The sequence below is a fragment of the Oenanthe melanoleuca genome, chromosome 2 (genome assembly GCF_029582105.1).
Source record: "Oenanthe melanoleuca isolate GR-GAL-2019-014 chromosome 2, OMel1.0, whole genome shotgun sequence".
Lineage (NCBI taxonomy): Eukaryota > Metazoa > Chordata > Aves > Passeriformes > Muscicapidae > Oenanthe > Oenanthe melanoleuca.
The window spans coordinates 134,562,923-134,635,011 of NC_079335.1; the positions used below are offsets into that span (position 1 = coordinate 134,562,923).

Consider the following 72,089-nt stretch of genomic DNA (forward strand, 5'->3'; position numbering starts at 1 on the left):
ATTTACAATCTACTCTGCCAGGAATAGATAGAATACTGTAAAAAGGTGGCTCCTGTGCTGAGGAGTTAATACTGCATAAAAGAGAGAGGAAGATGCTGTGGGAACTGGACAGCCTTGGTGCTGCAACTGTAGTGTGTGATAAAGAAACCCATGGCATAGTTCTTGGAGCTGCAGGGGAGCACTAGGGTTCCCAATTTCCCTCTTCTCCCCAGGGAATCTACATCCCTGGGCAGCACAAATGTACTGCAGCAGAATGGCAGAATTGGTCTCACTGCTTGTTTTGGGGGCTGCTTCACTGGAGTGTTTTAATGACTTTAACAAGAATTAATTTACTGAGAGCACACCAAGCCTGTCCTGCTGGTGGCTCATTTGGAGGTATAATTTAGGGATTTTTTTGAGTTATTGATTTTAGAACTGCTTTAGGATGGGAGATAAGGGAATGTGATCCATGTAGCTGGTTCTCACAATTTTCCTTGTGCTCATTGGATTTGGGGGCTGGCTTGGCTGAGGAAGGGCTCTGTGACACCAAGGCTGTGCTCAGGTGTTTCTCCCTCTCTCCCTGCCCTCCAGCCCACAGGTGCCTTCACTGACCCCATTTGCTGAGTAAAACAGGGGTTCTGTCCTCCCATGGAAAGCCCAGGGCCAGGGAGGTGGCAGGTGCACTCCAAGCCTCTTCCCAAACCTTAGGGGAGATCCCAGGAGCCTGTCCAGAAGCCAGAGGAGAAGCAGGGGGTCCTCAGGTCACTGGCCCAAGGTGCTGCCACCCAGGAGGTGCTGAAAGCAAGACCACTGAGGGGGTGCTGGGGACACCAGGGGAGCCTCAGCTGGGACCAGTTTCTGTGCGGGGAGGGCAGAGCTGTGGTCACCTCCTGTCAGGTTTTTTACTTCTGCCCTGGAGACCACACAAGTTTCCCTTCACTCCTCAGCACACAGCCAGGCTGCTGCAGAACATGGGTTTAAGACAGTGAAGAATTTTTGTTAATAGGTTTCCATTTCAAAACCTGGAAGGTTTTATATAGCAGGGCACAGATTTTTCTGTCAAATCTAATCCCAGCCAATGCCATGCCATAATCTCCTAATTACACTATGCAGTAGGATCAGTCTCTCTAATCCCTAATTATATCTTTGCTTGGAAAATGTTTAGTCTCACTTCTATCTCTTCTACATGGTCTCCAGCTGCCCAAAGGATCCTCAGAGCTGCTAATTGTAATAATCTGCTAAGGAAGACCTCAGCAGTTTCTTAGAAGGAAACTACAAATTCTCCCTTAAAAGTAATTCAGTTGTCCCAAAACTGTTCATCAATTTGACCCAAATTTGTGGGGAAAAAATAACAAAGGAGCAAAAAAAATGTAATTAATTGTTAGTGACAATTCTGCCCACTACAGAGAGGACACTGCAGGATGCTCCTGGCCCCACGCCCTTGGAGACTGGAGACTCACGAGTGAATCCCCACCCATCAGGGAGCTTTCAGCCCAGGAGCAGCAATTGCCTGGCTGTTCAGGAGATCATCCCTGAACAAGACATTATTTATTGGTCAATTGGACACAGCAGCAGCGTTTTGGGTCAGTGTGAGATCCCTGTCACTCACCCAGTGCAGTGGGGACACAGCTGCTTTCCGGGGGAGGATTTCCCAGCGTGGTGCTGGCTGGCATCTTGAATGTGTAGGAACAGATCTATGTATGGAGCCTCTCCTTCTTTTCTTTCTTTTTTTAACAAAAAGGAAATAAAATAAGGAAGGAAATAAAATGTTTTAATGTGGGTCAGATGAAATGGTTTTTGTGGACAAGGCTTTTTTTAGCTAAAAGAAACACCTGCAGATTTTACATACTGCTCACTCTGGTAATTGCTTCTTTGTTTCTTTTATTAACATTTTGGTTCAGCTGCTGAACTGAAAAAAATCAGTAATTTTCTCAAACCTGTTCATAATGCTGGAATGGGGCTGCCTCCCTGTTCAGAATAATAATGGTGGTCTGCTTATTGTAGGTGTCAGTTTAGTGACCTGTGGAAAGTCTGCAGTAAAAATAATATGTGGTCCTTCTTCAGTCCTGTACAGCCTCCACAAAACAAAAGAAATCAGTCATCTGTGTGTCCAGCCTTACCTCTGCAGCAGCTGGTAGAAGCCACTTGATAATATTTCATCAGGATTCAGAGATTTAATAACAATTACTATGTAAAAAAATGCAGAGTTAGATTAATCTCATATTATTAGAAGCGTGAACCATTAATATTGTAAGAGGGTCATTAAGGGGTGGAAGGCTAAAAAAAATGATCCAGCAGTACCAGGAGGGCTTGGGGACGTGTTTGAAAGCAGCATTTAGTTCAAAATGCTTTAGGAAAAACTGTAACAGGCCATGAAGAATGTGGGGTATAGAGGTGGAAGGTGTTTGATGCAAAGCAAAATTTGTTTCTTAAAAATCTGTAAGAAAGAGTGGGAGAGGTGGGGAGATCACCACTCCTCTCCTCCCTCTGGCAGGCACGGGACACTGTGCTGTCTGCACCAGCCTCCCTCTTTTAAAAACAGCCTTAGCACATTACAGGCAGCATGATTTTAAATTTCAGCTTCAGTGGGGACCCTTTGTCCCTCCTGCTGGCAGGTAGTCCTTCCTTTCCCTGGATTCAGATGTGACCATGAAAATGCCCCAATACTCATCTTGACTGAGAAAACCCAAATACTGGGAAATACTTGGTTGGGTCCCCAAACCAAACACATCTGACAGTGCCTCTGTGATGCTGGAAGCATCTGACAGGACCAGAGGACAAACAGGGTGACATCAGCCCAGGATGTCTTTTGAAACAGGAAATGTTATTGACAGGCAACACGTGAGCTGAGTCACTGCAAAGGTGTCTCAGCTCTTGGACAGGCATTTTGGGTGTGTAACCCTGGAGGTAGGATACCCATGGACAAGATGCATCACCCACTGGTTTCAGAGCCCAGCACTGCTGTGCCATGGGCACCGAGGCAGGCACAGATCATTTGTTCACACCTCAGACTGAAGCCCTGGGCTGTGCCATGACCATTCCCCACACTCCATGGAGTGGGAGAACCTCATCTGAGAGGGAGGGAGCTCCTGGCAAAAGTGTAGGAGGAGACTTCAAGGAAAGAAAAGTGAGTAGGAGGACCTTCAATATTCCCCTTTTGCAGGGGGAGTGCTGCCTCTCTCCTGGGCTTAGGATTAGTCTGTCACTCAGAAATGTGCTCCAGGACAGAGGAACTGCCACTTCATTGGTGATGGAGCTGCAACAGAGTTCCTGAGAGGTGTGAGAGTCCCTCAGCCTGATGCTGCACAAGGGCTTGATACTGCCCAGACAATTTGTACAAGTGGTGCAGGATTTTTGACACAGCAATGGCCCTAAAACTGAGGAATTTCTAATTGCCATCACAACCCTCTCATCGCATGACTGATACTCAGTATGTGACACAGCATTAATTATGCATTTTGATTCACATGTTGCAACTAATTACTGCTGTCATGGTGAGTGCTTCTACACTTCATCTTGTTCACATACACAGGGCTGGTAGGAACACACCAGGGATTTGTTCTACCCTGTTCATCAGGGTCCTCCCTGCCAAGCCCCTCCTGCCCCTCTGGACCTTCTGAGCCATCCAGCCACTGAGGTCATGGCTCCAGCACAGGAGACACCCTGGACACTGTTACAAAGAGCCACAGGTACTCAAAATGTGCCTGCAAAGCACAGGCAGTGCCCCTGCCTGAGGTGAGCCTGGGGTGTGCCTGTTTGTGACAGGGAGGGCCATGTGTGCCACTGCTGTGCTGCCTGAACTCCCCATTCCCTCTGAACATGTCCATGGCTGCCCGTGGCATCCATCACCATCCTGGTTGTGCCCATGGCATCCATCATTCATCACCATCCTGCTTCTGCTCATGGCATCCATCACCATCCTGGTTCTGCCCATGGCATCCATCATCCATCACCATCCTGGTTCTGTCCCTGCATCCATCACCATCCTGGTTGTGCCCATGGCATCCATCATTCATCACCATCCTGCTTCTGCTCATGGCATCCATCACCATCCTGGTTCTGCCCATGGCATCCATCATTCATCACCATCCTGCTTCTGCTCATGGCATCCATCACCATCCTGGTTCTGCCCATGGCATCCATCATTCATCAGCATCCTGGTTCTGCCCATGGCATCCATCATCCATCACCATCCTGGTTCTGTCCCTGCATCCATCACCATCCTGGTTCTGGTGCCCTGGCTGCAGCTCATAGCATCAAGGATGGGAGTCACCAGGCAGGGGTGAGCAGGCTGCTTCAAAGCACATTGCCCTGTCCTGGGGTTTGAGGATTGATTTTGGTTTTTTTTTTTGGGTGGGGAGGTTGGGGGGAGGTTATGGTTTTCTTTGTTTGTTTGTTTTCATTTAATATGCCTTTCCCTGTGGGCAAAAGCCTGCCCTTCTTTGCAAGGGAAGGTCAGGGCAGAGCTCAGTCAGGGCAGCTGAAGTGCACAGGCAGAGGCAAGAGATGTTGTGTGCACCTTCTTTGGAGCAGTTGGAGAGGCAGACCAGGAACAAGGAGCTTTAGTCTGAACATAGCCCTACCACCTCATTCCTTCCACTGCACTTCAGTTATTAACATTAATTATTTAATGGTTAATAATGACATTCTACCTCTGCTACTGACATACTGTGAGACTCAAAAAATCATTCTGTACCCCCATGTGCAATCTTTACACAGAAAAGCAGTCTGACCTCTGCAAAGTGTTTCATAAACCAAGAACAATAAAAATTGTTTTCACCCAGGAGCTGTTTTCCTTCTTTCAAGCAAGACTTTCCCAATACTTTTTTGTCTGCTTATAAAAAAAGGTTTAAAATGTTCAGCAGTAAGAAGTGCCATTGCAGAAACAAATTGCACAGTCTTCAACACGTGACAGTTTGGGGTAATCTCACTGACAGTATTGCACACACATTAGAACACACACCAAATGAAAATAATATTTCAGAGGGGAACATATTCCACGTCACTCCCCCACAAGAATATTTCAGAGGGTAGGAGAGACCAGCAGCTGTTTGGAAAGTATTAGTCTTATTGCAGAATGAGTCAATATTTAGTGACATATCTTTTTCCAAGTAAATCAGAGTGGAGGTCAAGATCTCCCATTTTCCTGATGCTCTGGGGGTTCTTGTGCAGGACAGAGGTGGCACAAACCAGCTGCCTCCCCCCGTGCCCTGGTGCAGAAATCAGCAGCCACTGCTGGTCCCTGGCAGCAAGGTGCCCCCTAGTCTGCCCTGGCAGAAGCAGCTGGTGGGTTGTGCTGCCAGAACTGCTGGTGTGACCACAGTTTGAGGAGACACACTGAAATTTCAGGGCAGTTTTGCTCCTTGGTGAATGCTCACTGAGCCCCATGGAGTGGGCAGCAAAGAGCTCTCAAAGCAGGACTGCAGCCAGCTCAGGCTCTGCCTTGGAAACAGACACACTAAATAAAATGGGAGCTCTTCTAACACTTGGTACCAGGCCCAGTCTGCACCAAGTTGGTTTGTGCAGCTAATGCCCTGCTGGGGCAGAGTGGCTGCTTCTTCCCCACCTTCCAGAGGCTCATCCACAGCTGCTCTGCTCCCTGGAGTGGGAGGAACTCCAACCACGGTCACCAGGGCACTGGTGGGGCTGCTCTGACTTCAGGCTGCGTGGGCTGGGGCTGCACTGACAGTGAGAACAGCCCTGCCTCTCCCCACACTCGTGGTGTAAACTGAGTGAGGTCATTTCAACTGGAGAGCATCCACAGGGTGACTCTGTATTGAAGGATCAGCAGAACATAACAGTCTCCAAACATACATCCATGCATGCATCTACACACATCTTTGTGTATGTATATGTGCTGCATATATATATATATATATATATATATCTGAATAAATAGTGCAATCATTTTGTAGTGCTAGGAGGAGCCTGAGGTATTTGGTGTATTAAGCAGCAGTCAGCTTCTAACTGACTATAATGAGTGTTTGTTAATGCCTGTGGACTAAATGACTGCTGACTGAGTCAAATACAAATGATCATATCAGTAACATGTACAGAAGATAAACACAACTCCTCAGCTACATTCGTTTGCAAGCTGGTATTTACAAGCTCCAAGCCTAGAAACAATCCTGCTAACAATAATCACACACAACTAGCTACAAGCACAGACCAGAGTCACAGGGATGATTTAGGCTGCAATAGCACCCTGTGGTATTTAACTTTTGACTATAACTCATAATATCACAACTACACATGAGATGCAGAAGAGGTAGGTGCATACCCACAATATGAAAAGAAGCCAGTGCAGGGAGTGCAGTATGCTCCAGGCAGGAGCTGAAATAGCTGCTGAGGAGGGTAGAGCCCAGCCCTGCCCCTCATGAGAACTCAAACAATAGTCTTCTGCAAATATTCTTTTGAAGCTCACTAAAAAAAAAAAAAAAGTAATAAAAGAAAAGTGGAGAGTTTTTCAGGTCTTTGAAGGTATATGGGAAGCAGAAGTAGGAAATTCTGTGCAGGCTCATACAGTATACATGAGTCATGACTTTCTGTTTCAGTTCATTTAGCTTCTGGGTTTGGTTTTCATTGCTTCATTGGTTTTCATCCTCTGGTTTAGGAGTTTTTGTGGTTTGAATAGCCATGACATGGGAACTCCTGGTCTGGCCCTTCCTCTGCCCAAGGGCAGAGGCAAACTCTTGTCATCCTCTCAGCTCCACTGGTGGAAGTTCTCCACTTTTGTGGGGAGTCCATAAATACTTCTTGGGTCAACTCAGTGTGAGTCTCTGGCCTAGAGGTCACCACTCACAAGCAGATGTTGAAAAGCCCTGTCCCATCCTCACTCCTGAAAATGCTGAATCCCAAATAATGTAACCTGTGATGTTGCCTGCAGCACATTCCTGGACACTGAGCCCTGGTCTGTGTGTGAGGGGTCAGCACCTCCCCTCTGCCTGGCTGTGGTGTCCTGGGAGGTGACAGACATGCAGGGACTTTGATGTCTGCAGGTGTGGAAAAGGAGGAGATAATAGAACTAGATCCCTACTGGGTCAGGGCAGGTTGCTGTGATCCACCTAAATTTTGGGTTTTGATTGTGTCTAGGGCTTCCCTTAGATGTGGGTGGTGTGCAATCTGAACAGCTATAAAGACACAATAGGAATTAAAACAAAAGGTGGACTCATTAATATTTTCTAAAGTATCTGAGGTCTGTATGAGTTCAAAACTTCCCAGTGGGTGCTCAATTCTCTGTGGATGATCCTGTCAGTGATGCTGCCCTCTGCTAGTAGCAGCACCAGGGAAACTCTTCCAGCACTGATGTGTCAGAAGCCTACAGCTATGTTAATGCAGCAAAACCTTTGCTTAAGGTGAAAGACTATTCCTGGGATAGCATTTAGGAAATGTAAAGGCAGGGGAAGAAATTAAATTGAGCAAAGAAACCTCTGTACACCTTTATTCCTTTCAAGTACAGCACCACAATCATTTTCTGAAGAAGTCCCCTTGACTTTCCCCAACCACACGGGCCATTTTGTCTTTGAAATTCTATTCAGGCACATTGGTTTTGTCTGCTCTTATGGGCCTGCTTTATTCTCACCATATAAAAGTGCAGACTCTTCACAGTGATGCACTTGGCTGACTGAAGGGAAGCAAATCCCACGGGGCCCATCCATCACCATGTGGCAGATTGGTGCATCCCTCTGGCCTCACCTCCCCGAATTTCTGAGTGTTAAAGCAGAGAGGGAGGAGCACTCAACCAGCAGAAACCCATAACAGCACGAGTATTTTGCTGTGTCGATCCCTGGCAGCACCACAGCTGCATATTTTCCCGATGGTTATCTCCTCTCCCAGGGTGCAGCTCAGGGGAAACATGTTTCACCAAGTCAGCGCCAACCTGCGCCAAGTCACCCTTTTATCCAGCAGCAGGAGGTCTCAGCATCCATTCCAGCACCCTTGCAGCAGCCTTGGCATTCCCCATGGGACAACAGGAACACAGCTCACCCTGTGCCGTGCCCGCTGTGATATATGATATAATGTAATTCGTGTAAACTTGTACAATATTGTAGAATAAACAATGTTGGTATGAATAAAATAATAAAAAAAACTCAGAAACCAAAAAGAGGACCACGGACAAAAAGGACACAGATTGCTTCATCACAGCATTGTAACATCCAACAAAAGCAGGGCAGCCCAGATTAACAATTAAATAGACGTGGCTGCAGCGGGATGGCTCCTTCAGGAATGTCCAGGGAACACCCAAACGGTGAGAGCCCGACAAGCACCCAAGACTGAGATAACCAGAGCCATGGGGAAAAACACATCTGAATGCCAGTTTCCCATAACCAAGACCTGCAAGTTACATCTGAATACCATCTTCCCGAAAAACCAGAACCTGCCTTCATCAGAATTCATCATCTCCCAGAATATGGTTTTGTCCAGCCCAACGCAGTGAGAGAAAACCACATGAATAGGCGGAATTACGAAGGAAGACAAAGACCTCCGTTCTGGGCTAAAAAACTGTATAAAAACTGGGCTGACCAGGGTGTTTTTGTGCACACTGGGGGATCCGGAGGGGTGGAGTTGGGATCAGTGTGTGCCCACCCGGCGCCGGTCCCGGGCTCGGCGCTGTCCTTTGCGGTTGTGGCTGTCATGGACCCTATCCCGGTCACGAAATAAATTATCGTTTATTTTGATTATACTTAATTCGGCTTAATCTCTTTATTATCTATAACACCGCCATGGGGCAGGGCAGCGCTCCCCGGCCCTGGCCATGCCTTGCGTTCCTGCTTTTCCCAGCTCCAGGAACAATCCTCGCGTTCTGCTTTTCCCTATCCAGGGAACAATCCTTGCATTCCCGCTTTTCCCAGTCCAGGAACAATCCTCGCATTCCCGCTTTTCCCAGCTCCAGGAACAATCCTCGCATTCCCGCTTTTCCCAGTCCAGGAACAATCCTCGCATTCCCACTTTTCCCTGCTCCAGGAACAATCCTCGCGTTCCTGCTTTTCCCAGTCCAGAAACAATCCTCCCATTCTTGCTTTTCCCAGCTCCAGGAACAATCCTCGCGTTCCCGCTTTTCCCAGTCCAGGAACAATTCTCGCATTCCCACTTTTCCCAGTCCAGAAACAATCCTCGCATTCCCGCTTTTCCCAGTCCAGGAACAATTCTCGCATTCCCACTTTTCCCAGTCCAGAAACAATCCTCGCATTCCCACTTCTCCCTGCTCCAGGAACAATCCTCGCGTTCCTGCTTTTCCCGGTCCAGGAACAATTCTCGCATTCCCGCTTTTCCCAGTCCAGGAACAATCCTCCCTTGTTCCCGCTCGGTGGCCCGGCTGGGATTAGCACGCATGAGCGGCTGCATGGGGACAGTGCCGGGTCAGGGGCACCGCCTCGGCCATCCTCACCCACGGCTGGGGTGCAGGGGGGTTCACATAGCCCTGAAGGGATGATGTGAAAAAAACAAACCAAAAACAAACCCAACGCAACCACCCGGGTTTTGAGAGGGTGATGCATGCGGTTCCTTGGGTGGAAAGGACATCTGCAGGGACAGCCTCGTGCTGCTGGAGCTGAGGACAGGACTGCACAGAAGGGGAAGGGGTTAAATAGGTGACAGTGAGAGCAGCAGAGCTCCTGGATGACTTGCCTGCCAGCTGTGAGTTTGACTTCTGTCACCATCATCATCATCATCATCATCATCATCATCATCATCATCATCATCATCATCATCACCATCTCCATCATCCCCTAGGCCCTTTGCAGGATACTGCCAAGAACATCAGCCCTGCCTGAGGCTGTGTGGCTGGGGAAATTTCCTGCTGGGAGTGGGATTTGGGGATTGCAATCACCAACTGGGGGAAGAATTAAGGGCACTAAAGTGTTTTGCCCTGCTCACCAGCCATGGAGCTGGTGGGAATGTTTTCCAGCCCCTACCCAGCAGCATTTGCAGCCCCCAGGGAAGGAGTTTGCCCTTCATCCTCTGTGATTTTCTCAGGGCTGTGCTCTCCAGCACTTCCAAAGGCCTATTTTTTTCAGTTGCTGAGAAGATGATGTGAAGATTTGAATGCCTAGAATTTTTTTGGAAATACTGCTTATACCCATATACAGCTTCTTGCAGACCTGAAGAAATCTGGCAGCCACAGCTGGATCTGACTTTCTGATCTGGCTGGAGGCTGAGGGTGTTTCTCTGCTTGCCTTGCTTGAAAGCCCTAAGGGAAAGCAAGGGAGGCAACAGCATCCACCCACGGCTTTATTTGGCTGTCCCAGCATCACCATTTTCAAGTGCTAGCAGGATGCTGCTGTAAGGCAGGATGAAGAAACACTGCTAGGAATGCTCTCAGAGCCAAGCACTGGAGCTGGAAGCAGAGGACAGAGCCATCCCACAGTGTTACCTCTAGGTCCCACTTGTGCCTGAGTAGATACACCTGAGAAAATCTCTGATAAGAAAAACTTGGAGGTGCCCCTCACAGGGGTCTGTGAGCACCAGAGCACCATTACAGAAGGTTATCATTTCAGTCTGTATCACTTCATCTTAACTCCCAGGCACATTTTGGGAGAGCCTCCTGCCCCCAAGAGCAGGAGTGAGCCCTGCTGCTGTGGGCAGTGTTTGGGACCCCTGCCTGACTGGGTAGCAGAGGGAGGGCTGCAAATACATGTTCTGGACTGTTGCTCCTCCCTGGTCTGTTCCTGCAATCTGCTCATGATCTCTGCAGCCCAGCAGAGCATGGGACAACCAGCAAAAATAGTCTCTTGAGACACCACATCCATCCACATTATTCTGCTTTCACAAGCTTCCACAGCAGAGGTATCATTGAGAGATTCTGTTCCTACCCATTATTTACTGTATCAAATCAGAAATCTCAGAACCCGTTACAGAAGAAGGAGTTATTACAGAAGAAGGGGTTATTAGCTGTCTAGTAATTTAAATTATCTGTTCCCCCTTACTCCACTTTTTGTGGAGCTATGTTGACGTTTGGAAAAAAAAAAAAAAGTTCTGTTGCTATAGCTACCAAGATGAGCTTCCAGCCATGAGATTATGATCAATAAAATATGCCAGATGTGTCTCCAAGAGCTTTCATTAATAAAAAAACAAGTGTGATGAAAATCTTCAGACTAATTCTAGGGGACACAAATGAAATGCTTTTAAATATCTCATCTGATGAAAAGTAAAAAGCAACTAGCACCGTAAGATTTTATGCCAGGCACTAACTTGGCATAAAGCATTGCTCTCACTGAGAACACATGCACCAAAATAGCCTTTCAGAAACACACAGCCCAAAAAGCTGAGCACAAGTGAAAGGGGAACCCTGTGTTTTCCACTGGTCCTTTCCCTACTGCAGAACTGCTGATGTGCAGAACAAAACCACGGGGCGTGTTGTAAAAGTAAAGGCTGAATTTCCTGTCCTTGCAAAATCTCTTCTTCTTTGCAAGTTATCTCAAAAAGCTCAGTATCCACTTCCCTCTGGAGTGTTTTCCCATATGTGCTGTAACTCCAAAAGAAAGATGCATTCACGGTCAGCCCAGCTAAAGCCCACCAGCCAAGCATCAGCAGGAAGGAACAAAGGCAGCAGAGGGGGGGCAGAGAGGAGCCTCAGAGTCAGCAGCTCTCTGCTCATGACACCCACAGCAGGGTGCTGGGGAGCTCTGCTCACCCTCCACTGCCCCTTGGACTCTTCTCTACTGCAGCTCTTTGGTGCAACCGTTTCCAGATACCTCTGGGTCTCCATCTCCACAGCCTTGCTTTGTCCTAGGTTTCCAAACTCTGACCAAGAGCACGACAAAGCCAAACTCCATCCTTTACTAGGCTGGCAGCATAATTTCTACCAACTTCATCAGCCAAACATGTTAACCAAGGATCCTTTCCTTCATGTCCACGTGCTTACACTCCTGCAGTCAGTTGTGGGTACAGTTCTTCTCTCCTGACAGCTCCTGCACAGTTTCCAGTTCGAATAAGATGGAGAGTAGAAAGAGAATTTTTATTAGATTTGACTCATGCTTTTAGACTTATTTTTATGCTGTTTTATCTTTCATTTTTTAAAATTCATATTCTCTCATTTTGTACTTCTCAGCTCATTTTCACCAGCTAATGAAGGTAATAAACTCACTCCAAGTTATGTGGATGCTTTTGAACACTAAATCTCTGATTAGCCCATAACAGGCGAGGTTCATGTCTGCTGCCATTTTGTCATTGAATTATCCTGCGCTGGAACTGGATGCCACTGTTTGTCACTGTGGGAATGAAACGTTAATTTAATGCTATCTGCATTTATTAGAGAGCAAGCCCATTGTACAGGCTGCCAAGGGAAACTGACAGTCCTCTACAATAATGAGCGTGAGGGAAAAAAATCCATTTCTCATCAGGAATGACTCTTCCCACCTCTTTTGTGCTGCTCAAGTGTCTGTGGATCAATGGAGACAAGTCAGCTGGAAATGAGAGAAAAACACAAAAATGTCTCAAGCTGCACCTATGAGTGGATTTGATAATGATTCACCCACTGCACATTTCTGACTTTCTGCCATTAATTCATGACATTCGTTTTGCAGTTCAAATAAAGAAACCAGATTTTGCGACATTTCCAAGCATCTTCCCGTTAAAAAAAAAAAAAAAAAAAAAAAAAAAAAAAAAAAAAAAAAAGGTGTTTTAAACAAAGACTGGGAAATGCATAGCAGAATATTCTGGTACTTATTTAGAAACATAACACACGTCTCGTCCCAGTGTTTTATCGCCAGGAGGGAGGAGCAGCTCGGCCATGGGTGCCGGCAGGACGGGTCCGGGCGGCGCTGGGAGCCCCGGGCAGTGAGCGGGCCGGTCCGGGCGGTACCGAGCCCGGGATCCGAAGGAGATTCCGCGGGAACGTTCCGGGAACAGTCCGGGAACGCGTAGGGAATGCTCCGGGAACGTTCCGGGAATGCTCCAGGAACGCTCAGGGAACGCTCCGGGAATGTTCCAGGAACGCTTCGGGAATGCTCCGGGAATGCTCCGGGAACGCATAGGGAATGCTCCGGGAACGCATAGGGAACGCATAGGGAATGATCCGGGAACGCTCCGGGAATGCTCCGAGAACGCTCCGGGAATGCTCCGGGAATGCTCCCGAACGCTCCGGGAACGCTCCGGGAATGCTCCCGAACGCTCCGGGAACGCACAGGGAATGCTCAGGGAACGCACAGGGAATGCTCAGGGAACGCACAGGGAACGCACAGGGAACGCACAGGGAATGCTCAGGGAACGCACAGGGAATGCTCAGGGAACGCACAGGGAACGCACAGGGAATGCTCAGGGAACGCACAGGGAACGCACAGGGAATGCTCAGGGAACGCACAGGGAACGCACAGGGAATGCTCAGGGAGCGCACAGGGAATGCTCAGGGAACGCTCGGGCGCTGAGCGCGCCCCCTGGCGCTGAGAGGGCGCCGCGCCGGGGCCGCTTCCCGGGCGAATCGAGGTCCTTGTCCCCAGTGGATCGGGGCCCGTGTCCCGGGAGGATCGGAGCCCGTGTCCCGGGCGGATCGGTGCCCGTGTCCCGGGAGGATCGGTGCCCGTGTCCCGGGCGGATCGGAGCCTGTGTCCCGAGAGGATCGGTGCCCGCGTCCCGGGCGGACCGGAGCCCGTGTCCCGGGCGGATCGGGGCCCGTGTCCCGAGAGGATCGGGGCTCGTGTCCCGGGCGGATCGGAGCCCGTGTCCCGGGCGGATCGGGGCCCGTGTCCCGGGCGGATCGGGGCCCGGCTGACACCCGGGATCGCGGACGGGAGGCAGGGCAGAGCCCCGGGCCGAGGGGCGAGCAGGGATCCTTGGATCCTGACCCGCGGTGCCCCCGCGCTCTCTCACGGCCGGGAGGTCTCGGGCCAGGTTAGTGCTGCCCGTCCCTCCCTAGCTCAGCACCGCTGGAACTTCAGCCCCGGGTGGACAATTCTGGTTTTAGTGCTCCGAGCAGGGAGATTACAAAAGTGGTTTACACTTCATCACCACCTTGTAGGCTCATCAACAAAACAGTCCTTGGCTGGGCAGGGAGGATGACCTCAGCCCTGGCAGTGGAGGAACTCGTCATTCGACCTGAAGTCAACTGAACCTCAGACCTAGAAAATGTCACAAACCAAACTCGAAACCTTTATTACCCCACCACAGCCTGGCCTGTGTTCCTTCCTCTCCATGGGCTGCGGCTCAGCTCCTCTCCCGTTGTGTAACCCTGAGCACGCGGGAGGAAAGCAGACCTGTAGAAATCAGTATGTTCCAGGAGAAGCAGGCAGCTCGTCCCTTCCCCCAGCACAGGGACAAGGCACTCGCACCCCAGGTGGGCAGAGGGGAGAGAGCTCTGCAGTCTGAGGGGCTGAGCCTGCTGGTGACAGCCCCGGATCGCTCTGTGAGCAGCAGGAGCTCTGCTGCCTCTGCAGGACAGCGCACCAAGCAAGTGTGAGAGGATGTGCTCCCCTGCAGGAGCTTGGCTCTTCCCCCGGCACAGGAAAACGCGTCCCCCTGCTGCCCCCCTGCAAACCTGCCCCGGGCACTGCGGTCACCAGGCTGTGCAGGCACACAAAGGCCTCGCAGCGAGCTGTGCCTGAAACCTTCCTAGGCAGCAGACTAAGCTCTGTCCTGGCTTGTGCCGAAGGGTATTTCCTGCAGTAAAAGCATTTTATAGAATCACTGACACCCTGTCAGGGAGAAGCATCACAAAATACCCTCCAAATACTCGCTTGTTTATGGGATGCTGAGTGATCACTTAAAACATCTGTCGGGCAGCACAACCGCTGGCCCTGGAACTGGGCCTGTTGATGAACGTGGTAAGCAGGCAGGATAACACCGACACACTTTGCTAATTTATCTTTACTTTTTAATGCTGCTCCTGACAAATGCAAAATGAAGAAACCACTGAAACAGCAAGTGGCTTCACAGGTATCTTCAATAAGCTGTTATAAGCTGTGAAGTGTATTTGTGTCTAGCTGTAGGAGACTCGCTGACATACAGGACACGGGTTTCCAGGCATTTGTTCCTCACAACAGGAGCTGTGGAAATAGCTCTCTTTAACACACACCCGGGGGCACCTCCGAGTCATTTCCACGCCCAGTTGTGTGGATTCAGGAACGCGGAGAATGTGGGTTATGCTGCTCTCCTTGCTGCAGGTACACATCAACACCTCCCTCGGTTCTGGAGGTGGAGACAGTCCATGGGCTGAGCTCCGTTCCACCAGACTGCTGTGCCCGCTCCGTGCAGAGCGCAGCCCGCAAGGCACCCCACGGTGCAGATAGGCCACACCATGCTGTGCAACGCCTCAGCTTTCCCTTCATCATCATTAGCCTCTTGCTTTCCTTTTCAAATGCAAATAGGCTCAATAGCCTCTTTTCCTTCGCACTGTATTTCCCTTCTTCATGTAACTCTCCTGCCCATTACACTGGACAGCGCCTCTGACTGACTGGTACCCTCTGTCCCGTCAGCTTTCGCAGTGAAACACTCGAAGGCTCAAACTGCTCTCCCAGCACTGCCCCCAGCAAGGGCTGGTTAAAGATAAAACAACGAACAACCCTGTGCCGAGTTCAGGAAGACTCATGAGCTAAAAACTCCCCAGGGAAAAATTCTGACGTACCCATCAGTCCTCAGTAATCATCTTCCAGAGGTGTTTTCTTTGTCATTTAGCGAGGTTTTACTGTGTCCTTAATACATACGTAAGTGGCAGTTTTGCACATAGCACATGTTAGTGATTCATGTTGACACTTCCTAAATGAGCGTTACAACTCCTTGGTGCATTCAAGGGGGAAGGCACCTAGGCCAGCCAGTGAGTTCCTTATCAGTTTGACAGTGCAGGTAAATATGGCTTTCCCCTGGCAGAGATGCAGTAATGATTTTTGCTCACTTTCGAAAGTAATTTTGGACCATTCCATTGCTCATAAGAAACTTCAGAGTGAAAGCTTTCCTTTCTGAGCATCTGTTAGTGATTGTCTGCAATTAAAGAGGTCTGAGTTGAACATCCCCTAGCAGAGACAAATATCTATTAAAAAGGGAGCTCTGTGACTGAGCCATCTTCTGCTAACAAGTAGCACTACTAAATATTTTACAGTATAGGTCAGCTCACTGCTGAACAGTTTTACAGATGCAATTTCTCCTTCCTGAGATCTTTACTTTTACATAACTGTACTGGCAGACTTAAATCATGACCTCCTTTATGCTTTTTATATATATATATATATATGTATATATTTATATATCAAAGTTCTATACATCTAGCTAAATCTTTTTCTGTGGAAATTATCCAGAAATTGATTGCAGCCTTGCATAACTACACTGTTCCATAAAAAAAAAAAAAATCAGTTCAATGGCACTAAGAAAAGTAGAACCAGCTATTATAGATACTGGTAAAGGAAAATGAGTCCCTGAAAGGAAAAGAAGCCTACAAAAGTCTGGATAGCACAGAAACATTGGAAATTGATTGATCTGTCTCATCCAGAATGAGGGGTCACCAAATCAGCAGACACCAAGTTCAAAAAAAGGAGAGGTACACAAAGCAAGTGATAACTCCTTTCCAACCAAGTGTACATGGATTCTGGAAACAACTGTTCAAGCACGTGGATAAAAAGAGAACTTTGAGCATCACCACACAGACAACTGACACCACACTCAGGAGAGCCCCAAGCACAACACAACACACCTAGTGAAGATTGTTGCATCATCACATTTGACCACACAGAGAGGTAAGAAATGGAATAAATGCACAAAGAAGTTCAAAGATTTTTCTCCTCTTTATTTAAACACAAATACATTTACAGCATGCAGGTAAGTTAAAACTATATGGCGTCTTCCCCAAACCAATTGTTTTAATGCATCTTAAGTGTACTGAAGTTAAATCAGATTCCACAGGTAGACTTGTCCTCATGTCAAATTTAGAGTTACACACAGTAGTGAGTCAGCATTTAAGTTACGTAAATAATTTAGTTGTTCACCAGAAATAAATATTATTTCACCAAGTTCCTATCCTAAACCATCTTTTAAAAATATGATCTAGAGGAACATAAAAATAAGAACCACTCAAAGACTGCAAGTTGAAATAGCAGTGTTGAACATTCCCCGTTTAGACTGAGTATTTTCATTTACAAAATACAGTAATTGTCCTGTCTGGCAGACCTATGACAGCCTAACCAGAAAGCAAAGAAAGTTGTGTGTTTTTATCTTTTTTTACATTTTAAGAGGCAGTTCTTGGTAAACTTCATAAAAGGTTTAAAATAAAAAAAAAAGTTTAAATATAAAAAAGTGATGTACACTGAGCTACACACTAGTTTACTATTTAATCTAATTCTTTAAACACAGCAATTTTCAGCACCAAAACCCATGACAATTACCTACAGGAATGAAACCCCCATTCACAGGCATGAGAAAAAATCCTGCTTCATTTGTGTGTGTTTTGTTTTTATGATTGCACATTGAAAAATGAAGGCCTGAAAACCTGTAGCTAACATTTGAGAAAGATAATGGACAGTGCTGATTCCATGATGAGAAACTGAACTCAAAATATTTTGTTGCTTGTTTATTATTTTTCCTCAGTATGCTGCCTTCAACTGTGCTCTAAAACAACTGCAAGTTTGGAGTGTTTGGCGGCCTTAGTGAAGAAAGCTGTCTTAAAAGCTGAAAGCTTCAAAATAGTGGGATTTTCAACTGATACACTCAACCTTCAAAAATCAAACTATTAAAAATCCAGACTGTAGCTATAGAAAAAAAAAGTGGTTCAAGGTCTAAAATTTGACTATATTCCATCATAATATAAATATTTTGCCTATTTTAAAATATAAAAATTAAAAGTGATTTGCTGTCTGAACAGTCACAGAGTTTCTATTGTTTCCACAATACCTGAATACCCAGCAAAAAACTCAATCCAGAACATAAAGTTGTATCAACCAGGTCTGAAAAACTCATTGAATTCTTCCAGCAATACTAAGTTTTTTCTTTCTTAAAGACCTGGTAACTAGTTTCTATACAGAAGAAGGCTAAAACTAAAAATTATAGTGGCTAAACCCTACGAATAAGTTAAGTTAATTATGCTATAAAACTTTAAACCCCGGATTCAGCTCAGAAAGAGTACCGGGCTCAAAACAAAACAAAAAATAAAAATAAAAATAAAAACGAAACAAAAAAAAATAAAATCAAAACCCCACGTTTCATTTTGTTAGCCACTTTACAGGACTTTATTGCAAAGAGAAGAAAAGTATTGAACAACTACTACTTTGGACATTTCGCATACCTACTTACAAATGGACTACAAATACAATTCAGGGTAGCACTTTATTTTATTGTTATTTTAAACACGTGCCTCTGGCATTTCTGAATACATCAGTTTAAAAAGTTGTGTCCTTTATTTATGTATCTGAATTCATTGGCCTGTTGCTGAAAAAGGCTTTTAAAATTGAAAATTAAAATTTTAGCCAAAAATTCCAGTACTGTATGCAGTGGGATATAAAGTTACAGTTTAGATTGCCCTCATTTCACTATTATAGAACAGTGAAAGTGAACCGTCACAGATACAGACAAATGGACAGACAGGCTCATCAGAATGAAGCAGAATGTTTTCACTCCACCAGACTGTACTGTGTGCAGAACCAGGACAGATGGGATAATCCATTGCCAAAGTCTTTTTTGTAAACTCAGGTTTACTGTTCCTGCTGTACAGTATTTAATTCTAGGTCACCCATGGCCGGGCGGTCGATAACAGTTACAGAGCCTTGTTCACACTGAACTCTTTCGGTCAGTGCTGGTGTGGTGCCTCGTGGCAGCTCGTCAGCACTTCAGGATCCTCACACTGTACAAACACAGTTAGTTCCAATGCTCTGTGCAGCATTCCAAAAGAAAACTGTAATGTAGAGTGCCGCCCTAATTCAGTGGGACATGTAGTGTTATGTGAAGTGATAAAAATGAAAGTATACTTTAACACTGTTGCACATTCCCTAAGACAATAAGATGAACACAAATTAAGCTAGAAAATTTGAACTAAGATTTTCTCAATGTACATTCAGCTTGGCACAGTGCAGACTAAATTTAAGACATGAAAGACAAACTGTGTAATAAGCAGAGCTACACTTTAACATGTCATTTTTCGAGACGCCAAAATTGCACTCTAGTTGTTTTTTTTGGGAATCAGTTAGCAGAATTTGTAGAAGGGGGAAGAGCTGTACAGGCCAAGTATAATTTATACAATTTTCAAAAAATAATCCTACAGTCCCCAAAAGGAGAGATTATTGTCATGGAATGACTCCCTCTACACAATATCCAATCCTCCTCACGCTGCATTTACTTTTCAGCAACTGTAAATGAAAAAAAAAAAAAAAAAAATCACAGAGTTAAGCCAAAAAAGCAAAGTTATTTACATTTACAGTAGACCATATCACTATTTACATGGCCTTTAAGAGCCCAGTTCTTAAACCACTCAGATAAGTGCTAATAAAACACCCACTTTAAAATAAGAAATCACACAGCACAAAGCATTTAAGCAGTGCAGTCTGCTACCAATGAGTTTTCAGCACGACAAACTGACTGGGTATGCAATCTTGACAGCAATAATGGAGTAAACATTACAGACAGAAACCACTTACAGCCCAGCCCCATTTCCCATGAATGTTGCTGCTTTTCCTGGCTAGTGGCAACTCCTTGGTCATTCAAGGCAAATTTACTCAAGGTTGAAGTAGCCATCAGCTCAACTTCTTATTTACTAAGAGACATTACTGAACAGAACCAGGTACTTTGACTAGTACTACAGCCTAGTTTTCTCTGAACTGGAGAGAAAACTTGGAAAAGTCAGTCAGCTAATCAAAGGAAACAAATAGAAACAAGATTCACATAAGCTGTTCTGGAGCCCTTCAGAAGAGGAATACCCAGATTTCAAGCATCCTACCCCATTTTGATGCATTTCAAACTGAAGATGCGGAAAATTAACTAAGGGAATGTCTAGAAGACGTTTATAGACTCAAAAGTGAAGATGAAAACAGAGAATATAAAATAAATAATTACTGTTAGGTGAACAACAGATCAACCAACTATAAAGCACGTTAATTAAAAAGAGATGATTTCGTAAAGCAACTTAAACATACTAAATACCATGCAATTACTTTGGAGATTAGAAATGTTTTAAAGTAAGTGAACACTTACAGAATGAACGGTAGTAAACCTAATATAAAGTAGTTTGATCAGACATTTTAAAAAATGCTGCAAGACAAACTTACACTTTGTCCTGCCGTCCACCTCCACGTAGCACGACTGGCTGGCTGTTCTGAGTGAACGCACCTCCACCACGAATTGCACTTGGATGAGTTGGAGAAGCTGCTGGATGCTGGCCAGGGCGGATGGGCTTAGCTGCATGACAAGAAACATGGCTTACAAATAGATACACAACACTACCTTGGATTATTCAAATTTACTAATACCATTAGTCAAATGTAAGAACCACAATTGAATGCACTTTGAATAAGAAAGTAAGTTTACAGGATGGCATTCTGAGAACATAACAGATAAGTGTCAACTACAACAAACCCTGAAAAACAGATAAGGTTTTGCTTATATTGTTCCCTGTTAAAGCTCGCAAAGCTTCTGATAAAGATTATCTTCACAAGAATTATCTGTCCCACCTAATGTATTGCCTTCTATGAATCCTATTTTTGGGCAATAAGAACTTAAATAAGACAGAACACTAGACAGTTTCCTGAGAGTTATGTATCAATAAGGAATCATTACACTTGCTGTCCTTCCCATATCTACTTGACTGATAAAGTCAGTAGTTTCTCTCTCTGAAGGTAGCTCCATGCACCAATATTCCACTGATAACACGGATTCATCAACCTTCCACCACATAAAACTAAAACTTGCTCCATAGCCCAATTAAAAATCCAGCAGTTCATAAGCTGCATACACTTAATAAACTGTATTTTCCACCAATTTTGCACTTAGCTGTTAAGATCGTACAAAATGTATCTGTAGGACTTCACAAAGTTCTGTAATATTAAAGAGAAGCACCTAAAGCTTCAGCAGGCAAAAAAAACCCTACAGGCAGCAGCTGCAACAAAGAAACACTTCTCAATTACTGCCTTAAAGGAAGCTAATCTCCAGGAAGACATGGCTAGTTCATCTAGACATTTAACCACAAGAGGCTGTAAACCTCAGGTGAGCTCACTAGAGAATTGTTTGTTTTCTTGGAGACCCACCTGAGAGAAAATTAAGACAGAAAAGCACCCATTTGCAAGCTGCCACTTCATGTGACCAACAAATTATAACTATTTTGCAACAGCTCTTTGCAGCCCTGCAGATTATGAGCAAAATTTAACTGCAACGCTCATTACAGTTGCATTAACATTTAAGAGAAGTGTATTGATGACTGAAGTCCTTTAGTTGTACTGCTGTAGTGTAATGTGCACAGTTAAGTTCTTCACACATCACAGTCCTCCTCGGTCCTCAGAGTAATGGCAGGAGCAAAGGATTATGACTATTTTGCCTCCACCTTCCCACCCCTATTTTTCCATTATTTACCCCTTGAGAGGGCTGTGGATATCTTATGTTTTAGAATAAAGAACTGGAAAGGTAATTAAGGATCTTTGGATATTGTGGGTTTCTGTCTACCCCTCTGCCCCATAAGATCAGGTCAATTTTGTTGTTGTTGAAAGTGATGGCTTAATCTTTCTTATTGCCTTGAAATACCTGTTTAGTCTTAAATTGGAATGGAATTGGAATAACCTAAGAGATTAAGACTCACAAGCACTGTACTGTTTCTTCTAGGATATGTAACACATTCAGGCTAGAATTCTAGGTTGGTAAGCCTTATCCAAAACCATTTAAAATAAATAGAGCCAAACAACCATAAAGCACCACCTCCACACACAGTCTGTTAACGAAAATACAATTCACAGTAGAAAATAGATCACATTGATACGTGCAGTTTCAATGAGGGCTGAAAGATGCACATATACACAAAAAAACCACAACGTAGGAGACAGATGAAGCTTTAGGGTAAGGGAGTCTTTACTCACCAATTTGTGCCGAATGTCCTCTTCTGGCCATGTTCTTGGATCTCACAGCCTCCTTGATACGATCTACTTCCTGCTGGTAGCGCTTGCGATCACGAGAAGCGTTCTCTTTGGCTTCCTTCAGTGCAGATTCCAAAGCTTTAACTCTCTCAGCTGTAGCTCGAAGTCGCTTCTCCAGTTTAGGAAGTTCGCAGCGAAGATCAGCATTATCACGTACCAGCTACAAAACCAGAAGTGATTATTTCCTTGGTATCTCTCTTCATAGGGAGAGCTGACCAAATACCTCCCCACCCCTGAAGAGGCAAAGCACTAGGGTTTTATTAACTTTGCTTAAGCTTTTAGTGAATCTACGGAGGTCAGTGACATTGAGACTGTCATTTGAAAAAAACAGTTGCTGTGGAAGAACCTGCTACCTCAACAGAAGCACCTGTTCCATCAGAGATGGGCAAGCAGCTTCTAGACTCCATATATGAAGTCTAAACATGCACTTGAATCCCTTTCAGTTTAAATGCAGCTATTTTGTTATAAACCCATATGTACTCAAAACAGCTAATTAATTAATTTATATATATATATATATTTTTTTTTTTTTTTTACACATAATAGACTGAAGTTTTCCTGTATAAAGAGACACACGATGTAGAAGTTTTTACTTATACAAGTTACTTTATGATCAATAGGCAGTTGCTTCTGTAACAACGGATCTGGAATAGTTTTATTAAAATTTGAAATGATATCTCATTGTACCTGCTTGTGAACCTTTGTAAGCTGTTCAAGATTATTCTCAAGGAAGGAAATCTTCTGTTTCTGTGCAGCACTGCCTCCTGTATCATCTGAGTCGATCTCAGCACTCTGCAGTAACAAAGGTATGGGGAGGGAGACAGGAGGCTGAGTGAAAATCTGAACTTTCATGTTAAGATCAAACCAGAAAAATTAAACCAAATAAACATCAGTTCCTAATTTAGTTCTAAACTGAAATTCGTGCAGCATTCTCAGAAACAAAAAATTTAACCACAGCACATTACCTTTTTCACTCTAGTAGCCAGATCTTGAACAAACAGCTTCCGAAGATTGTGAAGAGTCTGAAGTTCTTTTGCCTACAGTTAAGGACAAGAAATTAACAAAAAAACCCAAACAAACTCTGAAAGAAAAAAAAAAAAAAAGACAAATATTGACATTTGCTCTGGAATATACTCAGACTATCTTACCACTGTCTCTTCCAAACCCTTTAAATCTTGTCTCGCTTGTTCCCGTCTGTCCTGCATAACCCTAAAAGAGAATAAATTATTCCTGAAATATCCTAGAAAAATTAGAAATTTTGTTTTAGAGGATTAGAAAAATAAACACTATATGGTACAAATGAAAAAAGTCTTTTAGTTGAAGTCTTAAATTAAAGATGTAACCAATAGATGTCACTCAAATCTGTATGGCATGGGGGTGGTGGGATTGGGGGAGTTGCAAAAGGAAAAGAGGGACACATTTTTAATATTGAATACAAATAAGTACATTCATATGCATAAATTATAGAAGTTTCTAGAATAGTAAAAGACAAGACTCTCAGAGTCAGCTTCAGAGTGAATATTTGGGGAGATCTTATCCAACAAATGTTCTTAGCTCTGACCAGCCAAGATGATAAGTATCATGCGCCTGATAAAAAATTTTCCTCTTTTCTTTAACACCTCACCCTCAACACACTGGCCAAACCAGCATCATAAACAACAATGTCAGTGTACAGGAATATAACCTGATGATTATCAGTGTGCAGAGATGCTGTCTTGCCAGTTAATGTGAAAGCATTATCTGCACAGGAAATGTTCTCAGAACTGTAAGTTAGTGCAGTTATCAAGATGATAGAATACACGAAAGGAATGTGGACATTTCTTTTCATGACCTGAGATTAGAATAGAAAGGCCATGGACTGCACAAAAATGAAGTGTTCCTGTTAAGTAGTTAAAGAAAGACTCTTTTCCTCTTGAAATTTCTCCTCATTCAGTTTCACTACTAGTTTACAGTTAAATGTGCAAACATTCGATCTAATAAAATATTCTAAACAATGTCACTATCCTACCCATTTTCCAGATGTCTCTGGATAAGAAAGTAGTTCCAGGCATCTTATACAACTTCAAATCAAAAAAGTTAAAATGAATAATCTGCATTGTTCCTGGTCTGTCATTTGCCATGCACATTTATAATATTCAGTGGAAAATAACTGGATTCAAGAAGGCTGGGGGAGAAGACAGAATATAAAACTAATTTTTAAAACTTCTTTGAAAATCTTTTGAAAAGGAATGTTCCTATACAGCAAGTGCTTTAAAATGGTCAATGCTAGATGTAGCTGAGCTTGCAAACTGAAATAGAAAGTGATAATGTGGTATGGAGAGCAAATCTTACAATACAAAAAAACCTACTGTAGTTAATATAAGTTTTGTAAGCATTGTGGCATATAAATAAATCAAAATAAGATGGATTCATGAGACCAGAGTACTGTTAAAATTTTAGCCAGTTAAACAGGATAAACAAAAAAAGTGTGAGGAAAAAAAAAAAAAAAAAAAAAGTGCTGCTTCTTGGTTACCAGCACAGATCAGCCAGGTCACTCTGATTGCTTCAAATTCCATGATGAAAACCCCTGAAAACCACTGTGTGTGTTTTTAACATAGCCAAAAGTACTTTTCAGAAAGTACTTTTAAGTATAATGTATTTTTAGCTTCTGTAAAGATAAATTTGTATGTGCCAGGAAGGGGTTACAACTGATACACTTAGATTTCCAGGAGATTAAGGTCAGATTTCTAGTAGCTGAGAACTGTTTTCAAGCTTGACTTGGATACTCACCTACAAGGAGAATATAATTCCATTTTTATACTGACTTTTGAGTCTCTAACTCACTAATACATTGTATTTAGTTAATCAATGAAGCATGCAACTGTTTAAGAATAAACCAATTAGAGCCCCCTAACAAAATCAAAGAAGAACCATAAAAAGAATAAGGGAACGCAAAAAAACAGAAAGAGAGTAAGGGGAATTGTTAGAAGACTCTGTTTTACAGAATGCAGTACTTAGCTGCAAATTGAGAAGTTAATTACTCCAATCCATAGCATAATAAAAAAATCCAAAACAGTTGTGGCCTTCATATCTTTCACAATTTTACTTCCTATTTTAAGTATTCACACAGTGCAAAGGTTTTAAAAAAGGTTCAAGAAGGCCTCTAACAAGCATACCATAAAGTGAGAGGCACTGCATCACATTAGATCATGAGTTTATAGGTGAAGTGTCCCCACACACATTAGTTTTATGCTTCATTATCACTTACGTAAGCTCATGAAGTTTTCTGCTTTTTTCCTGATCAGTCGCTTTCAGCTTCTCATGCTCGACTCTCAGACGTTCCTGTTCAAGCATCATCTTCTGGTTTTGGCTAAACACAGAAAGTAAATATTTTATCAGCTGAAACTCCCAGATAGCACATTCAGTAACAAAATGGAAGACAGGACAGTTCTGGAGGCACTACTAAAATAAAGACAATTACTCACTCTTGAAGCTCAGTGATGAGCTTCTCCTTTGCATCAACTTCATCTCTCAGGCTACTGATTTGTTTCTGATGCGTCTCACGATGGCTCTGAATTTGCTGCTCCACAGCTTGCTATAAGAAAAAAACAGAACATATTAAATGATCTGAGTTACCACCAGACTTCACTCTGCAGGGATTTGAGTTGAGGTTTTCTTCTTTAAACAATGAAATTGACTTACCTTGACTTCATTTGCAGTTTGAACCTTATTTAAGTGCTCTTTCTCCATTTCATGGACCTTTTCTAGTAGGGACAGAGATGAAAAAGCACATTTCAGCCAGGTATCTAGGCAATCACATGGATGATGGCACTAATTTCCCCTTCCCTTGCCAACACCTTACAATTTGAAAAAAGTCCCCTCCCACCACAAAAATTAATTAAATTAGTAACATCTTTAATCCTATCAATAAGGTCTTTCAAACAATGAACTGGTTTTACCATGGATTAATTCTACGTGTTCAGTAGCAAAAAAAGCCTTTCTATAGCTCTACCTTTCAACTTAAACAGAACAGAGAATTTCCCCATGGATCACTATATTCTTAAAACAGTGCTGGTGGGTGGGGTGTAGGGAGACAAGTCTTACCCTGTGCTCGGAGTTGAACTAATTCTTCATTAAGGGAATCCACAGATTCTTCCAGCTGTCTCTTTTTCTGTTCCACATTCTGAAGATATTCAGTCAGTGACTTGATCTTGGCTTCATGCTTGTGGAATGAAAAGATTCATTTACTTTGGAACTAGGTACCATGGAATTACATCTGCATGAACAGTTCATGCTTATTTTTTACTCAACAAGTAACCTCATCTCAAAACAAAAATGGTGCCAACTAGACTCTTAGAAGAATATGACTACTCAAGTAGATCTGTAATATAGCCTGTAAGACAGTGTCTTTATTCTAGATTGGAATGAAATACATTTTTGGCTGGGAGATGTTTTGAATGTTAAATACTAACAGGGCAAGAGAGACCCACTGTATTTAGTAGACTGTCCTGAAATGTGCATCTCTTGATTTTAAAAAAGATTATTATCTGTATGAAAAACAAAATACAGAAATATTAAACCGCATATCTAGATAACAATTTTCAGAAGTGTTAGATGTCACATTACTTATCTTTTCTAACAATCACATTAAAACGGTCTTTCTCACATTAGAAATAAATTTAATCTGCTATGCAAACCTCCTGGAATTTTACTTTATTACCTCTCTTACTTCCAGCTTAGGGCATTAGCAGGCAGAGTGCCCACTAGCCACTGCTTCTGTAAGACTGGCATTTTTAAGGAATCCTGTGATGGAGAATACATGGACTCCAGTATTTAATACAAGTGCTAAAAAAGCATTAGCAGGGTACAGATATATTGCAGAAATTCTGACATCCTGCCACACTGAATTACTTTGAAGCATCCAATCTGATGAGAGTACTAAGGAAGCAGCTGAGTCTTATGGCTGCTCACTCACAGTGGGCTTTGTTAGATGCTAAAAAAACCCTGCAACTTTTTTTCCCTCCCCCTGACAGGTTAATGAATTTAATTTATAAAGAATGCTATAGAGAAATACTTACCTGTGAGATCCGGAGCTGGCAGGCAGCCAACTCCTTTTCATTTTCTTCCATTTTCTTATTGCTTTCAGCTTGTGTGCCTTCTAACTGTTTGCAACGTTTCACCATTGTTTTTACTTCTGATTTCATTTTGCTAATGTACAGTCTTGCAACTGTGAATTCTTCATCTATCATGCCAGTTCCCTCAGGCTGCTGAAAAGGGTGGAATAGCACATTTAGAAAGCTCAGGTAGCAAAAGTGAACTAACAGTGCACTAGAGCACTAAATGACCCGGACACACATCCCCAGCCTCAACTGGTAAATACAGAACTTTAAAAAACCCAAAACCTAACATTTTGGTATTTAAGTTTTCTGCTTGATTATTTAGAAGTGTGCACATAGACATTGAGTTGCCTGAAGAAGGAAATAGAGTTCACTATTGATTTCTAATACTGCTTACATTCTTGCCCTTTATCCATCTTCTAGACTTATCTTTTATTTCATGTCCTCATCCTGTTTTTAATAAAGAATCATCCCGATCGTCACTGTAGGTCAATATTAGATTTCCAAGAGAATGCTGTTGATTAAGACCACTTCATACAGCAGTTTGATAACGTGAATGAGAACACTGCTTCAGGAAAAAGAACATGCCTGCTCTTCCCTGCTTATGCATAATCAAATTCTGTCTGGGACCTGATTAAGTCCCAATATAAGCAATGGAGAAGCTTATGTCCAAATTACTAATACACGTAAAGCTTCCTATGGTGGTAGTTTTTACCATAAGAAGAAAATGTCCCCACCTATCCACAATGTATGTGTTTAATACATGGCACTGAAGACAGCAGTGATTAACTCTTACCTTGACATCATTATTTCCTACTGCAATTCCAATCTCTGCAAGATCTTTTAGTAAGGAGGCCATCATTTCTGTTGCTCGTTTCTTCTGATGGTTGGTCATTTCTTTAAGTTTCTGAAGCTCTGCATCTATACTGGCTAAAGTGACCTATAGTAAAAGAAGTTACCCTTGATTAAACACAAAACACTTTTGTTCTTGGAACTAGTTTCGTACTACTGACTCAGCATCAGCATTTCTTCTGAAAGAACTAAAAACTACTGGGGACAGCGACCTTCAAATCACAAATATAATCTTAAAACTCTGCAGCAAAAATAGTGTTAACGTTGTTAAACAGCATTTAGAGTTATATACAATTAAATATTACAGGGAATCACATTTATAGAAAAAGGGTAAATGGACAGCAAGGCCAACACTTTTTACCATTATTCTGGTAAATTAAAACAACTTCAGCTGTATCTGCAGAGCTCTTAACTCTTCCTACTTGCAAATCAAAAAATGAGAGTACTTTCCCAGTACTGACATTTAATAAGCACAACACATATTCATGAACACTTTTTCAGCTGTTTTGAGCTGCTGTGGCTGTAGTGGCTGCAGCTCAGCAGACCACACACTAAAGAGTCTGCTATGTGTTGTCCAGTTTAAAAAAAACTGGATGGTTACTTCATGGGTTAGCAGAACCAGATGGGGATGTCTTAATTTTATGACACCTCTAAAAATTTGCTTTCTTGCAGATTGATTTATTTGTGACACTCAATGTATGTTCATTATAATACCTAGAATCACTACCTATAATTAGAAACTGCATCAATAAAACAAATTAAAAAAAAAAAAAAAACAACCCAGCAAAAACCAAACCATACACTTCAGAATTATACACACAGCAAGCCTACTCCAACAGATTTTAAATGCTGCTCAAAGACCAGATTCTGTGACTTTTGGCTAACCTGCAAGTGATGTAAGTTACCAGTAAAAATTACTCAGCTTAGAATACTCAGAAGTTTAAAGAAAGTTTCATGATCTTGTGAACTTCAATTACATCACTAGTGTCCTACCAAGTCAAATCTTACTAACTGAAAATTGAAAGACACAGTCACTAGAAGACCCAGATCCTCTTATCACCTTCAAGAACAGAACAGTGAGACTTAATGCCATTAATATTGTCTGCCAGCAAACATGTTGATCCTTTCCTGCACTTAGAATTTTAGGACAGTAAGTAGATTGTCCTAACTGCTTTAAAGTGATTGAGATCTGCCAAATAACTGCCTACCAAAACAGTCAGTTCAGAAACTTTGCAGGTACGTAAGGAGGTGTACAGTAGTCTGTGAGACTGATACTGCGTCTGTATTTTAACCAGGGTTATCTTGTCGAATACGTCCTAAGCTACTCCTTTCAGAAAATAACCCAAACTGCATATTTTTGAAGGCATCAAAGTTAAGTTCTCACATTCCATACACACAGCAGGTAAATATACATTCCTTTCAAGAAAAACTGTAGCATGCTCACTGCAGCTTCAAGTCTGGAAGAAGAACATTCTTAAGTCAGTATTTCCCCAACTGCACCAGAAAGACAAACAAAACCAGCACGTAATGAAGGTGTTAAGTGTTGACACCTAGGATATTTCTGAACACTCTTCAGATAGTAAAATGCTACAGGCACTAAAAAAAAAAAAAAAGCGCGATCAAGGTCAATAACCACTATAAGTTTTTTCTTAAGCTTACAGATTTTAGTTAATCATTCCCTGTAAAAACAAAGTAAGGTTAAGATTTAAGCTCTCATTTTTCCTTGTGAAATACTTTCAAATGACATTAAGCAATATGGGTAAGGTAAGCAAAGTCACACTGAAGATTGTTAGTAATATCCCAATTTCATACCGATTTTTGATTGAGTTCATCACTAAGCAGTTCATATTCCTTTGCCTTATCTTCTACTTCCTGAGATTTCTGATCATAGTTGACAGCTAATTCTTCAAGGGCTTGTAACACCTCTTTCACTTCCTCTTTAGAAGCATCATTTTCAGCCTGAAGGCGATTCAACTCTGCTTGCAGGTTGTCTTGGTCCCGTCTGGTTGACGCCAGAAGCTGCAATAATGACAGATTTAATAAAAATACAACAGCAAATAATCATGAAGAAAATTCTATGCATATCTTGAATTTTATTAAGGCTTTTAGCTACTACAATAGCTTATATCTACATTTTTAGTGAACAGCTAAGAATCAAATATAATGAGCAATTAAATTTACCATCTACATACACAGTTCTTTTAAGTTTTTAAATATCTTAAAAATGGAAGTGACCACAAATTAAGACATATAGCAACTAGAAATGCACATGGAATATTGCAAGTTCTCAAAAGAGCCACCGAAGTCTACTTATGAGTATGAAGTTGTCAATAGTCTAGGGACTAAACTTCCAGAATTTTAACAGTTAGCTGCTGAAGAATAACTAGACAAAGGGTACAATTGCTAAAAAAAAGCAGACTTATTTATTTAAGTAAGATTCAACAGTAGCTCCAACTTCCCCAGTCCTTGCTTCATTTCCTTCTTAACACGTGCATGAGGATTATAAGTTTTTTAAATCTTTGTGCTACAGAGAAATAATTTTTCAAATATTTTGGATAAATGAAATTTTAATTACTAATAGGAATTTCCCCCATTAGTTTATATCCCTGGCAAAATGTGCATACAAACAATTTGAACAATCTAGCAAGTATGGTCTGAATTAACACATAGATATTTCCTTTTTCATTGTTGGCCAATGCATTTCCCTCCTCCCCCTTCCCTCTCTGTACAGCAACTGACTGGAAGTAAACCTTAAAACAGATTTCTTACATTAAATCAAGTTACCTTCAGTTTTGACAACCTGCTGACTTTGCATGGGGAAGACAACTGCAGCTGTCTTTGCATAAAATACTTCAATTCTTTCAATCTTCATGGATACTTAAGATCTAAATAAACTGGTTTAAGTTTGGCCATCAACACAGGGTAGGTGGGAGAATGAACAGGCAGAGCATTTAGATAAAGCACAGAAGAGAACTATTGTGCAGTAGTAAGCTGTCATTCTACTCCCTGGCCATAAACTGTGACCTATTCCAAATACCACCAATTTCTTTAAAGGAAAGACAAATGAAAATAAAATATAGATGCAAGAGCAAAACTCACCTCTTCCTGATCCAACATCTGTGTCTTCAGTTTTTCTACTAGTTGACTCTGCTGATTAATTTCTTCATCCTGCAGTTGAAATAAGACCACGTTCATTAAACTGACAAATACCATTCAGAAAAAATAATTTATGAGACAGCAGACATTAGGTATCTAACTTTTCCCTATTCCAAAATAATTACATAACAAAGTGATAAAAGTAAAAAACAATTCTTTTCACTGGTTGATTCATTAAGTTCTTAACCTGCCAGTTCTTAACCTTCAGAGACAAGTCTCATACCTGTGCTTTTGCAAGTCTTCTCCAAGTTGCTCTAACTTCCAAGAAACAATATTTAATTTAAAGACGTTTTTCTATTCAAATGCAGTACTATTGCTTAAATTTGAGATTAGATTCAAATAAAATAACCAAAACATGGAAAGAAAGAGTTTTGTCTTTACTCATTTTTCCACGTCCATTATTTTCCAGCTAACGAATGATACCTCCTTAGCACCACATAAGAACCTTTTCTAATATCCAACCTAAAACTCCCCTGACACAACTTCAGGCTATTCCTTCTGGTCACAGGACTGAAGAGATTTGTACCTGCCCCTCAGTTTCTCCTCCTGGGAATACTGAAGATGTATTACACAATGATACAGTTAAAGATATTTTCAAGAGATCTTACATTAAATAAGAACAGCATACCTTGTCATCCAGTTGTTTGTAAAGTTTGGCAATTTCTTCCTCACATTTCCTTCTCTCAGCATCGGTGAAATTGCCAGTTACTCCAATTGTGGTAGCTGGTTTATCATTAATAACAGAAATATCCTTGTCCACTGCAAAAGCTTCTAAGTTGGCCTTCTCCTTGTCAAACTGTTCATCAACTGGTACAGTCTCCCCTTAAAAATACACTTAATTTTAGTACAGTTAGCCATGACATATTTACCACAAAATTACTCTTGAGAAGCATTACATATTTCCTACTAACAATATTGCACAGTTAATAAGCAACTGAAGTTCCGTTGATTACTTGGCAAAAAAAATGACCACTAGATCATCCAAACTATTTCCTGCTTACCACAAAACATTGTATTTCACCCTGTTACTCTGCTGTGAACTTCAAATTTATTATTATTTATTTATTATTATACATCAAACTGTATCTTCTAGAAAGTTACCTAACTTTCCCAGAAGACAGAAAATTCTCTTTCCCTTGGCGCTCTGTTTTGATAGGTGGGCATATTTACTTTTACATTGCTTTGCTTCTAATTTAAAATATTTTCAGTTACACTTTTATCCTTTTACGTTCATAAAGCTTTTTCTGATGAGAACTTCACAGAGAAGAAAACACCACATGCCAAGGCACTTCACTGGTACATTAAACTAAATTCCTTAGTGCTTTATTCAAAACATTTTATGCAGTCCTTGGAAGGTACAGGCTCTTTCCAACACTCTAGTATCTTGTGTTAAGTATAGTCCTTTCAGAATATTGACATTTCAGGTGTGGCCTCACACCAGCTTTGAAACAATTAAAAAAACCCAACAAAAACCAAAAAATCCACATCCTACCAAACCTATTTCAGCAAAGCCATTTTCTTGAGATTAACATCAGGATGTGGTACAGCTCTCTACAAGATTGCAAAATCATCTTTTACAGCTGCCGAACTCCAGAATATATCTGTATGACCTATGTTCTCTTCTCATGAATGTATGGCTTCACTATTAACTTGCATTTTGCCAGCAACTTGAACTGATAAGAAGTTAATCATTCAGGAAGAATTAACAGACACACATTTGGTACGGTCAGCAACTTTGGGGTTTGGGTGTTTTTTTTGCCTATTCACATGTGTGAGTTTTAAATGGGGCAAGATCTTGTGATATTGTTTTGAATCAGAAAACCAAAGCAGAGGAAGCATTTTACTCAATTTCTGCACTTAAAAGTAATCAGTTTTTGTCCCCCAAAAGAAAACTTGTACAACATATATAACTCCAATCCTGCTAGAAATCTACATGTTGAACAATCTAACACAAATACACTTTCAGACATTTTTGCCATTGCATGATTATTAGAAGTTATTTCAGTAGCAATAAAGTGAAAAATATCATGTTCCAAAGTTGACTTAATACTATAGCTTTAATATCCCTATTACTGCATTACATGGTGCTCTTAGCTACTTCTGGTAGCCTGAAGATTAATTCTGTTGTCTTGCCTAAAGTTTGCAGAATAATAACGTAACTGCTTCTCACCATTCCTCCATCTGTTGAGCTCATTTTCCAGCCACTGTATGGTGTTACGCAGAGTCTTGTTTTTCTCTTTTTCCTTCTCATACTTTTTCTTCCACTGTTCTGCAGTGAGCTCCACATTGACACAGACTGTGTTCTTAATGGTCTTTGCTCTACACAGAAAAAGCAAATAGCTCTGAAACTTCATTTTTAAAGAAAGGAATTAAAGTTTACTAAACAATACATTCACATATCATTGCTGAAAGCATAAACATTCCCATCTCTTAAAAAACCTTATTTCTACTCCCTATCAAGTTGCTATTCTTTAATTTGGATTGATAAAACTGTCAATGCAACACAACTTTGGAAAGCTGAGAAATCTCAAGCTGACTGAGTTGGAAAAATTCACCTGCATACCATCACCTAAAAGAACTCAGGTCAGGACAGCTGTGCACAGTTTTGAATCAAGGATAGTATTCCACATCCAGCAAACACTGTCCAATGGAGAGCATAACACTTTTAGGATGCAAACCATCTGGCTTTTCTAAAAAACAGCTCATTTCAACCAAAAAGTCCACTTACTAGATCTCCACTAACCAAACAGATTGTACAAGCTACTTAGATAACTGCAGAATGTTAAGTCTCTATGTTCAGTTGAATTCCATGAAATTAAGTTTGGATCAGAGACAAAACTACAGGCACTGATAACAGTCATGAAACCATGTATGGTCTTCACTATAGTGCCACCTCACTTATCTCAGTAGTTTCCTGTTTGGTCTTCTACTACTGAATATCCAAAAATCAGAACAGCAAAAAAGCTTAATGGTAGTTAAACATGTTCCTTATTCTGCACTGATTCCTGTAAGTACTTTTCTGTAAAATCTTAGGGAGACATTACCACTAAAAGAGACATGACTTTCTATTTCCTATATTACATGACTATTACATAGGCTTCAGTTACTACAGCAGAGGGATTCAGCACAAATTTGACATTCCTAGAAAGCTGAATTAACATACTGGACTAACTGTGGTGGCTGAGACAGAAGTGCACTCTGTTAACTCCAGAAGACATCAAGAGTACAAGGCAGTGAAACTACATAGCTGCAGCTGGAAGAAACTTTTCAGTAGGTCATTCACTAAATAATAAAAGGAAAAGACCTCTTACCTCCTAAAAGGAAACAAAAACCCTCCACTGTTGCAGAATGCAGTCATTACTCCACACTCACTAACTATTCATATTCTGCCAGATTTCTAATCTGGTCTATTTTCCATAGTACAAAAATTCTCAGAGAAGACCAGTAGGAAACTATCTTGCTGAACTGAAGTGAAACTAACATCAAAGACCAGATGGACTAGCAAAACATTGACTGTTTTGGTAATGTACTCCACTAAATTATGTGATTCAATCTAGTGGTCAGGAACTGGAGTATAACAAAGCAGCAACAATAATAAAATGGTAAAGAAGAGCTACCTAACAAAACACCAAACTGGAAATGAGCATGTATAAATTCAGTTACAAATGACACAGGAATTTACAAGTATCATTTCAAAGTTTACTGGACCAGAGTACAGGCTCTCCTGTCAAATAAAGGATTCAGTTTAGCAGGGGAGAGCTCCTTCCTACCGTCTTCCACCTTAGAGAGGGCAGGGGACAGGGAAGTACTTACAGCCCTCCAAAATTATACATTAAACCACATTTTGAACCAAATTATATGCTTCTCCTAAAAATACAGTCTTCAGGATCCTGGCTAGTTCAAGGATTTTTATATATTATGAGACAAGATAGATCACAACACTTAGCCACATATTCACTGAAGAATTACAGAAAGAAAATAAATATTGTAATTAATTTCATTCAGGAATCTTAATAGAACAACTTTACTTATTTCTCATTCTGCATTTATTCTTATTAAGTCATCTACTCACCTTTGGCCGAACAGAAGAGTAGATTTAGTTTCAGATTCATTGTAAGAAGATGGAGAACAACAAATAACAATAGTGGTTCTGCAATTACCCCCTAGTGAATCTTGAAGGATTCTGGTCATTTTGCTATCACGATATGGAACATATGTCTACCAAGAAAAAAGTTAAATGATCAGTTATGGGTTTTCAGACACATTTAATTTGCTGAAATATGAACTACACTTTTTCTAGATATGACCGTACTAGAAGGACATTAAATTCTAATTTAATTCATTAATTGTAAGATTGAAGATGCATGGGATGACAAAATTGTATTTCTATGTTTGGTAACCTTTAGAGCACAAGGAAACTTTCAGTATAATGCTCGGGTCCCTCAGTATTAAATGCAACTTAGTAATCTTCACTGTCAATACAGCACAAGAGTAATGTTCAGAGACGCAAACTTTTAACCTTTAAGTATAAAAAGACAAAAGAAAAAACTTACACTGCTTTCAGCCAGTGCTGAGATGACATTTCCAAGAGCAGACAAAGACTTGTTGATGTTCTTGGCCTCATCCAGCACAGCACCTTCTGCTCCAGTTTTACTAACCTATACAAGATTTCAGGACATTACTACATGCATCTTCAAAAACACCTTCAATATTTAAGAGAAACTTATATAATTTCCCCGCTTAAAAGTCAATCTCCCTAAGTTTATGAGGCACACATAAGAAAACTCTTAGACTCTTTCCCCAATTTGTCATCAATTTCTCATTCAAAACTCAGTATCTGAAGACATTTCTCATGTTTTTAACTAAAATGAATATTCTTCCTGCAAAGTACACCTTTTTGCAGCAGATAAATATATAGTTCATAACCTATGTCAATTTAACAACTTCAAGTTCTTTGAAGTCTGTAAAAAAGATTGAATTCCTTAAAATGAATAGTTTGTCCAGAGATCATCCTTAAAACCAAACTACCTCTCCCCCTTTAAAAACCCTAACAAAACAAATCATAAAACCCAAACCACATACCACTACTATTCCCAGAAAATATATCAGAAAATCTTCACAAGCAGAAATCTGTGAGAATAGACTTTAGAGGCTGAATCTGACCTACACGAACACTCTAGGAACTTAGGCAGGTATCAGCAAAAATGCAAAATGTCGGATGCCATGCTATTTACCTTACCTCTTTTGCCTCAAGGGTTGAATTTGACTTACAGTTCTATAACCCTCTACTATTTTCACCAAGCTGTGACCATGTCTACAATTAAACAATTCTACTTTCCTGTGTTAGAAAACTCCATGTATTTCAAAGGGAATGGGGAAATGCACTAAAGTAAAGTTTGAAACAAACGCTGAAAGGAACTACAGAGAAAGGAGACCTGCAACCCAGACCTTTTCTTTAAAAGAAAAAAGACTCTGACTAAAGAAATGCATTTCAGAATAAACATAGGATCAGAGACAACAATAAGGTCATAGAACAATGACGTAAGGAAAAACAACAGCAAGAAGAAATGACTGAAAAAACTGGAGGCAAATACAGCAATAAACCCAGAAGCAAAGATGAAAAGAATGTCAGAAATCCAGCTCTTAGAAGACTAATTACAGTATGTATTTCCTTCCCTGCTTTAAGCTACTGATATAGAAAAGCAAGCTGTCAACAGTGTTAATCAGAATTTCAAATTAAGAAACTTGGTATCACTACATAAGAAAACCCAGATATTCCACAATCATAAAACTTTATTCCTGTACCTGGCAAATCCACACACCTGTAACACTTTTTTTTTTTTGCATTCTCAGATACTGAAACTGAACTTTACCCTCTTTCCCCACCCTAGCCCAGATTTACAAACCCTCACTTGTAGAAATGCAGATCATCTTAAAGTGGTAGTATCTAATAGCTAAGCCAGCCTAGTATTCAGAAACCATGTTTCAAAGTCAAAATTAACACACCTCAGATGACAAGTGGACCATCAGTATTTCACTAATGTAAAATACTTGATGATAAAGAAAAAATACAGTTTCAGAGCAGAAAAAGAAACTTATAATTACCTTTTCACTACCTGCCAAGTCCACAAGGTAAAGTTTTCCACTTAGTTTCTGTTCTGTTTGAGTATTCTCTTGTTTTACATTAATAAGAAAAATACTATGACTTCGGGAGCTGTGTTCATTCATATCTATAATTCAAAATAAACACATTGTAAAAAAGATTTGTACAACCAATCTCATTTAAAACAACACCTTCCAGAGTGCAGCAAGAGATCAAAAGCTAATGAAGCTGTATAGTGTAATTTCTCAATCACAGCAGACCTAGAGGCAGCAAAAACAATGGTATCATCTAATTGTGTAAGAAAGATCCAGTTTTCTCTTGGGCTCCTATTAATACCCCATAAGTTTACTCATCAGGTTTACTAGCTTGTCAACCATGGATTTCACACATTAATTTACTTTAGAACAGAAAGCATATTTAGGTTTTGATAGGAAAGTCTTCTGTAGACTTCCAGTGTAACCCATTTTATCCTTCTGTGAAAATTTTAACTGGCCACAGCCTTTCCTCCCAGTCTTGTACTGTCCCCTCTGCTGTGAAACACTAAGAGAAAATAATACGTGTTGAATTTCAAGTATTATTTTAATCCAGTAACAAAATTTAAGCAATCTGAATGAGAACATCTGCCCATTTCTTCTTCCTTTTAACTATAAATCTTTCACAGTTCTAAAAGTACCACCTTACTGATTTTAAAGAAGCAAAGAACACAAAATAATATTCTATCCAAATTTTCTTAGTGCAGTCCCCACTTGAACCTTCTTACTTAGGAGCAATGAAGTTCAAGCACAAGACTGAAACATTCCTTAAAAGGAACATCATATTTTTATTTTTGATCTTTAACCAAAGAAATGAGAAGAAAATGTTTATATTTTCTTAATGACTGTATAATCTTTCTTCCTGAATAAAGAACCAAACACAAAGATTGTGAAACATCCTCGAATTGGCTCTGAGACTTCTGACAGTCACCTCAGTTGCTAAGAGCTCAAGTCTTACTTTGCATGCACCTACATCTTCCCTCATCTTCTCTAACCCCGCTATCATTTCCAAATCTTGCTTTTTGTGGGAATTTGAAGACCTATGACATGGCTCCTTGCAACTCAGTTGTATCCTACAGCTAAAAATCCTGGAATCTTGGCACACTGCTTAGATCTGCAGCAGGTCTGAATTCTGATCAGCTGCTCTTAGAATATGTAACAGAATAATCAAACTGTGGATGAGCCCCACTTACAGATTTCTAGGTTGAAACAAATTCCACAAACTTGGATTTTACACTGTTCCTGGAGTAGAACTAAACCTTTTGCTATGCATCCAGTGATGCACAGCTCCTCACTGATGACTTACTTTCTCCTTTCAATCCCAGTCTAAGCAACATGATCTAACCAGAAATGAATTGAAATATTTGTTTCTGAAAGACATACTGAAATTGTTTATGGCCAGATCCTTTCAAAAACATGAATGATTTAGCTCACTATCTGTGCCCCCCCTACATTTTTAAGGTATACCAGAAGCAAAAATAGATAAATCACTAAAAGGAAACAGAAGATGATACTTACTTGTAACTGCTACGTGTCGATTTGATTTTCCTTCATCTATAGTATCCATAACTTCTTCTGGACTACATACAAAACGCTCTGTGCAACCCTTTGAGAGAAAAAAAAAGGGAAGGTTGAGAAAAACACCACCACATCAACAAGGCACAAATCAGTGATGCACAATAGAGGAGTGCAAGATGAAAATACATCAGACTGATGCTCACCTTTACATAGGGAACTCTATTTTTGTCCTCATGGACAGAAAGATTGGTCTTTGAAACTGGAAGAGAAAATATTCCAATGCTAATGCAAAACTCAATGAAAGCACTGCATTACAACACATGCCCAAGTCATAAATGTTACCTCTCAGAAATACTTGACAAAAACTTCACATATAAGAAAGCACCACCACTGCAGCTTTAGTAATCATAAAATAATAATCATAAAATGAGCTCCATGCTTTCCCATTATGATGTACCTTTATAATGCAAAGGTTATTAACATAATGAATACTTAAGTAACATAAGGGTTTTTTTAAATGCGTCCCTCCAGAATAATTTATTTTATGTTCAATACAAATAAAAATCTTACCATCCAAAAGGTCCCTTATTTTATCCAAGTATATTTCAAAATATGACACCTAGAAGTAAGAAAAGAGATACATCAGAAGGCAAAAATGCTTTGCTTCTTGATCACAAGGATTCAGCATGATTACTATGACCTCCCACATAACACATCCAGCTCAAGCTCTTAAGGCTGAATTAAAATACACTGTTAAGAAGAAACTTTTGATCAGAAGTTTCAATCACTATCAGCACTGCCACTGGTTATCAGCATAGTTTCCATCAACATTCAGTGGAACAAAATTAAAGTGTTAACATAATTCCTCTTTAGGAAAAATCAGTTATTTCAGCAATAACTCAGGTTATCAGGTTGACAAGTTACAGCATTTGAAACAGATACAGAATTTCCATTTACCCACAGACTACCTTCAAGTTTTAATACAGATTAAAATAAAAATGAAAGAAAAGTTTACCTTAATATGAAACTCAAGATTCTCATCCATGGAGTAAATATAATTAAAAATATCTTGCACTATTCTTGGAATAATGCCCATTCCATCTGGGTCATGAAGCTTCCCCTTAACAGAAAAAGATATAAAAAAAATTCATACTCAATCCAGCATTACAAACAATATTCAAACACAAACCATCTGGTTCAGGTTAACAGACAAAATGCTGACAGGTATGACGCACTTACTTCATGAAGTAAAGTGAACCACCCGTGTAGCCCCAGAATTCCCCAGTAAGTGAAAAGAACGGCCTCAGAACTCTCCCAAACTACTACAAGTGAAAATATGCTACTGATTTTATTCTTCTGTTTCTCATCCTGCTACTGAGGGTGAAAAAAACCCCACACTAATTGCCATTCTCAGTCCTAAAACAAATAATGGGGTATCAAAATGTTGGAAGAAGAAAACAAGCAAACATCTTATTTCTACAAAGCAAAGACTATTGTGATGAAAAGACAAGACAGTGACATCAAGAGAAAATTATTTTAACATTTCTTACTTCCATAGTGTGTGTCTTTCCAGATGATGTTTGCCCATAAGCAAATATTGTACCATTGTATCCCTCAAGTACATCTAAAGGGAAAGAGCATTTTCATTAGCATTCACTTCCTTCTTCTAAAGAAAAGTCAAATTAAATAGAATGCAAGCAGGCAGGTCCTAAAATGTCCAGCAAGTTAAATCACTCAGTGTTTGGGAACTTTGTGCTAGACTTAGGGGGAGGGAGGGTTTCCTCCCTACATATTTTAATGCATTTTGCCATCACTCTGTGTTAGAAGTTGGCTGATAAGAAGCATCTGTTTCTTCAACCAGAAAAATCAGAACTTCACAGTTAGGAACAAAAAGGAAATCGATACAATCGCGAGGCTGAACAGATGGTCTTTGAGATCTCAAAAGAAACCAAACATGAGAACACCATCAAATTTTCTGCCTTCAGAGAAGCTTAATCCTCCAATTGTGATGAGAATGGGCAATGCACTAAGTGTCAAGCATCTTACTTTTAGGCCATAAGCTTGTATTTCAAATTATGAATGAACCAAGGAAAGTATTATACTGAAGGGTGAGGGGCTGGTGGGTTGACTTGTTACTGTAGAATCACATCCTGCAAGCAAACTTTTATTTTCCAAAAACAAGGACAAGGAGGTATTCCAAATGGGAAGGTCTTTGCCACTTCATCACACTCATAAATCCATCTGTCTCACCACTAGAGCTCATCTGCCACTTGATGCAGCACAGTTGAGAAATGTCACACAGAGCTCAGAGTTTTACACAGAGAAAAGAGGCAGCACTGCAATTCTTAGTTAAATTCAATTTTCAAGGAACAAACTTCTGATCTGAGCCTGATTATTAACTCATTAAAGGGTGAAATACTTGCAGCAGCATAAATTTCCCACAGTAATTTACTTTTCTAATGATGAAAAATGTAGTATGTTTACCCAATATTCTGTTGTCACTAACAGCTGATATTTCAGCAATTTCTGACGAGGCTTTGTAAAGCTGTTTTTAAAGTTGAGCCAATTAGAACTTAAAGATGACCTCAAGAAATGAATCAATTCTATTTTCAGGGAACTAGCTAATTACTTACTACAAAAACTTACTGTGACAAGACTTGATTTTCCAAAGTTACTAGGCCAAATCTGAGAATGCAGTTTTAGAGAAACTGTACACCCTGGCCTGCACAGCAATAACTCCTATTTCACAATATTTGTTTCCTGCTGCATTCCTACAAACAAACTTCTATATGATGTTTTTCACCAATAAATTTGGGGAACGGGAAAAAAATGGGAAAAAATGGGAAGGGCAGATGACACACCTCAAACTTATTAACAACTGTTTTCATGATTAATTTCTGATAAATTGTTTTCAATTATTACAGAGAACTGTAAAAAAAACCCTGACAGATACATGTTACCAAATGTTGCAATCACCTGAAACAGCCGGTTAAGCACTGACATAATTTATTAGCTCAACTACAAGATGACTGTATGGTGCTACAATCCACTTTGGCACTTATCAAACATTCCAAAGATAAAAGGCAGCAATAGAAGTATTAGTTTTCAACACTGAAATCCACAGGAATATGAGATTTTCTTCTCTTCCACCTTACCTTTGACAATCTTTTTAGCACAGTCATTGTATACTTGTTCTTGTGATGTGTTTGACTGGAATACACGGTCAAATATATATGGCTTGGACTGAAAAAAGGAAAAAAAACGAACAGTTATCAAAAAATGCTGGAAGTGGAACTCAAAGGCATTTGTTAATAGTTTAGAAGTATTCTACCCTGTCTCAGCCCAATCTTCTATTTTAAGCACTTGAAGACTGTAGTGAGGAAATCAGCTTAAATAGTGCTGCCAAAATCTTCCCATGCTTGCTTAAGACGAAGGCCTTGAATTAAATATATTTGGGTTCAAAGTGTTATCTACATAATTCTGCAAAACTCCTCTGCTACATGACCTCAAGTTACTTGATTTACAAGGAAGCCATTGCCTGCTCTGTACATCTGAGAACCCCTTATTCTCATTTACCCTGGAAGTAGGTTTACTCTGGTAAACTCAAATTTTTAAAAACATACCCCATGACACAAAGTATCTATCTCAGTACCAATTCTCAAAAAAATCATACCAAAAGAAAACATTCAACACAAACTATTGTGCCACATAAGATATCCTTAAAAAAAGACTACATGAGTAACATCTGACAGAATTCTGAGGAATGCTGAATATTCCTTTGTTTTATAGAAGAGACTTTCTTAACAGTTCTGACAATAAGCAGCTGACAATCCATTAGGATATAAATGATTATGCTCATCTCACAAAGCTCAAATTTTTGTAGCACTTTTTAAGAGCTGGATTTTGTAGTAGGTAGCCAAGCATATGGGTGCAGTTTACAAAGAACCTAGATCAGTAAACATTGTTAAACTCCCTACAATAGTTAAGTGTTCCATTCTGCCTAAATTTAATTCATTATCACCCTTCTACAAGGATATTCTGGAACTGCCTCTCTGGCAAAGAAACAAGTACAGCTTCCATCTTTTTACCCACCCACATTCCCTCTCCCTGACCTTCCATTTGTCTTTTAGTAATATCTAGCACCATAACAAACAAAGCTTTTTTAGACTAAACACATTTATTTGAGGCCTTGAAATCAGGTGGACGAGCACCCTCTTGGAAAAATAATTACAGTGTTCACTGTATAAATATGTTCAAGAAACCACAAGACTTAGTAGGTAGAAACTGTCCCTAAGGGGCTGAAGTTTGCCAAAACACTTGTTTCACAGCAGGGAAAACACCACCCTTCTCCATTACTCATTCCAACTTCAAAGACACCTCAAATCCCTATGTTCTACAGGTAGAATTGAGGCCATTAGATACACCAGAAGGGAGACAGCTAACAAGTTAAGGAACCCTGAGGTAAGAAAATGAAGATTGAGAACACATTACACATATAGGAAGATACTGTAGAAAAGATGACACCACCTTTCTCACTAGCTGCTGTAGTTTCAAAAAGCCTCCAATTTCACAGCTATCAATCAGATACACTACACACTGCAAGTCAGCCACATCACAAAACATTAATCAGCTCTGTTTCGTGCTCAAGTGCTTATTTATATGTACTGAAATAATTCCACTGTGGAACAAAAAATCAAACTGCAAGGCCTTCACTTGGGCAGTACTGCCTTTAATTGACCTTGTTTATTTATGCAGTGAAAGCTGCTAAGCACATGACCAATTTCAATTTCCCTCAAATTAACAACTGCTACCAATATACAGAACTTAACAGTTTTGGCCACGAGAATCCTCACAAGCGGTTCTGTTGTCACTGGTCACTTCTCCATCTTTGGAGGTGGAAAGTGGAGTATTTGCTTATATGTCCTCATTTTTTTGTCACACCTATGAAAATCCATATTAGTGGCATGTCCCTGCTCCATCATCACCGAATCAGTACCTAATCAAGTAGGTTTAGACAAGCATGCTCCAAAATAATTATGTTTTAAGAATGCAAATTACTCCCACTCAGTATGGTTTCACATCTTTGACATCTACAATGCTATCACTTCTTATCACTTCTCTTTGCTGTCTACTTTCAGCAGTAAACAAAGCTAAAACAGCATTACACAGATTACCATGCCCTAGAAAGTCTCCTCACTACCTTTAAGAGATTAATCAAGAAAGATTAAAGTGTCAGATATTTTTTCTGCACCAGATGCCTTTTCTTCCCCAAGCAGTAAACAATCAGCTCTAATGATGAACTGAAGAGACAAAAGGCCCAAGCAGCATTAGCACGTGGCATCCCTAACAATGGTAGTAGCAATGTCACTAACTCAGTATGAGGCTGCTTGGACACACTCCAGAAATTTTCAGAAACTGGTGCTCAAATTCTATTAAAAATTTAATATGCATGGCCTTATAAGCAAGACATAAAATACCAAGCAAACAAGCAGAACTTCTAACTTCCTCTTTCAGAATCTTTTAGTTCCTTGCCTAGCATTTCTTCTGTCCATAGTCAACCATAAGACAACTTCAGGTCCCGCAGTTGTACTTGAAGGGACGTGGTCTCGCAGCAAAAATTTCCAAGTGCTCTCACAGCCTTCAGAAAGGTGCAGCTGCCAACATGATTTGGCAGTAGTTAAACTGCATCTTAATAAAGGGATGATGCTGAAGTACAGTTCTGTACCTAACTTAAAGACCAGTTACCCATTATATAAAAGGATGCTCAGCCAATCTAAATTAGACAAAATTCAGTGTGAGTTTCTGTGGAAAAGTTTCTTTGTCAATATGTCCAATTAGGACTACAGAAAAATCTGCAATCACATCTACACTGAAACTTACATCAAAAGTCCGAGAAATACTTAATGTTGTCTCCATAGATGTAATTCTTAAAAAACTCTTATTACTTTTGCAACTTTCCATAAGGTACAGAATTGGTTATTCATAAGATCATCTAAGCTCACCTTACTTTTTATGCACTGATATCTGAAGCAAAGTCAGCAGCAAAAATTCACTTGAAAAATCAGTAGCATATTTTTCTACACAACACATCCAGAAGCTCTTTAGTGTTTTTTGCTAGAATGGACAGTTAAAATAATGCTACAATACCTACCCATGCTTAGCCCATTCTTGCTGAAAGGTTAAAGTAGTACATAAATGGGTTTACTTTGCCTTTAAGATCTGGATCTATATTAAAGAATGTTCTTCCCATCAGCACAAAATATGCTAAAAGAATAATCCAAAATGGAATAATTCCTGGAAAGTATGATGTCAGGTACCTGACTCACTTCTTCCTATTACTAAGCTAAAGTGGTGCAGCTTTTACACACCTGATCCAGTCCAACAGTGCCAATGGGTGAAAAGGCACAGCTACAAATTCGTATTTTAATTTTACAATAAAGAAAGAGGAATTTCTTCTAGTCTTAGCCCCATGCACACAATATATAGAACTGATATAGAACAGTCAGTGAATCTCAGTTCTTTTTGTCTTCTTTTTCTTATTTCTGTGCAAATACTACAACTCAAGTATTAACTTTTACAGCAGTTATTTATTGCTATAGAATGACTAAATATATGATTTTAAACACCGTGACTAGAAACTTAATTTCCAGAATGGAAACAGAATAATTTTTGAATAAACGTTTCAGCCAAACTTTAGTAGAAAGGTTTTTCTGAAGAGAAAAGCAAGCACAGCTGTTTACAATAATAGTCATTGAATTTCAGAACAAAAAAATATGAGCGAGGTGTCTCTAAACAAGTGGCACTGCAGCCAGGGAAAAAAGCTCTCCCTTTACAGATTCTTGTAAACCAGAGTATTTCCTTCCTGTCAAATCATCACACCACTGTCACCTGAAAAGCATCTTTGTTACTCAATATCTAACGGAATAAAGAAAAAGACTAACACTGGAAGAATAGTATTATTTCAGCTACATATTGCTATTCCTGATTCATATTTAAAGTTCCACTGTAGACCTGATGCCTTTTTTTATGTCTCTAATTAAACACTGTTTTTTTTTTGCATTAGCAAATAATAATAATAAAGTTATTTTAAGAATGCATCTCATTTCTTGAATTTATACAAACCAGTACAGCCTTCAGCATTTTTCTTTTGCAAAACCTACTACTAAAGGCTGCAGTAATAGCAAGTGACCTTCATTACCTGATTCTAACAGTGCTGTAACCTAGCCTTGTCTCATTTACAATCTGGCACTAGTTTAAAAGATAATGAAGAAGGAAGCCAAATGTCTCAGGCTCTTTCCAGGATCACAGAGGTATTTCTTACACTAAATAAAAATAGTACTTAAACAGATATGAAAATACAGACATGATTCTCTCCTAAAAGCCATACAAATAAGGAACAGACAATGATTGTTAAAAACCCATTTGGACAACAGAGGCATACTGCTCATTTCTGTGCACACCCATAAGGCCTCACCACTGCAGGCACTGGGTAGTGCTGGTTTTGGGTCAGGCTTCAGCTCCAAACCCCTGAGCATCACTGTATTCAGCAATGTATCTCTCAGGCAGTTTTAAGACTGACAAGACTAAGAATAGAAAGGTTTTTAAAGAAAATGTATAGGTACATCATGCAGAACTATAAAGCTACTCAGTTGCAAGTAGTTTTATATTTGATAGAGCAAGATAATCCCATATCAAACTGCTCTTCCTCCCTGTTCTATCTTACTCAAAAGCCTGAAATCCACAAGCAAATTACTATCAATTTTCACATATAGGTACATTTCTAATGTTTAACATAAAAGTCACATAATGAGTCATCCTATCATATGTTTTAACAAAATCCTTATATTTAATTAACAGGAGAAGCCATTAGGAGAAAATAATTAATAGAATATTAAGATGGAAAGAAGCCATCTGTAATTAAAAAATTAAAAGCTCTTTACTAGTTAAAAAGTTTCATCCCATGGAAACAAAATTCTTTGTTTCAGAGTCTACTCTTTAAAGCAGACCAACACCTTAGTCCCCTCAAACTGCTGTTACACACTATCTAACACAAATCAAAATGACTCACTTGTCCAGAAAGACAACAATGACATTAATTACATAGGAGCTAGGAAAAGAAGAGAAGATAGCTAGCTCAGAGATGACAGGGGAGTCAAGGAAGGAGGAGGGTTTGGTTATAGTGACTGATTTTCCTCCCCACCCTCCTCCAGAGGAGTCAAATCTGCAGCCCGGGATCAGCTCTGCTTCCGCTGCCTCCCAGTCTTCACCTCCCATCGACCATTACAGGCAACTCCCAAGCACTATTAAAGCAGCTTCCACTTCAGCACCGAGCCAGGCGCCCACAGGAGGTGCAAGTCCTTCAGGCAGCTGAGGAAAGCAGCTATAAAAAACCAAAAGTGGCTCAATTACTGCTCAACAGGCAGCCACCGTGACAGGCAGCAATAAGGACAGAAACCAAAGAGTTGAAGTAACCAAACGCAGTTTATGGAGGAAGCCCTTTAGACACTGTTTCATGAGCACTGCTTTTGTTATCCTCCCCTGGGCAATTCTGCAACACACAGAAACAAGTGGTGCCTGCCTACAGGCTGAGGTTAGGTCTCTACATTTGTAAAAACTCAGTCAAGCTATTAAAAACAAAACCACAAAAACACAAGATATTGCCAACAGTTTTAGGGATTCAAGTCACAATTTTGAGGATCTAAATCTTGTCCTACAGCCACCATTCCAAAAACAAAATCAGAGAATATCAAACCTTTACTCAAATTGTGTGAAACAAGACACAGACACTGTCACTGCTACCAAATTTAATAATTTTGGGGGCATTTTTCCCAAGTCAGACACAGCAAGTCCCGGATCCAGGACAATTGGGAAATTCGTTGTGAATTTTACCAAGCAGAAATCACCAAGGTGCAGCTGGGAACACCAAACATCAAACCTGAGCAGAAAGCCCCACATGAGTCCTCAGGAGCACACCATCAAACTGTTCTACTCATACAGAATCACCTCAGCACAATCTACCTTTTAGATAATTTTAAAGTGTCCTTAAAGAGTATTTTAAAAAGATAAAGCTTTCATTTACACTAAGGCTACTGAAAGAAAATTTAGAAAGTTTCTTTTTTAAGTTAGAACACATCAAGGTTTGTACACTAAACTGTGAATTATAAACAGACTATGCAGAGTTACAATGAATGGGTATTCACTGATGAAAGTGAGATTATTCACTCTAGTTAAATTTTCCATTTTCCAGCATTGGTTCCTTACTCGAGTTTACCTGTACAACCTCAGGAAGGAGTGATGTACTCCAAGATAATAACTTGCCAGCTGAAATAAACCCAAATTACCTCATTTCACAAGCATGCTTTTGTTCTTGTCACTCCAGACTCATGGAATTACATATTTTATTGACAAATTCAGCTGAATATTAACAGACTAAAGCACTTGTATTAAGTGACTCCTCTTAAAATAAATATTTTATTAAACTGCCTCCTGTAACTTCAAATACTGTGCAAAAAAGCTATTATTGGTAGCCTCAAAAAACAAAACATAAACCCCCAAAATTTTTAGACAGATAACTGGCACCTAAAGTTACTTTCAGTAAGTATCACCAGTCTCTCCAGAAATATATTTACATGAAAACATAAATTAACAAGTTAACAAAAATAAAACAAACATCGAGGCTACAGCGTGTTTGTACAACACCAAGGCAATAACGACTGTACTTTATTTTTATATTCCAGTTCCACTTTGTAGCTAAATATGATCCATCGAAGAAAAAGGAAAGGATTATCTTTCCCCCTGCAACATCCTTATTGTTTTTAACAGGCCTCATACCTCGCAAGGAGACTCCAGTTAAAATACATTTACGAACATGCAGTACGGCAAATGGTTTGTTTATTCTGATTTAGCAACAACAAAAATAAGCTGCTATCTGATGACTGATGTACAGATCTTGAGCACTATTCTCGGGAGCCTGCACTGTCGTCCCGCATTTCTTCCCCCAAACTCTCCGCAGACAATTCTCGGGCGGCAGCTCCCACGCGTGCATTTCGAGCGCGAATTTGGCAGTCACAGGGCACGGCCGGACACAGTGCGGGACTCGCCCTCTCTCCGCACTCGGGCCTTTCGCCGGAGCCTTTCTCAAAGGTCTCCTGATCTGCCCGCACAGCCCCATCTGCGCCCACCGCCTCCCTCCCTCCCGCCGTGCCCGTATCCAGAGCAGCCCACCCCGGCCGCAGCTGTCCCTGCCCCCTCTCCCCTTTCCCTCGGTCTCCAAGGAGGCCGCTCCCCTTCCCGAGGCGTCCCCGCCCGCGGGCGCTGCCGAGCGCTCCCGCCTCACAGCGCGCCCATCCCCGCGGCGTCTGACCCCGCCGACCCCTGACACCCCCTCCCTGCCTCCCCCGCGGCGCCTCCCGCTTCTCCCGCCCGGGGCGGCCCCTCACCGCGATGACGACGGTGTCTTCGCCCTGGAACTTAGCGATGTACTTGTCGCCTCGGGCCACTTCGGACTCGTTGAGGGGCCTGAAGCGACACATCACTTTGATGTTACACTCCGCCGGGTCCGCCATCTTAGGCCACTGCCGCCTCCGGGGCGCTCAGCTCCGCCGCCGCCAGCTGCCGCCGCCGCACCGCCCGCGCCGGGGTTCTCGCAAGCCGCCGTGGCCGGGAAACCCGCGCCCGCCCCGGCAGGAGGGAAAAGGGAAGGGCTCCTTCCTGGCCGCCGCCGCCGCCTCCCGCTCTCACTTCCTCCCCAACATGGCACCGGCCATGGAGGCTGCGGCCGCGGCTCCCGCCCCGCCCCGCCGGTGGGGCGGCCGGGTGACGTCACCCGCCGCAGCGGCCGCCCCGCCCCGGCCCCGCCCTGTGCGCAGGCGCGGCACCGCCCTCAGGCGGGCGGGGGCGGGGGCGCTGCCGCGGGGCCGCCGGGGGCGCGGGCAGGGGCGGGGCTGCCTCAGGCGGGCGGGGCTGCCATGGCTTCAGTTGGGTCCTGTGCTCACGCCTCGTCTGGAGTCATGGGACCATGTAATCATAGGATCATTAAATCATCAATGTTGGAAGAGGCATCTAAGATCATGAAGTCCGACCGTCAACCCAGCATTTCCCCTGGGACCCCTGAAGCACTAAACCGTATCACCCAGTGCCCGATCCAGATACCTCTTACACACCTCCAGGGATGGCGACTCCACACCTGTCCTGGGTAACCTGCATCCACACAGAATCACAGAATCAGTTAGGTTGGAAAAGCCCTGAGGTCATCGAGTACAACATATGACCAAACATTATCATGTCAACTAAATGCCAGATCCAGTCTTTCCTTAAACATACCCGGTAAAATAGGCACAGCCTCCCTGAGCAGCTCATTACAATGTCTGGTAACCATTTCTGTGAAGAAATTCTTTTTACTGTCCAACCTGAACCTCTCTTGGGCCATCTTAAGGCTAAGTCTTCTTGCCCTGTTGCTGGTTGCTTGGGAGAGGAGGCTGACCCCCCCCGGCTACAACCTCCTTTCAGCAGTTGTAGAGAGGGGTACAATCACCCCTGAGCCTCCTTTTCTCCAGGCTGAGCACCCCCAGCTCCCTCAGACGGGTTCCAGGCCCAGGGCCGCAGGGATGAGGCCTTGCCTCCACCCTGGTGAAGAGCACGGAGCAGCAATCCGCCATCCGTGCTGCCACCTCAGCTCCGCTGGTGTCGGAGAGGTGACACGGCCCTCTCACCAGCAGGACAACAAAACTGAGGGGCCGAGTGTGAAGGAAATGCCTAAAGCAGGTGGTTGAGATAGGAACCTACGATATTTGGGATTTTTAGTTTGTTTGTTTACATTTCTTTTTCCCTGTGAGGTGCTCACAGATGCCAGGGAGATGCCAGTGTGCCCATGAGCTGCGTGTGTCCTGGAGCTGTGGGATCAGAGCACACACAGCCCACAGCTCGTGATGTCGCCCCCAGGATGAAGACTCTCACGACCCCTTCATCCCAAATGAGAAAAAAAAAAAAAAAGAAAATCTGGACAGCATTTTTTTAAGTGTAATTTATTGCAAGTTTTGTTTATGTGTTTATTACAGGGGCTCTAAATCTAGTTGACCAAAATGTAGGGACTTTATCTAAACAAAAACATCGGGTAAACTATTCTGATAGAGAGCCCCACACTTTTACAAGTGTGCCTCTTACATCCAGGCATGAACTTTCAGATTAGAACAAAGTACAAACTCACAGCTTGGCTGAGTTCAGTCAGTTTCCTGACAGAAATCATGATTTGTACTGGAAATTTTTCAAATAGCCTTGAAGTTAAAAAAAAACCAAACAAAAAAACCCAGAAAAAATAATAGGGATCCTTTCTGTTTAGTATATTTTAACAGGCCAGAATGACTCAGAAGAGCAGTGTGCTTGCCTTAAAAGTATTCATTTTTCATTATAAAAAAGGGGGGAACTACTGTGAATTTTGACAGAGACTGTCTGTAATCAGGCATCCCCCATTTTTAAGATTTCTCAGTTTAGGGATTTCAGTGATGTGTTTTTACTTAAGATAGGTGTGCAAGGCAAACTCTTCAAAACTGCTCCACATGATAGAAGAATAACCTAATAATCTAGTTGCACTTATAGGCTCTTTTCACAGAGTAATGCAAAAAATATTTCTGTGCCTAGTTTATCTTATGAGGTAAGCTGTCTGCTAAACCGCGTTCGTGTTGTAACAAGTTTATTTTTCCGCTGTGATTAAAAAGGCAGCAGGGCTGTGCTTATGCAGAGCAGCAACAATGACATGTCCACACCTATAAGCACATGTGGAAATAGCTGTCTGGAAAAGCCAAGATATAGGCTCAGTATGTAGAAGGTGTAGTGCTAGTCCACAACATCCAGCATATGAGATATACACAGACATCTGTCTACAGTTTTCAATAAAATGTTTTAAACATAGTTGTTATTAAGTTTTACATGTCAGAAAACCTGTTTTAGTTGGTTGCTATTTTAAAAATTATTACATTGTATCTCTAGCAGCAATATGTATTAATTCTTCTCATTTATTTTTGGGATTATTCACAAGTTTATGGCTAGGAATGTTCTTATGCAGCTGCAGGATTTGGATCCTCAAAGATTTCCTGTGACAGAAGGTTATTTTTTTTATGAAAGGGGTGTGAATTATTTACTACTTTTTCAATTTACTTTTGTACATAAGAAAAAAAAAAGTTAGCTGCATAATAAACAACTTTGTGATTATTACTCATGGAAGTACATGTTTCACCTGCTGAACATCCTTTACCCTAATGTATTGATGAAACTTCTAGTTCTTATTATCCATAAGCAAAGTGGATGTATCTTTAGCTACTTTTACTGATGTGTAGTGCCTAATGTAAGAACACCTCAGTCAAAGATGAAACCTCATAATGACACTATTCTCAAGAAAATAAGTGCTTGGCCTCGCTTACCTGTTGAATGTTTGACAGAGCAGACACTCTGACAAACAAGGAAAACACAGACACATGAGTAGATAGTTACTCATTTTAGCTATGTTGAAACAAAAAATGTCAGCATGTGTGAACTCTGTAATAGGAACTGGCCACTCTGAAGCTGTTGGTCCTTTGTAAGCTCATAGGAGAACTGGCTGATGGTGGGAGCCCTTGGTGAAAGAGCTCTGCTGAACCACACATGTGCTTTCAGATCCCTGTCAGGGACTCAGCCATGAAGTTTCTCTTCTCTGATCTGTTGTTCAAAATAGCAACTGCTCCTTGGCATGACCTACTTAAAGGCTGACACAACAAAGCCGTGTGCTCAAAGAGGGCACTGTGTTATCTCTACTGGCGCCAAGATGTGTCAAAAGAGCAGCCTTGAGGACATGTGTTTAAAGATGTGGTCTCATGAGAACAGGGCAGAGACCAAACATCTTGGAAAGTTTTCTATTTTGTGGCAATAACAGAATGTGCTTTCTTTGCCAATTGAGAATACATTTGCTGTCTTCTATGTTGTTATGTAATGTCTGTAGCATAAATTTTTTGACACTTAGGATAAGACACTCACTTTAAAAGTAATATATTGTAATGAGAAAAAATTATATTTCAGTTGTCATAAAAAGTGAATCGTTCTGTTTTGTGTTTAAGCCTAGTATGCCCCATGTAGCTGACAATAAGTTTGGTAAAGCTTCTCAGTAAAGAGCAACATGATTTATTAAAGTAATTTATGAAAGGAATTAGTGTTTTTGTTCACTAACCATGTTTCTTTCCCTTAATGATCTGTACAATAAACTCCTAAAATTCTTATATGATTTATGGATCTTTTAGATCTTCAGTCTTTCCTAGCAATAAAAACAAGTTAAGCAAAGGAAATTGGCTAAGCCTTATAGGGAAGCTGTATCGGGATAATGATGTGATTAACCATCAAAATTGTTCCAGCAGTGCAAAAGTGATCTTGATTTGGTTTTAAAAGAACATTACATATTTGAATAAATCTTTAAACCAGGTGTTTGAGGAGAAGCAAATTAAAGCTACTTCCTCCTGCTCTTTTAAGAAGTAAATTCTGAGATTCATCAGTTGACAGCACTTGTTGACATTCAATGTGCCTGATGCAAACACAAATACTCTTCTCCTTTAAATTTGCAGTGTGCTGGGAAAGTATATGACATGACTTCTGAGAATTTGAGGTGCATTCCAGGCAAAATTTATTCCAAATTTGCAAGCCAATTTGCAGGACAAAAGAGTGATTAATCTGCCAGATGTAGTGTACCTCAAACAAAGTTCTTTGTTGCTTGTAGCACACACTGTAAATAAAGGCTATTAATATGACTTATGAAGTCTAGCAGCATCACCTGACACTGGAACAGTGTAATTAAAATTAACAAAGTATTATGGTTCAAACAGATTGTGCAAATATATTTTAAATAATAGAAATATATTTTAAGTCTCATTACCAAGAGACTGTGTCTGGTCAACTCAGCTTGAGGAACCCACTAAATGATTTATTTGGATCAGAAAGTTGGTGGATGAAATTCAATGGCCTAAGATGCTGTTGGAGTCCAACTAGACCATTTGAAGCTCTTATCTGGTTGCAAAACACTAAAGTTTCTTTTCATTCCATCAAACAATATGGAATGTGTCTCCTGTCCATATCAAGTTTTGGATTTTATGTGAGCTAGAAGGATGAAACGTGTGTTGAGAGTGCTTCTGCTTATACATAGTAACTTCATCTTGGAAAAAACGTAATTAATTTAAAAATCAGTTTTATTTTGCTTTTTAGCCAGAAATACATAAAACCCAAAAACCCTCTAATTTGTTCCCAATCAGCAGGGTCATATTTAATATTCTGATAGCGATAGACTAATTAAAAGCAAAAGCAAGCTCTGGGAATAATGTCACATTTTAGATGTTTATTTCAGCTAATTTGTGTAAATTCATGCAAAAAAATCTGCCTGCTCACTACCTAAAGCATTGATTCCAATTCTCTTTGAAGAAGAAACACACTTTTGGACCTTATTTATATTCTTAACCATTAAAAGGATCCAGCATATGTTGTCAGATACATCCTGTCATAACTCACTATTTTCAGTTGCTTTTCATTGTTTATAACCTTACTAAACTGACCACTGGATTTTATCTTAGCTTGCTGGGTACCTGCCTAAAGCAAGTTTTTATAGTTGTACAAAAATGGATGAATTATTTATTAAAAAAAAAAAGTGAAATGCCTTGTTTTCCATTGTTGCTAAAGGAAAACTCTTAGAACCCTTTCATGTGGGAGTTATAAAAGAGAGCCTAAAGACTGAAATTCGGTGGGGAGACTTCTGTAGAGCTCTACTTTTGATTGTCAAAAACCACTGAAGGCTGATGTTGGGGGGAAAACCTCATATGAACATATATTTTAGAATATGCAGAATCTTTTATTGGAATTAAACCCCCCAGCCCATGCCCGCTGCTGTCTGTGCTTGTGTGTGAATCACTGAACAAATGATCTCGCTCCATGTCTTGGCAATGGGGGTTTAGCAGCCTTTGCTTTTTCAGTCTGACTGTTTGATCAGTGAGCCAGAGCTGAGGGCAAGGAGCAGGACTGTCTTGAATTCAGGAAGAAGATGCTTTATTTACAGAAGGAAATTAGAAAAGTGGGGATAGAAGAGGAAAAGCAGAAAACAGAAGTTTGGGAACACAGAGGAAAAATGCAAAAAAGCCTGTTACTTTTGCAGGAGCTCGTTCAGGATCAGGAGTAGGATTTACAACCCCTCATTTTCTACCATCAGCAAAGAAACCTGGAACAAGCAAGTGAAGTTTTGCACACAGAGGGAGACCATCCTATAGCTGCCATAGACTTTGTTAGTGGAAGGGGCAGGGACAAAGCGTGATCATGACAGTCTGTGTGGTTTATTGATGTACTCCAGAAAAGAGCTGGCTCAGGCACTGCAAAACAAAATTCATGCCAGTATTATAATATAGCAATATATAGGAATAGAGAGAAATTTCCAAGATTTTTAAAGGGCTGAGAAATGATGCACTGAACAAGCTTTGCAAAACTTAGAATCCATAGGGTTCAAAAGAGCATAAAATTGTTCTTAGCTGATCCACCTGTAAAGATCTGGTTTTGACAGGAGTGGTGGTCTCACAATAACCTGATTTCAAACCACTGGTGGCTGTGAACATAATTGCTTTGCACCTCAGGTTGCATACAGAAATGGCAAGAAATCCCACTGAGATGATCATTCTGTTACATACTTAGCTGGTGGGGGAACTACCACTTCACAGGATGCAGCTATAGAACCTCACCTGAAATGTGAAATGAGAGTCAGTTAACTATGTAACACCAGTGTATTCTGAATGCAACACTTTTCTTTGACTCCATTTTGGATTGCCCGTCTTTTTCCCTCCTATTTGTTCTCAATTTGGTTTTCTCCTTCTCTTCACTGTGTTTTTCTTCTGACGGAGTATATCCTGATAACCTTGACAGGAAGCAGCAAAATTATGAATAAAAGGTCTAAATTTGGAACTGAAGCCTTTCTTATTTCTTCAAAATGCTTTTTTTCCCCTCAAATTTTAAATGGCAAACAAACATTTAGGGAGAACAAGTTACATTGTGAACTTTAAAGGATGCACAATCTTTGGATCTATCCTTGATTGTAAACTGCCAGTCACAGGTCCTCATTGGTATGGTGTATAGATAACTTTACTTTATTAATGTAAGTGCTTTTACCTGCCAAAAATCCCCTCCACTCTAATAAAATTTGGATTAGGCCATAGCTAATTTGCAGTCCTTCAGTCCCCAAACTTGGAGAAAGAAGAGTACAAAAAATAGGTTGAATGATACGGAAATGTCAAGCTATGTATTTTATGGCCATAAATCTATATGACACGTACTGTCTATGAAATACATTAACATATATCCTGTGTACTTCCATGCACATCAGAGTTTGTCCAGTGGTCTTATAGAGCTGGCTACAAGGGTGTCAGAAATTATATGCAATGTCTCATCTTGACTGTGGAAAAAAATCCCTCAAGGCCCCTAGATCTTTTTTTTTGTGGGTTTGGGGGTTTATTTTGTTTTCTTTTTTTTTTTTTTTTTGAAAACTTCTGTCTTGAGATTGTGCAGGTAATTGAGCAAGATTTTATTTTCAGTAATTGAAAAAAGGCTTTTGATGGAGTTTAAGGCATCCTCCCCAACACTTATTCCTCCACTGTTGTTAAGGGTATTTTACTGGGCACTTGTGAAAAACAAAATCTTAATTAATATGTTTTTTGAATTTGAATTTAGAAGTATCAAAGAAATAAAAAGCTCCTAAATGTAGCAGTTAAAGCCCCATCTCTTCATATGTTTCTTTAAAATCTAAAGAACAAAAGACAGTAATATTTGGGAAGGCCTTATTGATTTCTTAGGGAAGGACCTAAAAAGCCTGCTTGAACAAAGGTCCCATTTTGCCTTTCTTGTTTTTTTACTCTTGCAGCCAGCCAGCCTATCATGCTTCTATGGCCAGTGAAAATTAAAGTCAGAATCAGTTTAAGATAAATGGGATTTGCCTCCCACTGATACTGTTCTGAAAAATTATACCTGCCTTTATCTTTTTGTTCAATTCATGCATCATAAAAACATCAAATGTCAGAGGCTGTCACTTTTGAAGTAAAGTGTGTTTTTTACAGTTGTTACACACACACACACACAAAGTGACTGTAAAATCCAAATTTATTTTGTACGGCTCATTCTGTTTAAAAAGACACATAGCTTTTTAAAACCATGCACAACTTTTCACTCAGAAAGATTGAAATATACTCAAATTCATGTCTCAAATCTCTTGACAAAATTATATTTTATGAATCTCTACTTTAAAGCTTTGCAGAAATAATGTTGGAAGGGAAGAATCTAACCATTTTTCCTAGTGCTTTTATCAGCAGAAATTTCTCAATTCTGACATTTATCATTTGTGACAGTACATGCAGTGTGCAGAACAGAGCTGACTTTCAGAATTCAGTTTAAAACTGCAAGGCTGAAAGTGCTTTTTCAAGTTGCATTCTGAAGAAACTTCTCTGGCAATGGTAAATGCACCATTCATGAGGGGTGAGAGGGTGGGAGAACTGCACCTCAAAAATCAGCCTTTCCTGTGAAGTTCCTGCTCATCTCACACAGATTCACCATCCTGACTTCCAGCCTCCCGTAAATGGGTGTGTGCTGCCCAAGGTGAAGTGAGGGGGCGTGGGGGACTGTGTGCATGCATGCACATGTGTGTGTCATAGTGCAATCCACACTCTTCTCTCCATCTCAGACACATTTTTATCAAGCTTGTTTACCATGCTGTCCACAGTAAACAGTAGAGAGGTTACACCAGATTTTCAAGCTGTTTAGTAAAAAACTCCCTTTTCTTTTTGTTTCTGCTCCGGATGTTTGCCAGCTCTTACAACATGGATTTAGTGTGTGGGAAAGCTCCAGTTCCTTGTGGTTATTCCGGAGCTTTGGTGCTAAAGTGCTGATCTAGCACACTGAGGAGTGGCTGAGTAAAGAAAAGAAAATCAGGTAAGGGATGAAACAGGTACTAATCACCTTTTTTGGCAACATATAAAGAGCTTTTGTCATCCTAAGTAAACTTCTGTCTCATCTCTATTGCATTCATGAAGATGGTAACTTTTCAACTTTAGTACAGCTCTACTCTGTTTATCCAGCCCTGTAATGGTTTCCTGTGATGTATTTGTTGCTTCCCCATTGTCCATCAGACATCTCAAACCATTAAAAAAAATGTATAGTTACTAATAAAACCTTTCTTGCCCCCACATATTTAATCCTCTCTTTCTCAAGTACCTTCATGACATTAAAGATCATTTGTTTTGTGTTTTATTATTTGTATGACTTTGCTGCTCTTTTTTTTATTTCTCCTTGTCTCTGCTCATGATTTCCTGTTCTCTTTCCTTCGATGTTGAGCATAGGGTAGTTTGTCTCCCAGACTTGCAGCAATGCTTTCTACTGCATCACCCTAGCTATTAAATAACATGGAAGAATGATTTCTGTCATGATGACTACCAAAAAAATGGTGGATAATATGGGCAAAGACAAAATAACAGTGAGAGCATTTCATGAAACCTCTACATTTCTGATATTATGAAAACATGGATTTATCTTAAAAGCTATTAATCAGTTTTGACTGTGGTACTATGAGTTCTTCTATTTCCATAGACATCAGCGCCCTTGTTGTTTTCCTAATTGTTTTTAGAAAATTTTAAGGCATTGCCAGAAATACAGAGAAAAAAAAGGAATAGTGAAACTGAAATTGCCTTTGTTATTCCCATGCCTCTTGAATAATTGCATTCTGATTTGTCCATATGCATCTCTTTCAGAAACAATAGTATCATCATTCCTGGCAAAGAATGCTTCCTTCCTTGGTTACAGCTCTGAAGAGAGGGCTTGTACTTGGATAGAAAAATAAGGAAATGGATTCCTCAGTTGGTGTTGTCTTAATTTTTGGAGCCCCCAAAAGCATTAGACTTGGCACCAGCTAAAAGGGAAGAATTCGTAATAAAATTTTCAGTAAGGTCTATGTCCATTAAAATGCAAAACAATGCCCCTTGCAATAGCTGGAACTTATATAGCATGGTGTGAGTAAAACTAAAATTTTCTTTGTGCCCTTTGTTCTGGCCAAGCATTTAACAAGAGTGATAGATCACTGCATTCCTCTGAATCCAGTTCAATGATGTGGGATTAGAGGTTTACCTTGCTGAGTGTGTGAGGGTTAGGATATAAGAAGAGGGTTTGGAGCTTAGAGTGTGGCAGCTGAAGCTTTAGCATGTGGTTCACTGGTCATTTGGCAGATCAGCCTGTAGAAGGTTGTAAAGAACACTGCAGATTTGAGCCTTGTGTCTGCTTCAGCTCCCCTTCCCATCCACCAGCCTCTACCCAGTTACAGCTCTACCAGAATGGTTACCGTGCATGGACCTCAAAATCAGTGAAGCACTTTTAGAATAACTTGTAAAATAATTTTATACATAGACTTGAAAATACTCCAGAATATTTTCTGAAGTGAAAATGTATTTGAAATTAATTTAGTTAATGTCAAACTGGGGCTGTGGCCCAGTTTACAGTGTACCTGATGCTGGCCACAGTTAGCACCCTTGAAACAATTATCTTTATGGGTATCAGAGTCCTTTTTCAAGTGTTTTCCCTAGAATAGGCTCTTCTATGTTTCTGTTATAGAATTCCATCTTTGTTTACCTGTTAATTCTAAGCCTTGTCTATATTATCTCCCTTTTTACTTACAAGTCAATAATATTGGTGTTTTCCATTTTCAACAGTTTAACTCCTGTTTCCAGAGACATCAGCATTAACAATATACTGAAGTAATTTTAGTGCAGAAAATTTCCACTTCTATTGTTATGTATATTTGTCATTACTGAAAAGAAAATAATTTGTATTTATTTACTTTGTAAATATACTATCATTATTTTGTGTGAGATATTAAAAAATATATAAATTTCTCACTGTTAATAAAATTGATGATCAAATATTCAGAGCAGATATAATTCCCCAAATTCATCTGAAAATGGAAGATGAAGGAATACCTCTTTAATCCTGTCACTGTTTCTGAAAATCTTCCCTCTTGAGCATTATCATCCTCTCATGGGTCACAGGGGCTTAGGTGGGTACCTAGTATGTCTTGAAAAAAATTATGCTTGTATGTGTTCTGCATTTAATCTAGGACTTATGAATTCAATTGTAGCAGTGGTTTATGCATGAATTAATTATATGGAGCAGCTGTCCTTTCTGTGTAAGGATTACAGAATACACTGATTACAGAGACATCAGCCTATTGCTCAAAGGTACAGCCTGGTCTACAGGAAACAGCAGTGGTCACTATTATTTTAGATGTATAATATTCAGCAGAATGATGTAAGGGTTAACACACAAGTTCATGCTGTTTAAATAAAAAAAAAATGCATCACATTCCTGTTGTATTCCCCAAGGCTAGCTTTCCCTGGGAAAACGTTGACAACAATGGTACATTGTTACAAGAAACTCTAAGTGTTTTAAGATGGAGGTTGATAAGTTTATGGATGGGGATCCCAAAACAAGATAAGAATGACTGTGGAGTTAGAATTAAACCTTGAGATCACTGCTCTTTTGTGTCAATTTATTGGTAGGGCTGGTACCCAAATGCTTGTTAGAGAGGAGATTCTGTGTGTTTGCAATGCTTTAGCTTCCCATTACCTATGGGAGTCGAATTAAGGACTTTTGATCTTAGCTCTGCAGTCAAGCGGGTCCTGGGCTGAGCACTCAGTGAGAGGCACTGATGTTGTTTGTGGTTTTAGGAGCTCTTGGAGCATCTTAGGATCTTTTGGTCAATTTACTTCCAATTCTTACTGCTGTAAGGGTGTTTGGAAACGACCACTCCTGCTTTCTTCTCATGGCACCCCAGACATACAGCTTTACTCCTTTTTCTTTGAGTCTCAGGCCCACAGGGAATCAGGAATAGCATTCAAGCTGAGGCGTGGGGCTGTTCTTGGAGGAGTTGTATGGATCTTTTATGACTAAATATCTGTTACAGTTGTTCTTGGATTGCCTGGAACATCATTCAGAAACCTAAGAAGTATTTTTCAATCCTCTGTTACTATGTTCTAGACTGTTCTGAGACCTGAACCCAGAGAATAACAAGCAGTGCTTGTAAGCTCGGAAGGCTGTTGGTTGTGCCTCTGACCTGCTTTTCCTCTTGACCAAATTAAAGATTTCTCCAGAAATCCTACTGAGCATTTTGTAGATAAATATGTCACAAGAGCTGGTTTTGGCTTTGAGTGCAAAGTACATTTTTCCTGTCTCTTCTTTGTACCTAGATGTAGGTAGTGGCACAGCTCTTTCCCTGAGAGACAGGCATTTCCTTTCTTGTACTTCCCAGCTCAACAGCATGACTTGTCTTTAACAAAAGACAAGTACTGGCATGTTGGTCACATCATGTTAGAATTAACTAAAAATCCAATGTGATATAAGTCTTCATTAAGATCACTGAAGGTTTTATGAGATACACAAGATTGGAGAAGAAACCCTTTCAGAAAATCTTGTGTGTATTAATGAAATTATATCAGAGTGCTCAGACCAGTGTGTTCTGATGTGTAGAAGATTTTTACTTTAAAGAGCATTTCTATTCTGAGAAAAAAAATTAGATGAACCTGATGGATTTTTACTTAGCAAATCCATTTCTTTGTTCTGTAAAGATTTTATGTGCACAAGCACATAAACACAAGCAATAAAAGTAATTTTGCTATGTGTTTTTATTCTTGTTAAACAGGATAATTATGTCTTAGGTAATAAGCTGAATTCTGTTTCGTTTTATACATAGCCAACAGAATTTACTGCATTGTGAGCAAATATATTTATGTAACTTAATGAGAACATAGAAAAAGCAGCAAAGGTTTGGTTTGCTTCAGACAGGCTTCCCGTGAGATTACCAATATTTATTGCTTTGATCTTTCCTCAAAGTTCAACATTAAAAGAGGCAAAATCATATAAACAAGACTTTAAAGTTGCTATCAGTTGGTTAATTGATTATTAATTTTTTGAGATTACTTTGCTCCTGCAAAGAAAAAACAGCCAAAATAGTAATTTTTTTTATCTGTGGAAATGCCATTCTTCTGCTAGTAACTTTTGTTCTTTTTTAAGAAATAGCAAAGGAAAACTGGTTGTCTTTGGAAACATCACATACCACAGCATATAGGAACCTTGGTATTCATGTTCTGTAGTCTGGTTGGTGTCCAGGAAAGTCTCTTTAGCATTCTGACCAAGGAAAGCTGAAGTTCTGTCTGCCAGAGAGGTGTCATGTTCTTTTTTTTTTTGACCTTGCCTTAAGCAGGAGGATTTCTAGAGTGTTAAACAACTAGAACTGTTAAAACCTAGAGCAGCTTTTGCCTAACCTGTTTAAGCATCTATAAGCTAGCACACAGTCCAGTGCTCCTAATCTCCTCTTGTAGTGCATGAACAAATTTAAAAAGCCCAGAAGGTGATTTATGTCACTGCAAGGTAGATCAGATAAATTGTCTTCTGGAGAGGCCCATGTACCTTCTATGAGCTATAAAAGAGCCCAAGTAATCTAACTTAGCTTTGGATATCCAAGTCCTAGATGCCTAAGGCTTAGATAGGATGAAGACTGAGCTGGACTCCTAAGTGGGGTAATTCTAGTCATGTGCTTAAGTTTATCCACAGAACCCTTAAATGTAAATTTGGACCCACCTCAAGCAGACTTCCAGAAAACTGCAGTAAGATATGCAGCAATGTGCAATATATTTGATAACAGGAATGCATCAGTCTCAGAACAACATTTCTAATCACATGAAAGTCTCAGATGTGCAGCACACATTTAGTACACTCCTCAGAGCAGTTTTTTCCAAAGCAGAGACTGTATTTGGCACTCACTGGAAGGAAAGCATTCAAGTGACGTAGACTCAGATTAGTTCTCTGTATCTTGCAAAGATCAAATAGAATCCATTAAAACATTATTGATTCAAACTTTGTGCTGAAGTGCTGTCTGTGAGAGCTCTGTCATTAGCCCTCTGAAAGGGCTGATTAGACTCTGACGTGAGTTATGAGCAGAGAGAAGCTACCAAATGGAATTAGTGTGCATAGTGAAAGGCACAGGGCATTAGCAGGGGGCAGGACTAGATCCTCTCCAGAGCTCACTTCCAGCCTCAGCTATTCCATGATTCTGGGACAAAAGCACTCCTGGCATTCATGTACATCCCCTCTTCCCCATGCCTGAGTTCTCCATTGCTTTGCCCACCCTATTGTTGCATTTTCTCTGTGGAAAAAAAAAAAAAAAAAAGCCCAACTGAAACTAGATTTTTAAATATTTTAAATAAACCTACTTTTATGTCAAAGGGACAAATTTGGCAGGTGGCTGTAGTATATTTGAAATAAAAGTAAGGGACAATCAGATTCAAAATGGAATCCTTTAAAGATTGACTAACCACCCTGCCAGTAATGGGCTACTCTGTGCTTTCCCCAACAGGTGGGAACAGAAACATCAATATCAATGAATGCATGTCAGATTGAGTGGAAGGAAACAAACCCTAAGGACAGAATAGTGTGGTGAAGTTATCTACTCATACAGCACTTAAAAAATTGATCTGCCAGTGTATTAGAAGTATTTAATTGACACTTTGCAATGATCAAAATCAGACATTCCAGTGCCAGAGCACAGAATGCACTTACAATTTATATACTGTTTTATGTGATTATCAAAGTGATCAGCTTTTTTGGAAGGGATAATAAAGATAATTGCATGAAAAATAAGCTACCACATCTTATATTGGAGGGTACATTTTCTCTTGTTTGTCTTTAGATACACAGTTCATTTTCATAAAACTGAGCTTATAAAATGGTCCTTACTATAATTTAAAGTATTTCAATGACTTAGAACCACATCATAAAATTCTTAGCATACACAATCAAAATTAAATTTAAATAGGAGGGCAATATCAATATTTTTAAAATTTCTGCAGTCTTTTCAAGTTCATTTTTCCCAGTAAGAGGGTGTTTTCACTGCTGAGTTCAAAGTGAAAGTAATTAATTCCATATCATTCAAGACAGGAAATTGTTTAGTGTTCTAATTCCAGACTCCCTAAACCAACACTCACAGTCTGATTCATCTAAATGCAATAGTCTTCATTCAAACCATCTCCATGAATCTTTTTGTCCAACTTTAACCCTGCAGCAAAGCTTTTGATTTCCTAAAGAATCAAAGAAAGTTGATGAATAAGACTATGGAAGTTTTATTTATTGAAATCAAAAGATAAAATAATTATTTTGGTTGGATGGATTTACTTTTGATTTTTTTTCCTGCTTTGGCATACGGTGTTTTTAGATGAGTCAAATTGCTGATTGATTAATAAGTATAATCTCTTAACATTGTGTGCATAGGATGACAGTGCCCAAATTCAAACTCCTTGACTGCATTACACTAACTTACACTTTCAAATAATGTTAATGGAGCTGTGTGTCACAGAGATAATCAATCAGATGACAGATGATTTGCCTTCCAACTGTGCAAATGAATGCAATGGATGTGTGTCATAGATGTTTGTTATTTCTGAGGCTGCCACAATAAAATACTCTTTTTAGCAGAATGCTTAATTATTTTTCAGAAGAACAGATGTATCACTGACAAAACTTGAAACATTTGCTCTAGCAAACATATAATTTCAAGTCACAAACATCAGGTCTGGACAGCTGACTGTATTATATTGTTTTTGCAATATGCTGATTGCCAGGTGTCTGACAATCTACCATGGGCAATTCTGCACAAACTGCCATGAGTCAGTGAAGGAAATAATTTCACTCAATTTGGAATGTACAGACTGTTTTGTTTTCTTAGGGCAGGTATTTTAGCTTCTCAAGGTGAAATTATGATTGTCATCTCTGATATTGCAATTCAGGCTGGGAATGTAACAGAAAGAATGTGTAGACTCAGCCAAACTCATAACAATTCTGTGTGCCCTGCATTCACTCTGCTTTGTACCAGAAAACCCAAGAGTTGCCTTTTTACTTTAGCTAGTGGCTATTTTGAGAAGCAGGTAAAAAAACTTTTCAGTATCAAAATGTTAATTAATAGCATAAGTTGCCTGCAAGTCAACTGAGATACTTTGCAGATGCATTTGCCTCTTCCCTTGGATGTCTGTATAAAGTTTGTAAATCAATACAAGGCCCATCAGTGTTGGGTATTCACCCAATCCTCATGAGAAAAGCATTCCCAGTGCCTTTACAAGGCAAGAACTGCTATTTACAGAGGCATTAATGAGCCTTTCCACCACTTTTCTTCCTTGCATGCCATTTCTCTGCCTGGGTTACAAGAGCAAAGGCAAATTCCCAGTGGCACAACTGGCAAAGGATCAAACACAGAGCCACACTGCTGATCTCTAGTTCAAGATGCAGATGGACTTATTTTAATCCATTTATTGAGGGGTCACACTTTTGCTGATGAAGTCTTTCTTAAATTTAATATTTCTCAGTGATTTTCTGCTAGGTGAGATAACATCCAAACCCATAAGCTTTTCAGAAAGGCTTGCAAAGAGTTCTGTTTTATTTGGCCTGCAAACACAAGCCACTAGGCATAGATCTGGATGAGGTTTTTTATATTTTGTTTTACTTTGGAGAGCAAAATATCTGTATTACTTTAAAAGCAGATCACATATTGCCTGCAAGTATTTAGCAGGCATAGCAGGTTCACTTCATGTGAAATATACATGGTAGTTTTTTATTCTGATTTATTTAGTTTTATTTACATTATTTCAAGTTTTTTAATCAGAGAATGGGTATTTAACAGAAGCCAGCTTTTATTTTTATAAGGCCAGGATTAGTTTCACCATACAGTAACTGAGACAAAAAATTGCACTTGTTTGAGGAGATTCCTTTCATGCTGAAACAGTACAAAAAAACCCACTTCCAAATTTCTGAATGCCCAGGTGCTTTGCAATGGGAATTGCAGCTCCAGTCTAAGGAATGGAACTTCGCAATTTTCCTGCAAACAATGTTCTCCTCCTGACCACAGCCCATGGTCCAGGACATTACCATCTTGCATGGGATTTTTTGCCTGGGAAGCAGAACAGAACACTAGAAATTCTCTTAATATTTTCTTGTTCATTTTCTTTTTTCTTGTCCTGTCTTCATCCAAATTACATCCAGAGAATTCACTAGCATAGAAAAAAAACTGTTGCTATGCTATCCTGATGTCTGAAAAGAACTCAGCATTGCTATTCTGGACTAAATCAAAGTAATTTGAGAAACTAGTCAAAGCTAGAACTAATTTCTAATTGAAAGAAGAAAACAGTTCCTGCTTCTGTGGAGACAGGAATATTCCCACCTTTTAATGCTGAAATGGATGTCAAGGAAGATGCATCTTTGGGTACATTATGGAAGCCATAAAGATGTTTCACTTTGCTGACAGCAGAGTCACGAGAAAAATAAATAAAAATATCCTAAGTAGCCTGAGTGGTAATTATAAACACAGGCAAAGTAGGGTTCTCATTGCTATCAGTCCTCCTCCTGCCAACTGACCCATCTGGGTATCAGCAAGGTCCTCTCATGTGATTTCTGTTTGAAGTGCTGAGGTGTTTTCTGACTATTGACAATGGTCTCTTTGTATGTTGAGCAGACCAGGGTACACTCACAGTCAGTCAGCTGATAGAGAAATTATCTTTTTTCCTGGGTTGAAATTTGGAGAAAAAGTTATTGTTAAAATTTTAGAAATTAATTACTTTTTTTCCATTCAAGATAAAAAAGGAAAAAAAGAAAAACTAATGGTAAAATCAGTAAGAGAATTTGAAGTTAAATAGATATATTCTAACCCCTTCAAAATATCCTGAAGTACGGCTTAATTCAAGAAAATAAAGATAATTCTTCCAGCAGTATCATGTGTTTTCCTGTTTCTAGAAACACACTTCATTTCCTGTCTCTAGTGAATGTAGTCTGATTTTTCTCTAGAAGGGTGCAGGGACTATGAGTTCAAATGGAACACAGAGGACAAAAAGTGTTTTGGTGACACTCATGTCTCATAGGGCTAAAGAAAGGAGTGATAATGCAAAAAATAAAAATGGTATAAGGACTCTCACTGACTTGTGAAGTATCTTTTCACAAAGTCTGAAAGATCTTTAGTAATGAAGGCTGGGTAGTGCAATAATCCTGCATCCCCCATGCCAAGGAGAAGGAGCAATGGGCAGGGGCAGGGCAGGGATACTCACCAAGCCTCCTGCTGGACCCACATCTATCCTAAGGCTGTTAGCAAAGAGCCAAAGTTAGCTGGGAACAAATGCCCTCAGCATGTCTCTCATCCCCACCCACTGAAAGGAATCCTGCCCCTGGCACCACATTGCCACCAGCATGGGAGAGCTCTCACTTGTTCTTCAGCCTGCTCTGGTCACAGCCAAGACAGAAGTCAGTCTACAGAACGCAGATTTTGGAAACTAAGCAGCAGTAATTCAGCATTTTACTTTCACTCTCCAAGAAATAGGTCTTTCTAAAGCATGTTTTTTAATTTTGAATTTTAAATTTTGCCTTAGTGCCTAGTCATCTATTTCATCTGTTCAAGACATCAGAAGTCTTTTTGCCCTCAATGCTTTGAGAAGATAAGCTAGTAAGCATTTGAGCCATTACTTTACCATCATAGGGACATAAATGTATGTTAGAAACATGTGCTTTGCTAAAATGGTCTTGGAGCAGTTTCTGCATGCCTCTGTCCCCCCTTGGATCACTCTTGCCATTCTTTCTGTGCTGGCATTCCAAAGCTGCTGATTCACAGCCTGCATCTGGTCCTGTAGCATTCTTGCCAACTCAAAGCCTGATGGATTATTTGGACACTTAACTTGCTCAAGTCATTCTCCCTCTGTCACTGATTTGTTTGACATCCTGTGTGTTATAAATACATTTCTGCAGGGCCTTTCCTCACTGTATTTGAATAGCCTATTTGGTTTATTACAAATGAGGTGTTTTCTTTCCTTCTTTCTTTCATTCTTTCTTGCTTTGGCTCAGTTCTGCTGTTGAGGATGAGAAGAGAGTTGCAGATTCTTGTACAGAGGCATGCAGGTTTCAGAAAGGCAGGGGGTAGGTGAGAGCATCTGCTTAGGAAGAGACTAGACCAAGGACTGGGACCCAGCCCTGTGACCTGACACTGGAGAGAGCAAAAACTGAGCTTTCCAGATGTGTTACTGTGGAGAGTCATCTGGGATTTCTGAAATTTAACATTAAGATATTTTTAGACTGACCTATACACCATTTGCTTAGTGCTGAATTTTGTCTGGGTTAATTAATTTATAACTGCTCATGAGTTCTTTGGTCATGTAATACAACTTGAGTATCAAAGATAATATGTGAGATCAGATAGCAGCTGATTTCTGTCTAATTTGTGGCTGTTAAGAGGCTGGGAACAGCAGAACAGTGACTGTACTTCATTATTTGCATGTTAGAAGGGATGCCTTGCTTTAAATTCCTGCACTAAAACGTGTGAAAATTTACATGACTTGCCATCCTATGGAGTTCATCTCCACAACATCAAAAGTGGCTAAGGTCCCATCCTGTTGAAATAAATCAAAATTTGAAAGTAATTTCTATGCATCTAGGATTACTTAAAATGAAATATATCCCTTGCCTTAATCAAGGCTGTTTTTTCCTCTTCAGCAATTTCAGTGGGAGTTCCTCATTGAAAAAGCTGCTTAGGGCATGAGTAGCTTTTACAGAGTGAGGGTTCCTCCACTGAAATATTTCATATGGGTAGCATCTGTGAAGCTCTGTTTATCAATGCACCTCACAACTATTGTTTCCACCCTCTCTAGGCAGAAATAACTTCCAAGGGTGGATGTGAATTTAATGTCCATGGTCCTTCAGTCTTTTACTGTTGAAATTTAGTTATGCTGCCCAATGGCTCTGCCATTGGTGGCAGGGGCAACATGCACTGGGGACAGGTCAGGCAAATCCTAAGCCACTAAAAAGCCTTGTACAGTGCTTTCAGTGAGTGCTGGCTGTTGTTCAAAAGCCAACTCCAGCTGTCTTTCAAGAAACCTCCTATAAAGTGACACAGAAAGCCACCATTACAGCCTTGTAACAGTAGTCATGTTATACTGTGTGTGGATGGAGATGGGATAGACATTGGCTGTAGTGATCCTTGTCCATAGCACAAATAAGCAAAATAATCCAGAATTTGCAGAGTCCTGTGTTCCTGCAGCTGGGTGTTCTCAGCTGCCTCCAGTCCACAGCAAGATTTGCAAAATCAGGTTTTTTTCATCCAACTCATCATTCCTGCAGTCTGACAGTAGTGTGGGAATGTTCACTTCCAGGGATTTTCTTGCTAAGAAGCATGTCTCAAGTCTTTGAAAAAACTGCTGAATGTACACCCCACTGGCTCAGAGCCAAAGTACCGTGTGGGTTTTATTTGTTTTCAGCCAGTCATAATTCTTTTTCTAACTTGAGTTCAGCCTATGGAAGTAGAAGTATGTGGTCAGATTTATCCTTCATAAAATGTAAGGTGTTGATTCTAAGTTAACTGAAGCAGAAGGTAAATTTAGAGATCCCTGGTCTGGTTCCTGTAAGCTTTGCACCTCTGTGCTGCTGCGTCCTGTCTCTGCTTTTCTCACTCCTGAGCACCCAGCATCCTGACACTGCTCTGTCTCACACCACAGCTCAGAGCAGCTGCTGTGCCAGGGCAAATCTACCTCCTGAGAAACAGTGGGTCCTGGCCAGCAAACCCAGGGCCAGCTCAGGAGCTTGCCCTGCATTGCAGAGCAGCTGAGTGTCCATGCACAGCCTTTCCCTACCTGCAGGCTGAGCTCAGGTTTTCAACTTCCTTCTACACATTGTCCCAGAGCTGGATGCTACAGGAAGCATTAGGATTTCCATTGCAGGAATCAACTTGGAGGTTTTCAACCACAATTATTTAAAGCAATTGTGATATTATGGCCAAAAATAAAGTCTCTATCAGCAGATGGAGCTGAGCTGAGGTCACAGTGATCCCATTTCCTATATCCTGAATGAAAGGCTTCAAAATTAAACTAAAAAAAAAGGTACTTGTGGTGCTTCACCAGTATTGAGAACAGCCCAGTTTAGTGCTGGCTGTGACTGGTGAAACAGCTCCCCTCTTTGAAGTGTTCTGATCCCCCTTGTGATATTCCCTCCACAGGGAATGGTGACCCAGGAAGTTCTGCTGCACATCTTGATGATGGCCAACCCTTTTCTTCCCCCAGAGTAGCAGCTGCCATCAGACAGTGCAGCTCCATTGCCAGCCAGTGCAAAGCCAATCTCCTGGCAGGAAGTCAGATTTGTGTTCTGGGTGTTCTTTCCCCTAATCTCTGTACATTTCTGACTAGAATTCCCTTTGCAGACTAGAATTCTCATTGCTGTACTTTCACTGAAGCTTTCTCAAGCCTGAGAGCTGGCCAAAAAGCCATGTTCACAGTGAACTGATAGAAATTTATACAAGGAAATGTAGTGGGAAGGACAAAATTTATCCAAAATGACTATCTGAAAGAGCCATAAAAGCCAAACCAGGTTAGAGAGATGAGACTTCTGGCTGCCAAACACATAATCACTAGAAATCTTCTGGTGGTTATAATATTGGTGTTTTGAAGATACTTGAGGAAATAAGTAGCTAAATGGAGGTAGATGCTAAGTCACTGTGGGAGGATATAGCAATGACCATATGAGAAAGGCCACTAAGTGCAGTGGCACGGATGTAATTCGCTCCCAGGCACGGCGCCAACCCAAGGCCTAATCTCTGCCAAATTATTTTGGGCCAGGTTTCTGTGGTTGCTGCTGAATCTTTCTTTTTCCATCCTACAGGAACAGGCTGTTTAGCCTCAGCAGACATATGAAACTGAGCTAGCAACTTATTCCAGGGAATGGGCTTAATGTTCCTGGTAAGTTGGAAAGTCACCAGCTGGGTTATCTTCTGCATCTCATTCAATCAAATATTGTCATTGTAATGTCTATTCGACCAAACATAAGTGAAAGGTAAATTTTCCCAGTGTCCACAAAACTCCATAGCAACAGAAAGGGAGGTCAGCTATCACATAATTTTTTCTATTGAAACAGTCAGTATCTAAAAAGGCACAAAGCGTTGACAGGTTTCCATACTTCAGTGAAATTTTAATGGTATTTTTATGCGAATAACCTCATCACTGAAAGTTGTTTGTTCAGCTGATCAGGCAGAGCTGGATGTATTATAGAAAGATAGCTTATGAGATGTCTCCCTGAACCTTCCAGGTCAAATGTAGAATCTGTTGGAAAAGGCAGCATCTGAAGATATTCAACACCTTCAACCAAATTGTTCTTGCTGCTGAGAGTTCTTCCAGGTCTTCCTGGGATCATCACAGGTAACAGTGTCAGGTGCCCAAGTGTCAGCAAGATTTCTCCTATTCTTGCTATGATTTCACCATTGCATTTTGTGCAAAGTTGGTCCTAAATTCCAATTAGATTATTTGGTTTTCTGGCATGTCAATATTCAGTAGAGTTTTTGTATATGTTATCTTCCTTGCTGCTTTGCCTTGTTTCTTGCCTCTTTCTGTGGATCTTTGCTGAATCTACAACTTCTTCTCTATGGAGTGTCCCATATAATTATCTTGTCACCTTGATTTATAGGGAAGGAAAGAAACTAGTGAATCCCTGAGAAATAGTATTTATCATCACTTGACTTATTCTGAGGGAAGGTTTTTTTGAGATCATCAGCAAGGAGATAATTACACAGCTGGGTTCAGTATATCATCTAACCCATTTTTTGGTGCCTTTACTTACATAAAGCAATTATTGTTTCCTACATCTGCCTGATGCAAAGGTGAAGCATTACATGAGTACTGCTAAATCTGAGGTGGGAACTGAAAATGCAGATCCCCAGTGAAATGGAGCTGGCATGTCTGTGTTGGCTCTGTTAAAAGCTGAATCTTCAATGCAGAGCACTGAAGCACATTTAGATTATTTTTTTCAGGACTGAGATTATATCACCAAACCTCACATATCTGTTTACAGAGGTCCAAATTAATTGCAGTTGTGGTGATTGGTTTAATGATTATGACGATCCATGTCTGTCAGGACCTGACTTGAGACAAACTGGGCACTTTTTTGCTACCAAAGAGCTAAAATATGTCCTTTGATGAGCTCTGGCCTGTGCTGCAGACAAAGCAGACAAACGCCCTCAGGGCAAGCCCCTGTTACTCTCCTGCAAAGCATTTGAATCTTCTGAAGGTTCCAGACCAGACAACTTAACTACTATGTCAATGTTGTCTGTATCAAGAGAAACCATAAGTTAAAGCAGAAGGCCAAGAGACAATCAGGAACAGCGGGAGAAAAGTCATGGCTGGTGAGCAGCTCGGGAGGGCAGATCTGTGAGCCATACACCAGCAGGGAAACAAGGACAAACAGCTGGAAAATGAGATATAAA

The 72,089-nt window shown here is 40.3% G+C and overlaps 1 protein-coding gene across 2 annotated transcripts; it reads right to left on the reverse strand.

The window, feature by feature from the left end:
- Window positions 1–16,666: 16,666 nt before the first annotated feature.
- KIF5B (kinesin family member 5B) lies at window positions 16,667–49,581 on the reverse strand. 2 transcript variants are annotated; one of them, XM_056485225.1, is made up of 26 exons: window positions 49,198–49,581; window positions 41,914–42,001; window positions 40,309–40,382; window positions 39,774–39,878; window positions 39,329–39,377; window positions 38,962–39,017; window positions 38,759–38,846; window positions 37,211–37,335; window positions 35,659–35,763; window positions 35,178–35,323; window positions 33,276–33,424; window positions 31,734–31,927; window positions 31,049–31,117; window positions 29,762–29,968; window positions 27,894–28,037; window positions 27,059–27,247; window positions 26,085–26,202; window positions 25,683–25,744; window positions 25,466–25,575; window positions 25,249–25,350; window positions 23,150–23,210; window positions 22,967–23,038; window positions 22,689–22,793; window positions 21,945–22,161; window positions 20,151–20,280; window positions 16,667–19,235 (listed from the first exon to the last, which is right to left on the reverse strand). In XM_056485225.1, exons 1-26 carry the CDS (start codon window positions 49,321–49,323, stop codon window positions 19,229–19,231), a joined length of 2,898 nt encoding a protein of 965 aa, XP_056341200.1. In that variant the 5' UTR covers window positions 49,324–49,581; the 3' UTR covers window positions 16,667–19,228. The 2 variants fall into 2 exon arrangements, with proteins under 2 accessions (XP_056341200.1, XP_056341201.1); XM_056485226.1 differs by having other exon boundaries at window positions 27,059–27,244; window positions 49,198–49,557.
- Window positions 49,582–72,089: the final 22,508 nt, after the last annotated feature.

Bases quoted from the DNA above. Each gene is read 5' to 3' on its own strand.
- KIF5B (XM_056485225.1), bottom strand. From the start codon at position 49,323: ATGGCGGACCCGGCGGAGTGTAACATCAAAGTGATGTGTCGCTTCAGG. The intron at 39,018-39,328 runs GTAAGATTTTTA...TTTCTCTTCCAG, and splicing joins AATAAGGGACCTTTTGGATG to TTTCAAAGACCAATCTTTCT. The intron at 23,039-23,149 runs GTAAGATAGTCT...CCTTAACTGTAG, and splicing joins AGGGTTTGGAAGAGACAGTG to GCAAAAGAACTTCAGACTCT.